General features: G+C 42.5%; 1 protein-coding gene across 1 annotated transcript; it reads left to right on the top strand.

The window, feature by feature from the left end:
* Nucleotides 1–5857: 5857 nt before the first annotated feature.
* SULT4A1 (sulfotransferase family 4A member 1) lies at nt 5858–32794 on the top strand. The gene is made up of 7 exons (XM_040063333.2): nt 5858–6131; nt 22387–22517; nt 23941–24021; nt 24127–24253; nt 26182–26276; nt 27668–27806; nt 31146–32794. The coding sequence occupies exons 1-7, from the start codon at nt 5963–5965 to the stop codon at nt 31256–31258; spliced, it is 855 nt and encodes a 284-aa protein (XP_039919267.1). The 5' UTR covers nt 5858–5962; the 3' UTR covers nt 31259–32794.
* The last annotated feature ends 29775 nt before the right edge of the window (nt 32795–62569 follow it).

Raw genomic sequence — 62569 nt, 5'->3', positions numbered from 1 at the left:
GAACTATTTTCAGGTGCTTTCAGCTGATGATGTAACCAGAATAATCATGATACTACACAGGCCAGCAGATACTGTACCACTGTCCTTGTGAATGATTTTCTGAAGAACTACACTCTTAGCTCTAAGTGTTAGGATCAAGGTGGAGCTGGACGTGGTCTGGAACCAAGGATCTCTTGACTTTGCAATAGTTAGCTTGTGGATTTGGTAGCTGAAAGATGAACTGCCTGATTTCCAAACACAGCAAATGCAAGTTAAAAAGCCTTCTCTTCCACTTGTGCATGACTTCAGAACTTGCAGGGCAAAGTGGGCTTGAAGCCTGGCATGCAGAAACGTACAGTAGAATGTGGTTTGGTAACCTCTTACAGACTCCTGAGCACAGTGAGGACACAATGAAATAACACTGCTGCTCTCACAGAACCAGTTGTGGTGCCTTACACAGGGAAGGTTCAGTGAGGTTTTTTTTTAGTAGCCACTCCTGGGCGACTGTTCCCTCCATGCCTTATGCAATCCTTAGGCAGGTGATGCTGTAGGCATTGCTAACATCTCTTCCTGCTCCCTGCTGAACAGATTTTTTGTGGTAATGTCGTGGTTCAAGCCCAGACAGACCCAAGGCCCTGGCAGCTGCTGCAGTGGGATTGTGGAGAGAATCAGAAGGGTAGAAGCTGGAAAATCCATGGGTTGAGATAAAGACATCTTAATAGGAAAAGCAAGGCTGAACACACAAGCAAAGCAAAACAAGGAATTAATTCCCTGTTTCCCATGGGCAGGCAGGTGTTCAGCACCTCCAGGAGAGCAGGGCCCTGTCCCATGGAACAATGACTTGAGAAGACAAACACCATCACCCTAGATGTCCCCACACTTCCTCCTTCTTTCTCCCCCTTTACATACCGAGCTCGATGTCACAGGGTCTGGAGCATCCCTTGGATCAGCCAGAATCTCCTGTTCTGGCTGTTTCTCCACTCAAACTCCCAGGGACCCCCAGCCCCTCCCCAGCAGGAAGGGCAGGAAAGGCCTTGGCTCTGTGCAATCCCTGCTCAGCAATAACAACATCTCTGTGTTATCAGCGCTGTGTGCAGCACAAATCCAAACCACAGCCCCATTCCAGCCCCTGGGAACCAAACTAGCTCCACTCCAGCCCACAGAAAGAAGACATGTCCTGAAAATACTACAGTGGCTGCAACCAAAAACCTCAGCAAAACACGGGAAAAATCAAGGCTGAAATTTCTTAAGTACAACAGTAATCCTGTCTGCAATCCACTTACATAATAAGAAATGTTACTCAAACTCACACTTTTAGAAGCATAATACAAACGAATGTTTTCTCTTTGTTTCTCATTAGGGACAGCAGTAGGTATTTGTGTTACTTCTCAAGAGCTTGCTTTGAGGTAGGTAAAATCAGAAGGAAAAATAACTCTCAGCCCACAGGGCTCAATCAGCCACATCCAGTCCACCTCCTATCAGTTCCTGTGGTGCTGCAATCTTAACAACCACGAAACTCCCATAGAACTGGTTTGGTTTTGGTTTTTTGTGTGGAACTGAATCATTACTGGTCGCATCAGGTACCTCAAAAATAAATTAGCTCCACATGAGATAGCTGCACAAACTTCATTATGCAGCAAGAAAGAAATTAGCATGTCCAAAAGCCACTCAGTCATCTGCCTTTCCTAGCCCACTAAATACTTACAATTATGCATATTATGAATATTTCCAACCAGAACTAGAGAAGATTAAGTTAGAAGTTTTCTTTCCTTATGGCTTGGTCCCAGCCACAAACAGTGATGCAACAAAAATTATCCCAAATTAAAAAAAATTGTCTGTTTTCTGAATAAAAGTTGCTCTTAAAAATAGCCACAAATTCAGCACCACAGGAGTATGGAATGGAGACAGAAATATGCAGGTAGCTACAGCCCACTGGGGAAAAATATTTACAGCTATGCAGTAATAAGCTATGCAAGATATCCCATTCCATCTTGTCTAGTGGAATTAACATTCCACAGTTTGTGCTGGGGGTTTACAAAAACTGCAGTTTTGAACTTTCAGGAAAGCAAAGCAGTGCTGACCTATTCACTGCTCATCTTCCTCTCACGTGATCTCTGCTTTGAGGCACTGAAAATATCGATGCGCTCCCAGTGTTTTCCCCTTGAAGAAATCAACTTGCTGTGTATGTTCATTACTCATCTCTTTGTGTTCCTGCCCTCGTTTCTTGCACAATGTACATGATGCAAAGGGATGACACAGTTTTCCAATTGTGTTGAAGCTGGTGGTAGAGCAAGCTCATCTTGTCTGGAAGTCTCTACCTGGCCTGTTGGGAAAGGTGGTGTTAAGGGTAGAGATGATACATGATGTCTACATGTAGTCATGATCCGAGTCTGCTGAAGGTGAAATGATCTAGGGTATAATTTTAGGAACACTGTAAATTTGTGAAAGATACTCTCTGGTAAGGACCTGCCTCAGAGGTGGCACAGCAAGCGATTTGTATTGCTCCTGAATGTAACATCGAGTGTCTCCTACAGCCTGGGCCACACAGCAACTGGTTCTGTCAAGTACCAGCTAAGAACATTTCAGAGAGAAATGCAAACCTTTGCATCCTGATCGCACTGATCAGGATCACATCAAAGAAATCATGATTTGCATCGATCCTGTCTCCTAGAAAAACCATGTATCTTGTGATTAGGTCATGGGAGGCAAGAGATTTATCTTCAGACAGCCTCCTGAGGTGGATTGCGTCCTTGCTCCATTCTGACAGGTGGAAACTAAAGCAAAAGGAGACTGCGTTATTTAAGGTTACACAGAAATCAGAAAGACAGCAGAAAAGGGATCATATTCCTTAACATCCTGGCTACAAGGCTAGAGCACCCATTCCTGGTTACAGGTACAAGAAACAGAAAAAAAATGGTGAGTGACGATTAACAGCTTGATCCTCAGCCTCACTAACAGCAGAAGAATTAAATGCTGTGTTAGGATCATGTGCTCAAACCTCCCATGGTTGTAGCTCACATTTGGTGTGAGTCAGTGAGAAACATTCCTGAAAGTTCATGTGTCCTCACTGAAGAAATGCCAGTGGCCAGCAGGCAGCAGCATTTTGCAAACACCAATCTGGTGCATTAATACAACGTCACATGCTGTTATTAGAGTAACACTGCATCAGCTTCATGTAATACCTACATGAACCTTCATGAGATGTCATATCTAAAGATGAATTGCAGTTAGCTTTTCTCTTCCTGTGCAGTTTATCCTTCTGTGAACATGCCCCTCCAGCCTTGACGCAAGTTCCTATTATTGTGTTTTAATACAAAGGTAAGGCAAAATATTGCCAGGTTTGGCTTTGTTCATCCGATGTATTTCAAAAGCTGAAACTCCTGCACTCGCCTCAAGACAGGGACATTCTTTACAGTATCTTCAGCTTTAGGCACATCTGGCAGCAGGGAGACATCCCCTGACTCTTCAGGAGCACAGAGATGTAGGAGCACTCTGTGTAGTGACAGACCACAGAAATACAGACATGGCAAAGCGGCAGAGGAACAGACAGGCTTTTTTCTGGGGTTAAATTCTACTTTTGCAAGTCAGAAAATGGCAACATTTTCCCAAGGCTGGTGTCTCATTCCTGTTCTAAGATCTACTCCTTAGTTTCCTCTTAACCAAGTTTTATGAAGAGATGGGTCTCGTGAGGTTGGTCAGTAGAGTTTACATCACTGTGAGACAGTCTGAAGTTTTTTCACCTCCATCATTTTGCAAGCTACATATTCTGATTCACTCCACGAGTCCTGTCTAGTTTGAGGGTAAGTGAAACACTCCAGGATGGTTCATCTGCCTACAGCACATTTGATTTTTATTTAGCTTTAGCACTGGATCATCCTCAGGTCATTTGCATAACCCATTGAGTAATTGAGGGTATGCCAGCCTCACCCTGTTTGTGAATAATGAATCTACTGACTGCAGTCTGTTTTAACAGGGAATTCTTAAACAGTTTCCACGCATCTTGTGGTTCAGTTGTCTTGGAATACCCAGCAGATCTGACGCAACTTAGGTATGTCAGATCTGAGTAAGCACCGGGCCAGTGATCTGCACACAGGCATTAAACCCTGATGTTTGATATCCACATGAATGCATCACCTCTGCAATTTGTGCACTACAGGTCCAGCATCCTCACTTACTGCACCTGCACCACAGAGACAGCTATCCCAAGTGCAGTTAATCCAGGGGACTTGGTTTCTCAGCCACATTCCAACTGCTCTTTCATTTAAAACATATTGTTGGGTTTTGAGGGTGAGGCTTTTTTGTTTGTTTTTTCTTTGTTGTTGTTTGGGGTTTTGTGAGGGTTTTTTTGGTTGGGTTGCTGCTGGGTTTGTTTGTTTGTTTGTTTGTTTTTTCCTAACACATCCCTTCAGAGCATTTCCAGACAATTAAATAGTATTTTTGAGATTAGATTTTTATGTAGCTTTAATATCTGCAGTTTATTTTTAGTATGAACAGATATAAGTAAGTTACAGTAAAAGATCTGATTAATGCACGCTGGTGGGTAGATCTACAAGGCCTGAAAGCAGTTACTGCTCAGCCACTTGAGCTGCTACTTTTCCTGAGGTTGCTTCTGTGGAAGAGAGAGTTTGACAGACACACAAACTCCACAACTTAGAAAACTCAATTGAAATTAGCTGTTGTAATTTACTCCCTACTACTTAGACATGTATTTTCCAAGCAACTGTACCTTCTTCCCTTATGTTGCTGCTTCTTTATATGCTTATTTTATTTCTTTCAAATGTGTGAATCTGCTACAGATGGTTTGAAGATTTTAAAGAATTTCTGTTATGTTTTAGCGCCATCACAGAAAGATACATAATTAAAAAATGAAGCAGCTGTTATAAGTAGGAGCAAACTAAACCAAAGTTCTTCACTGACGCTCCCAGAACTAAGGGAAGACTTAATTCTGTTGAAATCCTGCTGGCCTTTCATTCATGCCAGAGCAGGCAGCCACACCAGCTTTTCTTTTGGTAGCACGAACACATTTTAAGGGAGGTTAGATTGTTGGGTACCGCTGAGTGCTGAGGTCTGAGCCCCGCCTGAAAGATGCCCCAGGCCATAATGAAAGCTGTTACCCCACTGGGTGCACAGCGATGGGGATGAGGGAACCAGGAGAGAGAGCATCCTGTGTGGAAAGTAGGTGCGGGCTTAAGCAGGAGTAGTGCAAGGAGCAAATCATCCGTGTCGTGTTGTTGGAAAAGCAGGTGTCTCCCTTATCACTGCCTTACCTGCCCCCGCCGCGGATCGTGCCTGGTCTCGGTGCAAGGGCGGGGATGAGCCCCCGGTGCACTCGGCGGCTGCGGCTCACCCCTCTCCCCCGCACTCCCCAGCTTCCCACCTGCCCCCTCCGAGACCTTGGCACTGCCACAGCGCCCGCACCGCCGCGGGCTGGGTGGAAACGGGGATGGCGGCAGATCCTCCCTCCAACCCCGCTGCCTCTGCCGCCATCGCGTCCGGAGAAGAGTGGCGAGTGGGGAGGTGAGGCCGGCAGGGCATCCCTCCCTCCCTCTCTCCCTCCCTCCCTCCCTCCCTCCCTCCATCCCTCCCTCCATCCATCCATCCCTCCATCCATCCATCCATCCATCCATCCATCCATCCATCCATCCATCCATCCATCCATCCATCCATCCATCCATCCCTCCATCCATCCCTCCCTCCATCCCTCCATCCCCGCATCCCTCCCCGCCCGTGCCGGCCGCGGCTGCGGCTGCCCCGCAATGACATCACCGTGCGCGGAGCCCCCGCCCGCCGTGCGCGGGGCTGTGCCGGGGGCCGGGGCTGCCGCTCCCGCCGCTCGCCCGCCCCTTCCCTTCTCTCCCCTCCCCTTCCCTCCCCTCCCTCCCCTTCCCTTCCTCCCTCCACCTCCATCCCTCCCTCCCTCCGTGCCGCCGGAGCGCCCGCGGCCCGCGCACCTCGGCCTCCCCCGCGGCCCTCAGGGAAGAGGATGGCGGAGAGCGAGGCCGAGACCCCCAGCACGCCCTGCGAGTTCGAGAGCAAGTACTTCGAGTACAATGGGGTGCGGCTGCCGCCCTTCTGCCGCGGGAAGATGGAGGAGATCGCCAATTTCCCGGTGAGGGACAGCGACGTCTGGATTGTCACCTATCCGAAATCAGGTAGGCGGGCGGGCGGGCCGGGGCTGCCGCGGATGGTGGGGGGCGGCTCCTCCTCCTCCCTCTCGTCCTCCTCCTCCTCCTCCTCTCCCCGCTCGCAGGGCAGCCGGGGCCGGGAGCGGGGGCTGCAGGTGCCCCGGCGGCCCCCACGGGATGTGGGGGCGAGGCCTGAGCCCGTTCTCCAGCGCGGGTGTGCCCGGGGATGGTGCCTTGTGTCCGAGGATGGAGCGCTGGGGCCGGGGCTGGTGTCCTGGATCCGGGGATGGAGCCCTGGATCCGAGGATGGTACCCTGTATCCGGGGGTGGAGCCCTGTGTCCAGGGATGGTACCCTGTATCCGGGGATGCTGTCCGGTGTCCGGGGCTGGTGTCCTGGATCCAGGGATTGTGTGCTGTATCCGGGGATGGAGCCCTGGGGCCGGGGCTGGATCCTTATCCGAGGATGGTACCCGGAATCCAGGGATGGAGCCCTGGGGCCGGGGCTGGTGTCCTGGATCCAGGGGTTGTGTCCTGTATCCGGGGATGCTGTCTGGTGTCCGGGGCTGGTGTCCTGGACCCAGGGGTTGTGTCCTGTATCCGGGGATGCTGTCCGGTGTCCGGGGATGGAGCCCTGTGGCCAGGTGTGGTGCTCTGCGCTCGGCAGCCCCCGCAGCTCTGCGGAGTTGAGAGCCTGTCCCGGGCACAGAGGGGTTCAGGGGCCCTGTGGGGCACCCACGGAGGGTGGGTAGATGCCAGCGTGGCCCGGGGGCCCCGCCTGGGTGTTCCCAAACCGCTGGATTTTGACGATGCTGCTCGGGGCAGGGGAAATCTATGGCATCAATGCGAACGGCTGCTGTGCTGCACAGGTTTGGTGTCTGCTCCACGGCCTTCCCTCCCTGCTGCACTCCCGGGGCAGCTGCCCAGATCGTTCTGGGAGAGCATGTGCTCCAAGTAGGTTCTTGCTGCACTGTCTCAGTCACCAGAAAGACCTCCTGTTTGCAGTGCAAGTGAATGTTTTGCCCAGTAAAGGCATCCTTTGGCTGCTGCACACCGTTTGGGTGTCTGCTTGTAATGCCATATTTCTTGATTTTTTTTATCCTCTCTGTTTCCAAGCAAAAATATTTAAAGAGAATTACCATGGATGTAGTGCTGCCTGCAAAGAGACAGACAATATGGGAGCTTTGTACCCCACCCGATAAAATCAGATAAACTCTTTTGTAAGTGCATTCTTGAGTGACTTTTTTTCCTGACAATGAGATGATCTCTTTCTAGGAAACCCAAAGTCCACTGGAGATAACAGATGTCAGCTCTGCAAATGCCCTTGTAAAAGATGTTTCAGTATTGTAGGTTTCTGACTTAGTCCATTGTTTGTTGTGTGAATGGCTAATGCTTTTCAATTTCCTGGTGTGCTGCTCCAAGCACGCGCATTTCTATGATGTAGCATCTGTTATGTTTTTATCATTTCTCAAGAAGTTCCAAGCATTTGTATTTACATTTTCTGATATTTTGTTACTAACTATGCTTTTAAAGATCGGCGAGAGCTTGATAGATACGCATTAGATAAGGGAAAGTAAGTAGATGGCCCTCAAAATACTAGGATTAGGAGCAGACAGCTACATTTAAAATGTTCTTTTAAACTGTCTTCTTCAAGATTTATAGCATGCAGCACCAACACTATTAAACTCTTTGCAGTTTAAGACTTCGGTTTTGAGAATCTGAGGCTACAATGTTCCTGTGTTAGAACTGCACCCCAGTTTCTCAGTGGCGTCTTGTTAAATATCCTCAGCCAATCTCAGCCAGCCACAATATCATTAATAGCTGGCAATAGCTTAGTTTTGATGGCTAGACAGTTGGCTGTGGAAAGCCAGCTTGCATAATCGTATTTAATTTGCTGTTTTGTGCATATAGCAACATAACATTAGATCTTTTGGGGCCCCAGTGACAGGGAACTGCCCACTTAGAAAATGGACATGCTACAAGAGGATTTACTGGCAGTCACTGGGGGAAGGAAAAGATGGGTGAGAAATGGGGCACCAAAACTGAAGGTGCAGTATTGTGTGGATAAGCTGGAGGAGCAGCCTTGAGATCAAAGTAGAGTTTTATTTGCCAGGAGAGAGAATGCTTGGGTGGTGAGTAATCTGATGTCCTTGTGGAGGGAGTAGGCTCTGGATGATAATACCATCTTGAAGCTCCACCTTCTTATAGCCCAAAGTCTACCTAGACCCTTGGAAGCTTGTTTTGTCAGCTGCTCCTCTGTGGCTTACAGCTTATTTAGGGCTTCAGAGGGGCTGCTGGCTAGGGACAGGCATGGCAGCAGAAACTGGGCTTCCCTAGGATGGTTCCCTTAGCCAAAGTCATGCAGAAAGTCTACAGCAAAGCCAGGAATCAAATCCAGAAGCCCATTACCCTAACTACAACTTTATCTTTCTGCCTCTCAATAGTGTTGACGAATATTTTTCTGTTTACTGGACCTAATCAGAATTTTCATGATGTTGTTGCAATGAAAATAAATAAGGTTCACAAAACACATTACATGCACAAAATGTAATTATTTGGGGTGAAATGGTTCAGCTTGTTTTCTGGTAAAATTTAGAGGTGGAACACAGCTGGGACCACTTGCTTAGTTTCTGTGAATAAATTGTGTTTGAGCAATGCTTCAAGAAAGAAAAATCGTGAATAGGTCCAACAGAAAACTTTCTTCTTCTTCCTAAGGAAATCAGCTTTGTTCAGTGTAGCAGCAGCTCTCCATCTGCTCAAACTGTGGAAAATACCCAAACAAGTTGTGTTCTGGATGTGTGAGAGGCCAGGGCCTGTGGCTGCAGGCAGAAGGCTGCAGCAGTAGCTGTTGACCATATGGTGGCTTCCCTGGCAAAGAAAATCCACAAGTGGCTCATAGGGCCAGGACAGCTTCAGCTGTCCCAGGGACTGGTGGAGTGGTCTGGAAGCCATTTGAAAGACACTGTGCGCTGCAGGAAGATACAATGCAGCTTCAAACACGTGAAATGGAGGTGGTGCTTGGAAATAGTTACAGCTGTTGGTAAATTGGGAGTGACCCAGGAAGAAGTTGTTCCAATAATGGCAGCAAATCAAATGTACTGGTGGCCTTACTGGTAGTAATGCAATAAGCCTAATGGAAAGTGACTCTGCTTTAATGTGATTTCCACTGATGGATGGCTGAATAATGATATCCCTTATATCTTTAATTATTCTTAACACCTGTGCCCAATCAATGGTAACAGCTTTTGGGAGATTCTGGACTATGAGAAACTTTATGCCGAAAACCCAGAGTCTCAGATATATGAATGTGTGTCTATGTGTGGGAGTACTGTAGTTATAGAAAACCTTTTTTTGTCGTGATGCATAATTTAAAATCAGGTATCTTACTGAAGAAATGAAGTCAAAAGTTTCATCTTCCACATAACTTTGTAGTGCAGAGCGGGCACGCTGAGTGGGACGCAGATTTGCAGGAGAAAATGTAAACCAGACTGCTGTTCTCTATAGTATTAAATAACCAGAGCTCACCCCACAGACAAGATACAGATGCTTTGTTTGTAGGGAGCACTGTTCCTCTGTCACAACTTGCATTGAACCCTCTCATCCTGTGGATTTCCGGTACCCTACTTGAAAATGAAAATTCTCATCTGGGAACTTAAGCTACTGAACCAAAGGAGAAGCAAATGTTTTCATGGTATTCCTTCAGTCACCACACTGAGGTCCAGGTTAGCTGTTTGCTAACATCAGTGATTGATTTCAGTGTTTAGTTCAGGTTCTCCCAGTGTTTTATTGTGTCTTACAGTGTCACCATGACTGGATGTGATCTGTCCATGTGCTTACTCAGAAGTGGTGCACAGCAGCTCTCTTAATACCATCTTGTGAGTGCTCCAAATGAATGTGTACTTTGCATTCTTGGGACAAAACCCACAAGTTTGCAAAATTCATAATTTCTTTGATAAACAGGCATAGAAAAAGAAAAATAAAAAAAAAAGAAGAAAGGAGAAAGGTTTTACCCTGGGTAAAAAGTGTATTCTGAACATGTGAAATCATTATTGACTGCATTAAATGATAATGACCTCAAAGACTAAAAGATTAGAATATTATGTAAATCAGCCAAACCCACCAGCCAGTCGTTCTCATTTCATGTTAATGTTCATTTTTCACAGTGAAGATATTAACGAAAGGAAGCAAAAAGCTTATTTTTTTTTTTTTTTAAATTCTTTTTATGCAGTCTTATTAAATGAAGTGTTTTCTCTTGTTGGGTATATTAGGGACTCATACACCCCATGTACCCTGTCTTTTTATAGATTCTCAATTTCACTTGTGGCACTGGATTTTTGAAGCTACCCTTTGGCTGTTAGGGAATATGATAGCTCTAGACCTTTGCCTTAATGAAGTGTCAGCAGTGAGTTTGTGGGTCATTCCAAGGACAGCTGTCATGTGTGTATATTTACTGAGTTTTCCTTTTTGGAATTCTTTCACGCTTACCTCTGGTGTTAGGTGAAATGAACCAGGGAAAGTCAGTTTGAGTTGTCCATTTCATTATTTGTTTGAGAGGTTCTGTGTGTACCGGTCATGCCCCTGGCAGTGCATTGCGTGCAGCAGGGCAGGTCTCTGTTCTCCTCCTGTTCTCTGTGCCTCTCCCACCGTGTGCACACCTCTTTTATCCTCCTATTCCTAGCACTCCTGAATCCAACACTTCCTCTTGCTGGGTCACCAGGATGTGCCAGTCCCTTCCCTGGCTGATGGAGGAGCTCTGTCCTTCCTCTCTTACAGTCTCTCTGCATTCTCCATGGCCCATTTCCCTCATCCCGTAATCCCTGTTCTTCCCATGCAGGGACTCTGTGTACCCTGGGGTTTTCTTCTGTTATGGGGAAAGAGTTGTTTGATGCACTGGCCATTGCAGCTATGACAGGGACAACTGTTAAACTGTGGGATACAGAGGGTGCAATATAAACAGCAGTTTTCCTGTTTGATTCCCCAGTAAAATAGCAGACTTCAGCTCACCAACATCTAAATCATTCTTTGATTAGACTTGGCACTCAGAAGTTGCTACACTGATGGCAAAGAGAGGCTTGAACCATTGGAGACGTAGATATATGTGCTTGAAGTTGATTTAAGGATTTCTTATCTTTGGCCTTTTGTTTCTTCCCCTTCCAATGAGCCCTAGCTGTCAGTGGGACCATGTTATAAAACAGATTGGCAAAATCTTGAGTATAGAAATGCATTACAAAGAAGAACTACCAAGTATGCCAAAATCTCGCTTCGTTTATCTTGTTCAATGCTGCTTTTCATGTTTTCCACAGACTGTAAAAATCTCCTGGCAACGAGGTTATATTTACAGGTGAGATTGGTATTACTGTACTTCACAGTAACAGGCTTATTATCCAATACAGATTATTATTGCTTGACTAGGTTCACGTGGCTGCAGGTACCCACATGTGCACAGGTCGAACACTGCTGACAGTCAGTCCTGATTTGCACAGTCATAACTGAGAGGAGAATCAGGCTCAAAGGCTGCCCAAGGATGTTCCTGAGCCGTGGGAGACTCGGCTGGGAGCTGTCACAGGGACGTGTGGCAGCTGCGGTGGATTGCAGAGGTTTCCCTCCTACTGGCAGCTCTCAGTGGACTTTGCAGCAAAAGGCTCCTCAGGGGACACAAGCATCCGTGTGTGTTAAATTAGTTGACTTGCCTTAATTTCCAGTGTTCTCATACGGAATTTCTCCCAGCAGTTTTGTTGGCATTGTTTTATAACAACAGCTTTGCAGCTGCAAAAGAGCCAGATTCTGCTGTGCTGGATTTATAGTGCTATTACCTCTGCAGAATTTTGTTGCCTTGGGCTTAAACCATTTTCATTTAAAGGATTAATGAAAATATTACTGGCCCAGAGGCATGCCTCGAGAAATCACGAGGCTGGCTTAAAAACTAAATTTTTACACAAAATACATTTGAGATTCTTCTCCTTTCACCTCTGGTTTTTGAAGCAATATTATGCTCTGTGACATGGAGTGATGGGAAACCTCTGTTAATTTCATGAATTTGGATGAATGAGTTGATATCTTTAAAATCAGAATAGAGCACGTAACTTTTTCTCTCTGACGGTAACATCACAGTTACTTGGTTTCTTACGCAATGTATAAAGCTCAGCTATTACTCTGTTTTAATGACAGATGAATGTGCATCAATTCCCATACCAGCTGGCCAGAATGAATGGAATTCTTTTTCAAACGGGAAGGGAACAGCAAACTGCATTGTGTGATAGAGATATGCTTTGTGAGCTGTTTCTTTAGGGACTGATGGACAGGGTCTGTGTTTGAATGTGGCTTCATGCTCTTGATGGCAGAAATCATGTTCCTTCCACCACTGAGAAGAGTAAATACTCCACAGCTTAAACTCACTCCGTCGAGGACCATCCAGGTGCAAAAGGTGACTCCTGTAGATTTATATTTCTGGGGATTAGAGCCACTGGGTTCCTGTGCTTTGAAAGTTCTTCTGTAATGGGTCTATCTTTTCATTTATATATAGCTCAAAACACCTTCGGGTATTGACTCACTCTTAAATACTGTTAGGCAAAGAAATTATAAATAAAACAATGAAAAAAAAAGTAGTTGAAAGCAATGTTAAGTTTGCCACTGATGCATTTGACTTGATTTCAGTGTGAGTAGAATTGAATAGGTCCTTGTATGCCTCAAACTTGAAATAAAAGCAGAGAAAAAAAAAGATCTGTGGTTAAAGGAAACTCCTTTTATTATCTAGATAGCAGTGTTTCTCTCATGACCCTTTTATCAAACCAGAGAAGAGATGTTACTAGAGGCAGAACAAATGATTCAGAAGACAAAGAATTCTCCAGTTATCTAACAGGTTTTGCTGAGTCTTTTGCAAATGTAGCATAATTGCTTCCCTGCTGTTAAGTAGTGCAAAACTCAACTTGCCTTTTGTTTGAGGTTTTTTTTGTTGGGTTTTTTTTGTGGTGGTTTTTTGTTTGTTTGGTTGGTTGGTTGGTTGGTTTTTTTGTGTGTGTGTTTGTTGTTGTTGTTGTTGGGTTGTTGTTTGTTTTTTTGTATTTTGTTTTTTGTTTTTGTTGTTGTTTTGTTTTGTTTCTTTGATAAACAGGCATAGTAAAAGAAAAAAAAAAAAGAAGAAAGGAGAAAGGTTTTACCCTGGGTAAAAAGTGTATTCTGAACATGTGAAGTCATTATTGACTGCCTTAAATGATAATGACCTCAAAGACTAAAAGATTAGAAAATTATGTAAATCAGCCAAACCCACCAGCCAGTTGTTCTCATTTCATGTTAATGTTCATTTGTCACAGTGAAGATATTAATGAAAGGAAGCAAAAAGCTTAATTTTTTTTTTTTTTTTATTATTCTTTTTATGCGGTCTTATTAAATGAAGTGTTTTCTCTTGTTGGGTATATTAGGGACTCATACACCCCATGTACCCTGTGTTTTGTCCCAAAAATGCTGCTTTAGAAGCGGTGTAAGCTTTGGGACACTGGGCATCCAATGTGACCTTGTGGCTGCAGATTCTGTGACCTGGGATAAATCATATCATCTTTTTGTCTTGTTTTCCACTGGCTGTGTTTCTCCTCTACCGGAATTTTTCATATATATTGGTAAGCAGTTCTCATGAGCAGACAGATGTCACCTGCCTTATATATTTTTTGCCGAAAAACTAGCAAATTGCAGGAATGAAATTTAATTAAGCAGGCTGAGCCCCCACAGCTCCTTCAGCCCCTCCTGGTGCTCCAAACCCTTCCCCAGCTCCGTTCCCTTCCCTGGGCACGCTCCAGCCCCTCAGTGTCTTTCCTGTCCTGAGGTTCCCAGAAGTGCCCCAGGATCTGAGGTGTGGCCCCAGCAGTGCCCAGCACAGGGGACAGTCACTGCCCTGGCCCTGCTGCCACACCATGGCCGGCACAGCCCAGGTGCCATTGGCCTCTTGCCCACCTGTGGATGCAAGGCAATGAGAAACACAGATTAACCATGCAGTTAAAAGCCTGTTTACTGCTGGTCAGGGCTGCCAAAGTAGCGCAGAACAGCTGTAGGCATTGCTGAAGCTGGGCTGGTCTCTACATGCAGAGCTGAATTGCACATTAGTAATGACTGATGGCAGTGCTTCTATGGCATCACCAGTGCTTTCTGTCAGAACAAGTGCCTGCTCTTCAACCATTTTGCTCCAACACTGTAAACCTGTTGCCTGATATCAAAGGGAAGCAAGCACCTTGTAACAGTACTAAAATGGTAAGATAAAAAAGCAGGTCTTTATTGGAAGCTTCCAGGTTCCTTTGTGGTTATGGGCACACCCAGCACTAGATTTTTACAATTTTTATTAGTTTCACAAAAGAACGTATCTAACAAATATTGACCAATTAGAAGAGCAGTTGATTAGGAAATTTTCCCCCAGGTTCTACCCAGTTAGAGTTGGTTCAGGGGCTTCTTTACCCCATTTCTCTTGTGTCTTCTCAGATTCTGGTTGGAAAATAAAATGTCCTTGCATGTTCTTTTCTTGAAAACCAGTCTTTCAGGAATATGTTAGAAGATTAGCTTATTACTCTAAAATCTAAGAGAAAGAGTAGGAGAAATACCAGGAGCTACATAACTATATATTATCAGTCTGCAAAACTACAAATATATGAAAAATGTATAAAAAGCTAAAATCTTTAGGCATCAAACCCATGGTGGTAGTGGTTGGCTGATCCCCTTTTTGAGCCCCAAACAGATCTCTTTCCATTTCTGATTCTGAAGAGCAGCAATGGAAAGGGCTGTAGCTGGCTTAAAACTGCAGTCCAGCTAAATGTGGAGGGACATAGGTACCTTGGGAAGAATGGTTTTGCTTAGTGCAGCTATAATTTGAGTGGGATTCTGCGTGGGACAAAATGCTTTACTCCCTGACCTTAGACAAGCAGTAGCTGACTGGGCAGATTGTGGTTTTTTTAAAGTGTAACCTGTACCTGCAGATTTTTCACATTCCATTATTGGTGTGCTGAGCTCTTGAAACTTGACCACCTAATATGTGCAAACGCACATTAATGTGTAGGCAGGTTTTGCCTAACAATTTTCCTGGAGGGGTTGAAACTGAGGCAGAGAACTGCATTTTGAGTAGTGACAGACATCTTCTGACGTTATTATATGGGGAGAGGAGTGTGTTCACAGCCGAGGGTAGGAGATCTACCTCAACACAAGTGCCTAGCAGAGGTGCCTTGTTGTTTCCTGGTTTCTGATCCCATCTCAGTCAGCAGAGCTCACTGTGGAGCTCTGAATTTACCCACAGACTATTATTACTGTAGAGCAGAACACGGAGTGATAGAGTTGTCCTAGAAATCAGTGGAGCTAAGGGTAACTATGCAGTTCTTTCAGATGTAGTGAAGTCCTTGAGCATGATTTTAAAACCCTGTGACTTGTCATCACAGCAAAGTTCTTTCCTGCGTTGTTGTCCTTGGTACAGTGTGTGAAATCGAAGAGAAATTGGGCACAGTGGGAAGACTTTCAGCTGGAGATTGTGAGCTCCTGCTGGGGTAATGTGTTATGCAGTTGAGGCATGTTTTTTGATATGGGCTCTAAAAAGATGGGAGAATGGAACTGCCAGAGGATGCAGGAGGGCAGGCTACAACTGAGGTAAAAACTTAATGTCCTGGGTTGGCTTTAGACCTGGTCAGCCTTGAATAGATGTGGGAAGGGTGAAAAGAAATGTCATTCTGTCAAAACAAGCAGGCTTATCTGTTATTTCCATGTTCCTGAATGTTGTATGTTACATTTTGGGGGGTTTTTTTAGCCTGATGGATGCTGTGCTCTCTTTTACCATTGGAGTGTGTTTGGTTGGTGAGTAGAAACTGGACGAAAAATTAACCTAAGGATATGGGCAGATGTCTGCTTTTACAGGTGCCTGCGCTACTGCAGGATTGTTAGTGCTTTTAGCCTGCTGTTCATCATTCCTGGCAGAAAAACAACCCGCAGAGTATTTTGGGTGGATGCATTCTGGTTTGTGTCATGCAGAATTTGCTACGTGAGTTGATGCCAAAAGTAGAAATTCCTTCAGCTAGTTTGGCTGATCTAATTTTAAGTGGATTGGAGCAGTTTGTGTGAAGTTATTCCATTGGTGATGACACCTGGTGCATGACAGGACGAGCATCCACGGATTGAGGCAGCCCAGCTAAAGCTTCAAGAGAGGAGTAGAACAATTTTCCCTTTGAATATCTGGTACCAAGGAATGTCTGTAACCATCCAGTAGCAGCTGTCTGTGAAGGACCTGTGACATGACCCAGGACACCTGGACATGATGAAGTCATGGATGTCGGGACAAGCTTGAGGACACAAATCGTGACTCTTCAATCAGAAGTCAAATGAAGGCAGACTTCTGGCCTGTTGATGAGCAGTAGATCTGTGGACCTGACTCACAGTTCTTAGAGCTTTTAGGATACTACTCACCCAGCCCTTACTGCAGAGCATGTGAGGATGTTGTGGATTATTAACAAGGACAGAAAAGAAAGGCTTTTTGCCCCAGCTCTCCTCAGCAAGAGACCTCTGCCAGCAAGCGACAGATGAATCTCTCTTCTTCAGGGAATCAGTCTCCGTGGGTGTGGGTTTGGCTGTGCCACAAATCTCCCAGAGAACAGGTCCTGGTGTGTTTTATTTACTAGTGTTGCTCCAGTTTTGGACCCAGCATGTTCCAGGGGAGGTGTTTTTCTCGGAGCTGGTGTTTGGTGTGGACAGTAGTGGCCGCCTGCCTCGCGGTGGGCGAGTGGGGCTGCCCCAGCTGCCAGTGCCAGGTCCCAGACACTTTGTGGTCGATGTGCACTTCTCATCCTGTCCTCTATTGAGTAGTTAGTGTACTAATGTAAGGGAGAATCACGACCCAGACCACTTAAAAAAAAAAAATAGTACTAATGCATTAGCCAAAAATAGCCCTGCTTTGAAACCAGTTCATTAAAGCAGGGCTTTAGGATACTGTATTGGGCGTAATAGCAATAATTCTGTGGCTAATACGTCTGTGTAAACAGTTCAGTGACAGCATTTTTACCAAACAGAAGGTGGGTTTTCCTCCTAAATAGAAGAGGGTTTTCATAGTGTGCTGTTTATAATCTCTGGCAAAATATACTCAAAACACAAATCAGAATTAATGGACCTATGTCTCCAGAATTCAGCCTGTTGGTTTTGGTTTAAAAGCTGGTCTCTGCAAGCAGAAAAATAAATGGATTAGGACATCTAAAAATCTAAGGCTGTGCTTCCTGAATCTTGCTGGAAATTGTGTATTTAATGCTTCTTTTAAATCCAGCCTTACTTAACTTGCCCCTTCACTTTCAGAAGGTCTGAATTCAGGTTTCTTGTGTCCAACAGACTCCCTTGACAGGTCAGTATTGACTGTGGGGCATTTAGGCCATATAAGAGGGGCATTAGTCTTAGAGGATGTGTATTCAGTCCTTCCTGAAAATTGGGCCCTCTAATAAATATTAAATTGGTCAGTCAAAAAAAAAATAGTGTGGCAATATAACATCACAATTTCAGTCTTTTTTTTTTTTTTTTTTGCATCCCCAGTCTCATTTAGGAGAACAGAAGAACTGGAAAATATGGTATCAAGGTGTATAAATACATTATTTTTATTTTTAAAACAGTAGTTGTTAATGAAAACCTCTGTTCTTAAGCCAGGTGGCATTTGAATGTGTAGGAGAACTTCAGCATACAGACCTCAAAAGGAGATACTTTAATGTTTTGGAAATGGTTTTTCTCCTTCTAATGGAAAAATCTAATTTTCCCTCCAGTATTGTAGGGTGAGGATGAATCTGTCATACTGACCTGCAGATTTACACTGAAATTAGCCAAGGGGGAATGATCTTGCAGGCAGTTAGAACAATGATGTGAAGCTGTGCTGTACAGCACTTGCAGACCAGTCTGGCAGCTTTAGCAGCCCTCACTTTTAATGAGCACTTGCATCTACCAATGCTATAAAAAGTTATGAGTCATAATGGATCTGCTGCATTGGATTGCCCAAAATTTGGTCAAGCACTGGCAGATCAAACAAAGTAGAGCTAAATGGGATTGCTAGATTACTAGCATTAGTATTTCTTTATTTTAATTTTTCATATGGTTTCCATACAAGGAGCAAATAAAGGGAATATAACAAAGGCCTTTGCATCCTTGGGCTGCAGGTTTGTCCTGTCTTAGCTGATAAGAGAGGAGAAACTGAAAGAAACTACCTTAGAAACCACATGGAGAAGCGAAATTTCACCAGAAATCTTACAGCTTTATACCTGCAACTTCACTTTGAACACATCTGTGATGTCTGATGATTTCATAGACATGCCAGTGGCCAGAAAGAGCTGAGAGAAGCCAGAGAACGTCTTCACTAGAGAATATTTCTCCCTTCCACAGGGACTGGGTTAGACATTGGATGACATCTAACACATAGAAGCCAGAAGGAGTAGCTGTGGTGTTCTCCTGTCGTGTCTGTCTCGCTGTGCTGCCTGGTTGCTGCTGCAGCAGCTCCTGATGAGCAGGAGCACAGTGGCCCTGGTCTGACTTTGCTCTTGCTCCTGAGGCACTGGCCATGGAAAAGGGCACAAAGGAAGAGTTCCCAGTCACTGTGACTGCTGGGGCATGGTGGGATTTTTAATGAGTCCTGGTTTCCGTGAGTCATTAGGTAGCACAGGAAAGCCCAGTGCATCTCTACCAGCACTCTCCCTGGTTATGCAGGGTAGAAATAGATAGGCTCACAGGTAATTTGAAAAGGGTCTCCTAAAGACCTGCAGATTCTGGCAGGCAGTAGCTTCTTGCAGTTGTTTCCCACCCCCTTTCTTTCCAGATATTGTGTGATAAACTGGAACACTCTGTGTTCTCCTGAGGCATTGTATTGACATAGCAGAGGAGCTTGTCAGGAAGAGCATTTCTCAGGTGGTTTGCACTAAGTTCCTCACATGCTGAGTGCCTCCATTTTAGCTGGAATTGGATAAGTGTTCATAAATTCCATGTCTGTTTTGGCAATATGACCTTAGAGGTAGCAAGGTGAGTAGTCTTTCTCCTGAATAAAATGCTGCAGATGGAAGAAGAAAGGATAGAATTTCTGGGAGCTTATTAATATGGCATTCGATGCCTAATGTCCAAAGGCTGGCAGTGAATCCTGTTTTTGAGTGATTGTCCTGTTGTGTTTATCCTTCTGTACCATCCCAAGTGAGGTGTGCATGTACACGTGCAGGTGTTCAGCAGCAAAGGGAGGAGGCAGTGAAGATACTGGAGATGCACAACACCCTTTGCCTCAGCAGGGCCAGAAATCTAGGGAGTACAGAGAGAAGCTCTGCACACTTTTGGTTTCTTTTTTTATTTAGCTTGCCTCACCTTTTTCTTCTGTCCAACAGGTATCGTAATTTTCCTTTTACTAAGAAAGTCTCTGTGACATTTGGATCTGGCCCGGTTTTGTGATGGAATGGGATTGCTGGCGTTACTCACATAATCTCAGTTTCAGGGATTTACTCTACCTTGCATCTATGAAATGATGGCTCTTGCAAATCTCCACAGAGGTCACTAAGTCAGCTGGGTCAAATGGCAAATTTCTGTGTTTTACCACAGATGGGGCTGCAGCAGAAGACTCGGATCCCATCATACTATGGCATTTAAATAAATTCTGCTAGCCCAGGTCTAGGCTTGGGCTTTCCATCTTATGGATAGGTATGGTATCCCACTTCTTTTGGCCTTTCAGCCAGCTGCTGTTCCCAGGGTTGAAGATGTTGCCCTAGCAGCCAGATCTGGAATTTGGGCTGCCTGTTGCTAGGTTAAGTCATCCTTTGTAAACCAAAAAGAACATTTAGCTCTGATACATTTAATTTGAGTTGGTTTTAGTCCTAGTAGAGATGTGAGGAGGTTCATACCTATCTAATTATACTTATAAAATTTTCAGATTTTTTTCTTTTACAAAAATAAGCATGTGATTTTTTAAATTGTTCTTTTAAACAGGAAACCAGGTCAATGATAATTTTTTTTACCTGGAGCTTTTGGAATGTGTGCATATGTATGGTAAATAATAATTGATTAAAAGCGACAAGTTAAAAAAAAAAAAAAAAAAAAAAACCAACACTGTTCTCTCAAAAGTTAATTCCCTAGTTTTCATTTGCATTAAGACCCTGAAATTCCAAAGCTCAGTAACTTGAGGGCTAATGTGGGAAAAAAAATCAGGTTTATACAGAGAGTGACAAAAGAGAAAACTAGCACAGAGTTCATGGGAGAGGGCAGATTGAGATCAGTAATCCCGCTGCAGGTGTAGGGAGGAGAAATTCCAGCCTACTGGATGGTCCCAGCATTTCTGTGCCAGTGTGTCACTGATTTTGGTGGGAACGCTTTTAGACGGAAACTTTTGAGCTTCCAAACCCCCCGTTTTGGATGGGAAACATGCCATTTCCCACCTCTGCAGTTCTCCGTGGATTTGGGTAGCTGTCTGTCGCTTTTAACTTTTCTGCTGGACTTTGTGGAGAGCTGGCAGGGAATGTGCTCCTCTCCCCAAGTTTGTGTGCCTCAACCCTGCTGCCCTTCTGTATTCAGAGGCACAATAGAGATGGCAGCTTTTTGCCTAGAGAGCAGCTGAGCAACGAAAAAATAGTTTATTCTCTATCCCCACTGAGTTATTTCTTTTCTTTTCATGGAAGCAGGACTGCTGTAAAAGCATTTCTCTTTGCCGGTGGAATTGGAAATAGTGAAATAAATTATGAAGGACCAAGGTGTTTCCGGTCAGAATAAATATTTAATGTGAACAAGGGTTGTGCTCATTCAGAGTCACAAGGACTGATACTAAAGTACTGTATGAATGTTAATTTTAATGCATAAAATATATGCTTGAACTTAAAAATGCAGAGCGAACAGCCTTGGTGGCAAGTGTGTATTAAGCGTGTGACAGCTGTCTCTGTGGGTGATGATAATGTGAAAGTGTCTTTTTTTTTTTTTTTTCCTTTATTTTTTTTTTCCCTGTCCCAAACCTTTTTCATTTACCCATCAATCAGCAAGGGAACAGTGGAATCTTGAAGTGCTTGCCATCCAAAACAATTCTTGGAGGTGTGTGTTCTTTCACGTTGTAGCCTGTGTTCACGCCAACCATCTGCCTCACTTAACTGTTTCTGTCTCAGATTAAAAACCGACCAGAATAATGACACAGCACAGGGGAGTTTTTTTTGTTGGAACAACAATACAGGATTGGTAAAAAGGTGCCTGTTTGTGTGTACTGTCTTGTTAGTTACCGTGAATTAGTGACTTGCAGATCAGTAATTATTTTCAAGTTCAAATGGTCATGAGCTCAGAGTTTACAGTTCATCGTTCCAAGCACTGGGATGCAGGAGGAGGCTTGGGCTTTATAACCAGCTCTGGAACCATTACTTGTCCCTTTAGGCAACACGAGACAGTGAATAAATCCTGGTCTCATTTCCCTTACTGCTCGCAACTCTTAAATAATGGGTCTGTCTTTTGCAGTTTCCAGGGTGTCCCACACCCTTGGGACTTTCTTTTTATCTAAACTGTGGGTTCCCTCCCCTGGTTCGCTGTGATCTCTCCCCATTCTGTTGCTCTGTCTCACCAAGAGCCTTTCTCTTCATGACCCTCTGTCAAATATCTCTGTTTTGAGGGTTCCCTACCCACCTGAAAGTAAAGTCACTTTGAAATAGTTTCCCTGTCCAAAGGTCTGATTGAATTACCTATTAATTTTCCAAAGTGCAGTCTCTGGCCGTTGATATCTAATGGCTGCTTTGTAAATGTCCTCAGAGTGGGGAGGGATGCATAATTGAGGCTTCCAAAGCTTGTGACTGACTCACTGTGCATGGATGTGCTTGGGGCTTTATCCACTCCATAACCTGAAGGCAAAAACAGACTCTCAAATCATTGCATAACAGGGACCTTGCCTGCAATTTAGAATAGAGGTTTCTCAGCACAGCCACTAATGCATTTTGTGAACTTGGATGACCTCTGTTCACCTCGTATTTTAGTTTCTAAAGTGGAAATAGTAGTGTTTTGCCAAGGTAACATTTAGGGAGGTAAAACATTTTATTACATGCTTTGCAATTCACACGTTAAGTGATTTGTATTTAAATGGTTACTGAAGAAAAAAATCTCAGGTCTTTTGCATGAAAGACCTAAATGTATTTAAAATAAAACTAAGAGAGCTGACATACTATGTTAAAACAGTAGCAATAGACTTAGCTGACAGCAGATGTTGAGGACAAAAGTTGCCATTATTTCTCTGTTTAGGTCTCCCTTCATATGGTTGTGTTTAGATAAGAACTGTAATGCAATCTGTTTTCTTTCATTGTTTGGTTCATGCAGGCACAGGCTTGCTGCAGGAAGTGGTGTATCTAGTGAGTCAGGGAGCTGATCCAGATGAGATTGGACTAATGAATATAGACGAGCAGCTTCCAGTCCTAGAGTACCCTCAGCCTGGTCTGGACATCATCAAGGTACAATTTATTGCAAAGAAAGTCTTCCAGCATTTGTGTGTCTTCCTCCTCGGTTTCATGTTTATCACTTCATTTCATCCTGTGTCCTTCTCCTTTTTGTCACTGGACTTGTGCAGAATGTTGCAATGATTCAGAGTGCTATTAGGTTATTTTAAATCGCTTTTAATAAGCTTCATTGTGTTCTGTTTAATACTTTAAATGTGCCTCCATCTCCTAAATATCTTGGCAGTGGGTTTTCTGAATGAAAGTTCCATGCCTCTCTTGCTTATGTAAACAGGAGCTGTCCAAATGAGGCAAATTTGCCTTGATTCCTTCCCTGAATTTGTGAAAGACTAACTAAAAATGCAGGTATCCATACATCTGTATTCCCACTGCTCCAAATTTACACATCACAATCTTTAGCTCCACAGATCCTGGCTCTCTGCAGACACTGAGGGCGTAGCTTGAGGGGTCTGGAATATCCTGCATGAAATTCCACGCTATTAAGAATCCCTTGAAGTCCAGCTGCATGGCACATAAGTGTGATCTTGTCCTTGCTGGAACCACTTCTGACAGAGGCACATCTTGGAATTATTAGGAAAACGATACAGGGCCATCCTGTAACAGCTGCAGTGCTGCTTGGACTGAGCAAGCTGCGGCTGGTGGGGATAGAATTAAGCTGCTTGTGGTCAATGACAACTGCAGCCTCAGCCTACTTTGGGCTGGGAGTATTTAAAGGTTGGAGATTGCTCTTCTTTTTCATCTGTGATGCCTAATCCAGAGAGACCTCAGTGCTACCCTGCTGCAAAAAGGTGGTGGCAATAGTAAGAGGTTTCGTTTGAGATTTCACATTCTTATCTATGCATGCTAGCAGCTTGATTCTATATGGATTTATTCCATTTTTAATAGCAGAGCATGATTTGTGTCTTGAGAGAATTTTGTATCAAATCACAGAAGAAATATTGTTTGAAAGATGTTCACACACTCAGATAAAACTTTGGGCCTAGTTCTGAGGATAAAGTAAAATAAAATGCAAGGGTAAAATTTGGAAGAAGTTAGGGGTTGAGTTTTCAGAGCTTCTAATATTTTTCAAGGATTTTTAGTGGAGGCATCACTGGAAATAAAGTGAGCTTGATATTAAGAATCTTCAACTGTTATACTCTCCTTCTGAGATGGTGCTGCAAATGGAAGTACTTTGAAAACAAAAGGGATAAAAACCCAAAATGACAAAACCCCCAACACGTTATCCAGCCTTTTGATATTTAAAAACCAGATGTAACTCCCTGACCTGATTTTGAGTCCCAAACTCCTATTAATTTCAGGAAGTGAATTTGTGAATGGAAGTCGCTGTAGTAAAGGGCCTCAAGTGTGACAGTTCAGGACAGCTCAGGATGTGCCCTGAAACAGTGCTCAATAGGAAACGATTCTCTCTGCTTTGATTTAGGAGCTGACGTCCCCTCGCCTCATCAAAAGCCACCTGCCCTATCGGTTTTTGCCTTCGGACCTTCACAACGGCAACTCAAAGGTGAAAATGAGCTCGTGTTTGTTTTAACTCTGCTGGCAGCACTTGTGTGAGGGCTTTGGGATGAGGAAAAAGCTTTCAACAAGACGATTTTTCCCCCCATCACAGGTAATATACATGGCTCGCAACCCCAAAGACCTGGTGGTGTCTTATTACCAGTTCCACCGCTCCCTAAGGACCATGAGCTACAGAGGAACGTTTCAGGAGTTCTGCAGAAGGTTTATGAATGACAAGTGTAAGGAGCTGTTCTCTCTGCCCACATTTATTTTCATCTCTGCGTTCCTTCTGCACGTACAGAAGTGAACTGGATAAAGGTGCATTTGTTTTGCATATACAGCAAGGAGGTTGCTGCGGATAGCGCTGCGGGGATTGAGATTTGTCCATGCAAGCTATGAGCCGTGCTTTTTGAAAATATTTGCCTTACAGTATTTCACCCCCTGGGTTCAGCAGTTTTCCACCTGAGCTGGAGCAAAACTCTTCTCTACTCTGCTAAAATTCAGTTTGCAGGCTGCCAGGTACCTCCTAAGAAGTGGTGAATAGTCCCAGCATAATTTGAATTCAGTTATTCATCCCTATCAGCTTCTTCCCAGGAGTGTTTCTGGCCCTCAGGTTTGGGGATATTTTCCTGGTAATTCCTTTAATATTTAAATTTCAGCCAAAACTTCAAGGTTCATGCCTTGCAAATTAACACTAAAATCTCTGTTTTGCATGGGCCTGATCTGGAGTGCCCCAGTGAGCTCGAGTGAGACCCCATGAGAAGGCAGCTGCAGGCTCCTGCTGTCTGAAAAATGCAGCTCTGTGAGGAGAATGCAATTGCCACACTCTCTAGCTAAGGAAGAGGAAAAATTCCTGCTGCCTTTTATTTCTCTGCAATTTCTCCTCTGATACCATAATGTGACACTAGGAATTCACCAGGTACCTTGAGCTATGAGAGCAGGATCTCCTTTAGATCCAGAGCAGCAAACCTTGAATTTAGGGGAGCTGATGCTAAAGGAGCTGTGTAATACCAAAGGGAAGAAAAAAGTAAAGCCTTCCAACAGAGGTTATTTAACAGGCCTTGAAAAACCTTTGCTGCTCCTTATCCTGCAAGCTTGAGCGGGATTAACGCTCTCCTCCCATTCCAGCCCAGCTTCAGTTTTCCATTTGCACTCCCTGAGAATGAAATGTTTGCCTGTAGCCCCTGATCAGGAACTTCTAGACCAGAGACATAGGAAAGACACAGAAGAAGGTCTTAGATAGAGGGGTTGGGCACTCTTTTCCATATAAGTATCCCAGGTGTTGTGTCTTTATCTCGTAGCAGCCACCTGACTTTGTCACAACCTCCCAGAGCCAATAAAACATCACAGCACGTTCTGTGGCCATAACTGTACAAATGGGATGTTCGTAATGCGCAGTAAATTTAGCATTCGGCTGAATGTTTACATCTCAGCAGAATCCTGGCAACTCGAATGTGCCCAATGGACAAAGAGATCAGTTTCATAGGAAAACAATTTTATACAACTGACCAATTTTCAATTTTTGTAAAGGCACTAAGATTCCATTTTTGTTATTCCCGTTCCATAAGAAATTAATGCATGAAGGTAATCCATCAGTGTTCCAGTTACCAGAATGAAGGAATTCTTTTTCAAAGAGAAAAGGTGGCTTCAAAATACAAACCTAAGAAGTTGGTTTAAATTTTTTCTATAGTTACTTTGCCGAAAAGAAAAAATCAACCCAAAAAAAATTGGGAAAGAGTTGAAAAACTCTTTATTTGCTTAATTCCTACTTTGATTATGTGAAGAACTTTGTGGAAATTAGTCACAGGTAGCAGAGAAAAATGCATAATGCATTTCTCATGGGGTTATCTCCTAATATTGGCAACAAAAGAGATTCTTGAGGTTGTAAGTACCAGGTACCAGTAGCTGAACCTCTGCTAGAGACACGTAAATTGAAATCAGTGCAAATGTGGACTTAATCAGAGAACTGGAAAACAAATGAGTAAAGGTATAGGGGGAGGGTTAAGTCTCCCGTTACATGGGTCAAAATGAGACACTGCTCTCCTGGGGCTATGAACCACTTCAGTTATTTCATTTTTTTTCCTTTTTTAATTTTTTTTTTCTTTTTGAAAATGGCTTAATAACCAAAGTGTTCATTTTCCTCATGCCAATTACAATGTTTTTGTAGTAGGATATGGTTCGTGGTTTGAACATGTGCAAGAGTTTTGGGAACACCACATGGATGCCAATGTACTTTTTCTCAAGTATGAAGATATGCATAAGGTAGGTTAGATATAGCAAAATTTTAATCACATTTAGCATCCTAGTTTTTAAAATATGTAAAGCACAAAATTACATTCTGATGTCCATATTTAGGCTCCCTAATGCCTGACACCATTTTTAAAGCACTGACTTTAAAAATTCAGTAGCTTCTATGGACTTCAGGCATTTTCATATCCATATTAATTTACTGGGGAGTCTGCCTGCATCTATAGGCATTGAACTTGCAGAGAAGACAGTGATATGAAACTGTTCAGTACTTGCTGTACTCAGCCCTGGCCATTCATTTAAAAGAAATGTCTTGCTATATGTGGTGTATCAATGAGGGAAAAAATATATAATCACTATTTTGTCCTATGTGTTTGGCGTTTGGTTATTTGATTGTTCTTACTTCTTTCTGTGAAACAAATCTGAAAACAATGAGGGTATGATCATGCAGCATAAGGTGGATATAATTATTGAGTCTTTACAGTATGCTGGCTAATAAATCCACTTATATCAGAAATCTAGTGGAAATAGTACGTATTTCTTATTGCAGTAATATCTTTTTGAGAGCTAATGAAAATACTTCAGGATGTTTATTTGACTGGAAAACTAATGCAAACATTGGAAAAATCCTGTTTCCAAACTTGCTAAAAGAAAAAATCAGGACAAGACTCAATAAAGGCAGGTAAATTATAGTTCCGTCTTTACTGAGCTTTCTGATGGAGTGGGATTCTAAAAGAAGGTGTAATACAATCAGAATAAGCAAAGTTTAATCAAAATTATTTCAATCCCATGGTTTTGATTAATTGAATAATTAATGTATTCCTAGCTGTGCTCACCAGCTGGTGGCATCACAGCATCCTTCTGCTTCCTGATAAATATCACTGTTTTGTCCTTGCAACTCTTACTGGGGTACCCTGAAATTCTGGAGGTGTCAATTCATGATCCTGCTCAGAGGCCACCCCCCCTGATCCTTTCCATCTACATGATTGTAGTCCCAGAAGATGACAAAGGAAGAAGGGCTCTCCTAACATTTTTAGTCATGTATTTGACTAAGGTCAAAATCAAAGTAACTTTTAAATCCTCTGAAATGCACTGTTATTCGAAAGGATGGGGTGTTCTCTGAAGTGGAAAGCATCACAATTACTTTTCAGTTGTTCCCCGTTCCAACACTTGAATGTTACATGGCCACGCTTTCTGCCAACCTGTCTTATTCTAATTACTCAGAATGTGTTTCTTTTCAGCAAATTGGAAGGTGGCAAAAGTTCAAGGCAGTGATGTTTCTACAACTTCTGCACTTGTATTTTTCACACTCACTGGGATATAACTTACTTTGAAGTATTAAAACTCATTAAAAATGTGATTTAAAATATTGTGAAATAACCTGGGTTTTAAATGCTCTCTTACAGGACCTAGCAACAATGGTTGAGCAACTGGTGAGGTTCTTAGGAGTTTCTTATGACAAAGCACAGTTGGAATCCATGGTGGAGCACTGCCATCAACTCATTGATCAATGCTGTAATGCAGAGGCTCTTCCTGTTGGCAGGGGTATGTTTAAAACCCACAGCAAAACTCTTCTTGGAGAGGTTGCAAGGAGCAGCTTAATAACCCCCAGGGTGTTTTAGATGTTGGCAAAATGTTGCCATGTAAAGGACGTAAAGGATGACTGTTGGTGCAGTTTGGGGCCTGGGTTGTTTTGAAATCAGGTCAGGTAGAAGTGACTTGAAAAGGATGGAAGAATCCAAGATTAACAGTGTAACTTCAAACCACTCCATCGGAGAGTCTCTGTCTTGCTTCAGTGGATTCAGCTCTTCATGCTGAGGACTCTGCACTGCTCCTTCTGACCTTTGGCATGCCAAAGCCTACACCATTTCATACAGTTCATCCTGGCCTGAGCCCTGGGGTTTAAGCAGGTCAGGTTTTCTAGAATATCAGATATTTCTCATTTGGAAGGCATGAAATTACAAAGAACCACAGCTTCCCTTATAAGCTTTTTATTTTCATTTCCTACCTCAACTCTTTAAAATGTGTTTATCTCCCAGATGTTCATTCTGGTGAGATTCTTTCTCTAGGAACCTGAAGGTGCCATGTGATCTGTTGATACATCTGTCCTTTGATAAGAAATCAAGTCCTTTCTTGCCTTTGAGAAGCATTAGAGTGAACTTAGGCTCCCTCAAATTATTTTCTGTTGGCTGCTCTACATCACTTTTAAAAACGAGGGAACCAGCTCAAGATGGCCAGTTCCTATGTTATCCCTACATATGCCTTACCCAAACATAAAATCACTTCATACACGTACTTAATCCAGTTATGTTTGGAACTTTCCCTTGTTTTCAACCCACAGCAGTGGCAGCACTTTATGATACAGCATCACACATGAAGCACACGTTTATCATGACCACAAGGTTTCTCAGAGGAATGGATTTGCAGGTTATTGTCCCTTACTCAGGGATTATGACAGGAATACTTTGGTCTTAGGTTTCTGTGTGTAGCAGCCCTTTCCATACTACCATTTTCAGCCAACCTTCATGTTGATCTGCAAATTTTACCAGCTGCAGTTTTTAGAATTGTTTTCAAATCTCTGATGAAAATGCCAGGAATTACCAGCCCCTCTTGACTTCTTATTCCATGTTAGCTGGCTGTTTATTCAATTATCCCATATTTTTGGGACATCCCAAGGTCCTTGGATGAGGTGATTGTGTGGGTGCAAGGCTTTATGAACAGCAGGGTTGTGTTCTCCTTGTTGGCCCACGTGTAGCCTCTTACTTCTAGCGTCTACAACTGTTTCAGAAAGAAGCCTTCATGTTCTAATAGAGAAGGAAGGGAGCTAGAGCACTTAATGTGATACTTTGTCATTTGTTCACTGTGTGCTTTTTAGTATAAATATCCTTATTTTGAATTTCTTTTCTTTGCTGTCTTTGGCTTTTACAATATTTTGTTACGCCGGAATGTAGCTTCATTAGCAGTGCTTTGTTCCTTCTCTGTTTGTTTCTGTGACAAAGTATGGTGGCAATGACATGACAGCTGATTGTAATTTGTTTCAAATATTTTAATTTGTCATTAGTTACATTTACTTTATTATTTTGCTTTATTTTAGTTCTTCATTTTTTTTTTCTTTTAGCACATTGATCTTTACTCTGAAGATAACCCTGAACTGCTGTGAAAGCAGAACAATGATTAGATATGTTACTTGTATTTGACTCTTATCACATCATAATATACGCAGTTGCATGATTCAAATCATAAACCAGGTGGGTGACTTTTTGACAAGCTATCAATTCATATGGTAAAAAAGAAAAAAAAATGTTGCAAATAATCCACTGTGTATCTATGTCATTTGTAAAACTTGTCATCTGTCCATACATGTTTTTAGGGAGACTCAGAAATAAAAGGATTTTCTTTACCAAGCAGAGGAAGAAAATATTTTATTATCATTACTGAATGGGAAATACAGGATTTTGTGTTTCATGCTGTAGTTTTTGCAGTTATAGTTGCCAGAGCAAAATTTAAGTTAGTGTCAGGTGTTTATGATTGTAAGGTGTTTTTTTTTGGTTGTTTTTTTTTTTTTTTTTTTTTTTTTTTTTTTTAAAATACATAAGAAATTTGGTGAAAACAATAAATGGCATCTTCAGTGTCTGGTTATTCTGGTTTTTGGATCCTGAAAAGAAACCAGGACACCTTCATACCTTCAGGAGTTATAGAAAAGCCGCGATTTCATAAAATGGCCTTTGCCACACATACTATGCCATCAGGTTAATAAGTAATATGTAGATGTTTCAGACAGTTTTGTCTTTGGTCTCAGCTATAAAGTTGCTGCATAAAAACAGCGGTAATTGAATTAAATGGGTATTCTTCTTATGCATCAAATGCGTAATTAAACTCCCTGCATGTAGCTTTGTTCTTGTTTATGATTAAACTCTGGTAGCTCAGTCCCAATTCTCCTTTCATTTATTCCAGTTGAACAAGTCTGTATTTTGTCTTTATCTCCAGCATAAATGAGAAGCAAATTGAGCCTCTCAGTCTGGTTATTCCTTCGGGCTTATTCAGCGTCAAGTAACCCTGGGTGACTTTGAGTTAAATATATTTTGGGCTGCATTGAAACAGTTGTTAAGGAGGTTGCTGCCTTTGGCTGGTAGGTTCAGCAAGGTCACCAGGTTATGTTACTGGTTGGCTTCCATGGATTAATTCATATGAGGAAGGTGTTCAGTGTCTGTATTGCATCCCCCAAAAGCTTCCTGTTCTTCATGTTCAAAATTAAAATGTCGGTGGCACAACCTGAGCACATGGCACTTGTTCTCACATAGATAGAAACTCGTATTTAACAAATCTCTCCATGCTGAGAAATGGAAATTCGTCTGTTGGACTTATCTCTAGACACAAAAGAATAGAAATTAGCAACAAAAATATTACACTCCAATAGTCAGTTTTATACCCCACATTCCCTGTACCTTTTGGATAGCTCTCTAAGCAGTGGGTGCTGGAGGCACGGTGATTTTGAAATGTGTTGTTAGGAGTTGGAATTATTAAACCACTATAGCATACACTGAAATCAGAGATCCACACTGAAGTGAACACCCAACCCAAAATCTGTGTTCTCTTCTGACTAAGGCCAGAATAAAGTCTCAGACAAATCTGAATTCTTCCTGTGTAACTCTGGGCTGATGCAGCTGAAGTCATGTGTGGTTTTATTTGAAGGCTTTGCAAGGATAGTGCCAGAGTAATTGGGTGAGACAATGAACAGCCTTAGGGCTCATTAAGCTTTCAGAGAAAGCCCAGACTGATCAGAATCTTGCAGCTGATACTTGGTGCCCTGCACAGTTAGACTGAGGGTATTTGGTGTCCTGTTACTGTCTCCTCTCTGACTTGTGTTCTTTCTCTGTGTTTCAGGACGAGTTGGGCTATGGAAAGACATCTTCACTGTTTCAATGAACGAGAAATTTGATTTAGTTTATAAACAGAAGATGGGAAAATGTGACCTCACATTCGATTTTTATTTATAAAAAATGCATGCATATGATATCCAGATTAGCTAGAAGTGCTTTATGCATTCATTTATTACCTGCTGGACAAACTACTGTAGCTATTATGTGTAATAAGGTTTAAAGAAAGAAAAAACAATCTAAGTAAACCGTATCAGATGCAATTATCTTTGATCCTAAACAGCTGTTTATCTTCTAGTATTTAAGTCCTTTGTTCACATGCAAGAACGTCCCAGACAATACTAGAACATTCAGCTGTTATGGAATGTATTATATACGTATAAGGTATGTATCATATATGCAACTAGAATGTACACCTTTTCAGCCCCTCATTGATTATTTAATGTGTTTTATAAAAGCTTGTCACTAGAACCTAGATAAACATCCGTAAACCAAATAAAAATTTATTTCTGAGGGAAACAAGTAACAGGCCAAAACAGTATGCTAGAATGATCTCAGGGGTTAATCGTCGCATTTATTTTTATAGCAGGTATAACCGAGGATAAATAAATCCCATTCCAAAATAGGAACTGATCCAAGTGGGGTTCACATTAGGTTCTGCACACCCTTGTCTGTGTGATTTGAGTGGGTTCTGTACACTGGCACACTCTGTGAGACAGGGCTTGTTCTGATTTACAGCTGTGATTGATTGCCTGATCCCAAATCCCACCCAAGCCTTTATGGAGACAGCTCAGAGCTGGCTTCCTGGTGGAGGCAGTTCAGCTCCGTGCCCAGGGACAGCAGATAAAACATTTTAAGCCCTTCGCTCTAGGTCACTCCCTTAAAATGAGGCTTAAAAGCCAGGAATCAGGGACTTTCCTGAAGAATCAGTCTCCAACTCATGTCACTTTGCTGTGTGAATTTCTCCCTTTAGGGGCAGCCCCAGAAGTTAAGGTGCTGGATAAGCTCCAGTTCCACTAAAAGGTGAGGGTACTTAGCACTGTTCATGGGTTGTCCTGGACTCCACCAGACCTAAGGGGAAGAGTGTAAAGCAGTGTAAAGCAGGCAAAGGGAACTGCAGCATCCGACGAAGAGAGTTGATGGATATGCCAGCAGGTGGGAGTATTGCACAAATATCCATGCACAATAAGTTCCAGGAATTGTTAGCCATGACTGATCTGGATTATAATCAGGATTCAAGTTTATTTCTCTTACCTTTTTTTTTAGTCTCTACACAAACAGCCTGAAGCAGGCTACTATCACTACAGAACTGTCCCAAATTATTTTATTGTTCCATTATGTAATGACATCAATGTTTTTTCTGTTCTCAGCTGCAGGAGGCCCATTTTTGCTAGTCAAATGTTCAGGCTCACCAAAAACTGTGAGGATGGACTAGTTTTTAGTGTTTCAGTTCTGTTGGGAAACTGCCAGTTCAGCACTGGCAAGTGGTGTAGCATGATGTGGCTTGACAGCACTTTTCCTTGTATATTTGTGAGTGAAAATGCTTTCAGTGAAATTTTATTTCTATTTTTATATTTTTAGTACTGTATGAATATTAAGCACTACACATTATACTTCTGTGCTTGCTTGCTTACTGAATAAAAGATGTGTTCTGTGCATTGTGGCTGTTCATTTTCTAGACCTCCCACTCAAGCCAGGTGGTCTTTGCAGACAAACTACAACAAACTGGGGGAACACGGGAGAAGGAGAATTCCCTCTTGCTACAGAGGAAGACAAAATTCTCCCACAGTTCCTGCAGATTAGAGTCAGGAGAAAATTTCATTAGCACAAAAAATCTACTTCAATCACTTAATCCTGAGGATGTGTGAGCAATACAACGTAATATTTCTGAAGGTACCGGGGAATCCTGCTCTGGTTCCCAGAGCTGTTTCCTTTGCTGCAGCTGATGTCCAAGATGCAGGAATGTCCCCCAGCCACACTTCTAACAGCCAGGTCCATCTGTATGCCATTGCCTGTGCAGAGGGCCACCAGCTGCCAGGCCACATTAGCCGTGCTGAAATTCACCTTTGGATCTCTGGTACTTGAAAGCCTTTGAGTTTTTCTATAAAAATCCAGAGGTAGTTAAGCTCCTTCCTCTTTTCAACAACTTGAACTTTCAGGACTCAACTCAATGTTACCAAGACTCTGCACAAACACAGACACCCCTTTGCCCAAATTTTCTGTGGAGAGAATGCCTCATTGGTACCAAAGCATTGCAAATGAAGAATAAAAATTCCAGAAAACCAAGACAGTTTCTTTTTTTGTCAACATTCCAGTTTGCTGAGCTGCTTCTGCTAAGGGAAAACGTTTACAAGCAAAGGTTTAAAGAGAGAATTGAAGTGCCATGTTTGTTGCTTCAGTTAAAAAAAAAAAAAAAAAAACAAAAAAAAAAAAAAAACCACACCACCCACCAGTGACCATACCTGTGGGCAGGGCACAGTACAGAAATGGTGATGTTTAACCTCATTACATAGTCCATTTGATTTCTTTACTGCAGGATCTGCAGACTGGTGTCCTCTAGTGTTTGAATCACAAAACGTGCAGATGAGTATTTTCTGCTACCTGTCGTAGTGTGTCACACAGAACAGAAATGCACCCAGTAATCAGCTTCATTCTGGCAATGGAGAGAGAATCAGCAAAAACGAGCATTTTTTAAAAATAGCACATAACCAGATTACAGCTTAATGAGGTTTAGACCTCGAGTGCCAAGTCATACTCCAGTACAAACTTCTGGTTTAGCTTCAGGGAATGGCAACGAAATCAAGAAAACTGATGCCACTACACTCTGGTCTACCAGCTTAAAAATCAGCTTAAAGATGGGAGTGATGCAAATTCTTCAGGCAGACTGGAACAACTCCTCCTTACAGCTGTCACGCTTGAATCACACTCGGGTGCTTGTAACATCCAATGTCCTGACAGCATCTGAGCTGCTGTGGTCTTTAAAAATGAATGTGAGAAAAAATCACAAAAATGCAGGGCAAGTCCTTGTGCTTTAGAACCCTGACATGTCAGAGTAACTAATATCGGCTCAGGACTCCTTCCCATAAGTTGGTTTTAAAAAGGGTGAAGAGCTAATGCGGGAACGATAGGTTCTTTCGGTGAGCTGTACTGTGCCAGCATAATTCTTCTGGATTTTGCCACTTCGTCCCCGGGCAAAACTGTAAAGCCACACAGCAACTTTTGCTGGAGTTCTCTCTGTGCACAGATGATAAGCCCTGGCAGCGCAAGCTAGAGTAGTTTGGGAAACTGCCTCCTCCAGCTGTCCACGCTGCCTCTCTGCCAGGAATGGCCACCGTGGCGGAGAGACAGAAGAAGCAAATGTGCGCTGGCTCCTCCGCGGCGGTACTTTACGGGCTGACACTGACTTGAACCGACGGGGCTGGTGGTGTCAGAGCCAGAGCACGGCCCCAGGTGCTGCCCCGGGTGGGAGGTGTCCTGCCAGGTCCCGGGCTGAGCTCCTCGGCACCAGCCCCGCGCTGGGCCGGAGCTCTCTGCTCGGGAGCAGTCTGCTTCACACGCAGGCTGAGGTTCACCTGAAAAATATTGTCCGCGGAGGTAGAGCCGTGTCCTTGAGCAAGAAGCAGACAGATCCACGCTGCCACACGGCGTGTGTTAACTAAAGCCTGCTTTGGGGAAGAGTGCTGTTTTGTAGGAGGGAGCGCTGCAATGTGTGACAGCGCACAAGATGAAAGAAGAAAGGCAGCGTAATGACTGCTCAGACTGATCCCGGTCACAGGCACTAATGTGCCGGCTGGCTGGACGTGTGTGGTACGAGTGATATTCAAAGTAACTGCCGCCCAGACGTTAAATCCACTGTCACCATCTCTGTCACAAACTCGGCTTTTGCCAGCACTGAGCATAAGATGACAATTTAATCCTCGCAGCTGGTGTTGCGGTGTGTTAAGGCTGCAGCCCTCGCAGGCCTTACATCTGCTGCCTTTTGGCTTTGGAGGAGAGTCGCCCACAAAACATGGGAGAGCTCTAAGGACTCAGAAAAAGTGAACCGATTGGAACAAAGAAAGAACTAAGGAAAATGTTTAGATTTCAAGGTCCACTGAGAAGACCTCTCTTTTGTTTCAAAAGAAAAAAAACCCCATCATTTTCCCCAGGTATCACTCTTGTTTTCCTCTGCACCTTATTCTGCACTCCCACTCCCACCAAAGGCAGTCCTAACCCTACAGAAACAGATAATCCTGCAAATCCTGCAGGAGACTTTCAGTAGCTGGGATTTCTACCACTCCATAGCTGGTAGGATTTAAACTCACAAAGAAAGACCCACAGTGGGTCTCCAGTTTCAGGTTTTTTGCCACACATGCTGAGGGATTGGTCTCTCTTAGCAGCCAGGCCCTTTCAGACACGTTCCTTGTTCCCTCCTCAGCAAATACCAGTGAGATTAGAGGCTAAAATAGTTCTGATTTGTTTTTAGTATTAAAGATCTGTATAAGCCTCTGTGCTCTAAACAGGATGAAAAAGGAATATAAACAAAAATATGGCATGGGTCAATTCAAGTTGTAAACATTTAGTTTTTAACCATATAAGTGTGGATCATTTGGTCACTCTTTTACTGAGTAATCTGCAGCAATTTACATGAAGTCTTTGAAATAAAGAAGTAATTTCAAAACTATCTCTTTTTTTTTCTAGCAAAAACTGTATTGCTATGTACAGTCACCACACTTCCATGATCCTACACGCTTCTGCTCAAGTTACTGTCTCTCAATGAGAATCCTCTCTGAATTCAAAAAGGGACTACACTGACGGTAGGTTACAGACACAAATATTTGTGGGAAACAAAGTTTTAATATGCCCTGTAGGGCATGAATCTGTATCAAGAACACCTGAAATAGTGAATTTGTTCATGGATGTTTGAAAACAGCATTATCATTTGGTTGCTGATGCATGGCCAGTGTGTCTGGATCCTGCAGGACGCTGCATTTTTTTCCAGAGAGTGGCTACAGTAATCACTCTCAGTATTAGAAAATATACCAAAGCTTAGTGACAGATATAGAATAAGGTCTTTTTTTCTTTTTTTTCACGTTGGACTGCAGTGATTTATGTAGTCATTTAGAATGACCAGGAGGTCATCCCTAACTGCCCCCGATGAAGAAGAATCTGGTTTGTGCGTGGTTTAATCCACAGTTCTGCTTGACAAGACTTCTTTCACCTTTCCACTGAAGCACCTGAAAGAGGACCTTTACAGGGCAGCAGTCCGTCCCTGCAGCCCAGCTTGGAGCATGTCCTGATAATCAGAATGGCCTGCTGCACACTGAGGAAGAGGTGCCAGAGGCAGCAGGGCAGACCAGGAGGCAGCCTGTGGGCTACTGAACCTCCTCACGTGGTGTGTTGTAGGTTGGCTTTCACTTTGTATGCATTTCTGTCTTTGGGACACAAAATTACTCAGTCATATACAGAATTCTCTTTTTCTCTGAAGTAAAATGCCCCTCCTGTAGGTTCTTTCAGTCTGCTGCATTGCCGGGCAGGTCTCTTGGAGGTGGTTTGTCCAAATGGACAACATGTGCCGGAACCCAGGAGGCTGTCACACAGGGACAGGTGACACGTGAGAGAGGATGTGGCACCTGTAGATATTCTGAAAGACTGTTGTTCCTTCTTTCTAGAGTGCGCTGTCATGTTTATTTGCTTCCATTCTGTGTGTTCCATAAAGCAAGTGCTACTGCTGTTTTCCCAGCATTGTATGAAGTGAGAAGGAAGCTCCTTTTGGTCATCCTCTGAGCAGGGCAAAGGCTGGCTGTAAGTACCTGGTATTTCTAGAATGAGCATTTTCCCCTCAAGCCATGGTAACAGGGAAAAGTAGCAACTGCAGACTGAGAACACGTGGAGTAAAGATTTCATAACTGGAGTTATTGAAGTATGAAAAGGAAGGCAGTGAGGAGACACCATCCATACTGTGGATAGTCTGATTTACACATCAGAATTTTTCCTCTGGCTGGCAAACACTGGCAAAGATGATGCCTGCTTGCAATACACAGCCCCAGGAAGAGCTGGGAGCTGGGAGTCATTCTGCAGGACACTCCTGCTTCACCCAGTATTTGGATTTCAGGGTAGCTTGCCCTGTGTGTCTGTGGTACCTGTAGGTGTGCACAGCTGTGCTGAGACAGAGAAAGGAGTGAGGGGAAGGAAAGCAGTGTGAGAAACCATCCTGCAGATCCCAAAGTCAGAGAGGAGGAGGAGGTGGAGGAGGTGGAGGTGTCCTGGGGGGTGGAAGCAGTGATTCCCCTGCAGATGCGTGGGAGAGCAGGGATTTCACTGCTGCCATGGAGAGGACAGTGCTGGGGCAGACACCACTCTGAAGCCACATTTTGCTGACCTCCAGGTAGCCATGGCCAGAAGGAAGCTGCAGCCTGTGCAGAGGCATGAAGGAAGCTGCTCTGTGCTGGAGAAGATTCCTGGCAGGAGCTGTGGCCCTTGGAGAGGAGCCTGTGCAGGAGCTCTCTGTGAAGGACTCTAGCCAGTGGGAAGGACACACACTGGAGCAGGGGAAAAGTGTGAGGGGAAAGGAGTGGCAGAGAGGCCTTCTACATTTCTATCTAAGCTGACCAGAAATACAACATTTGCAAGATTCATCCATCTTGTAGCTATAGTGAAACGTGGCTTGGCTGCAGGAGCTACGCAAACAGACACTTGGGAAACTCTTATCAATTAAATTATTGAAATGAGAGCCAAATCTCTTCAAGGCTATAAATGCTGTAATTCTTTTTAAGATAGGAAAGCAAGCAGAGCTGTTCTGATTTATGATAACTGAGGATCTTGCTCTCACACTAGTAGGAATGTACTTAAAAATATAAGCAGTGGATCTGATTTATGACTTTTTATGCACTGCTGTGAATTCCAAGGAACACATAAATCAGGAGCTTTTCAGTGCAGGTAAGTTATTCTTGATTCATGCACCGATATTTTTCAGGTATAAAGGCAATGTAAGTGAAAAGAGAATCACACTCAGTATTTGATGAAACTTGAAATCTGTTTGCTCTGTATCAGTAACTTTGACTTCTTAGACCACAGACCATGTGCCATTTCTGAAGGGTCTGTGTGAAATACAAGCTTAGACCTGATGCACAAATGCTTCAACCAGAAAATGTTTTAGAGTTCAGAAAAATGCCGGTGACTTTACAGGAGTGTTTTAGAGCTCCACCCTGATTTTCTGGAGTCAAAGGAAGCTTTGCTAATGACTTCAGCAGTATCAGGATGTGCTGCTACCTACCATATTCCAGTTGTAGTCTAGTTACTGAACCACAGAGCTGCTGCTGCATCTGCTTTTTGGGCACTCCTTTTGTCAACAAGTTGATTAAAATATATCTGTTGATACTCTAAAAAGAGCTGAGTAGTATTGAAAGGCCTGTGAATTTCCCTCTGGCCAGTCTCTGAATTTCCCTGGACTGGTGCAAGTATCTGAGGAGGCAACAGCAGAATCATCATGTGTGAGTTTGTCTGAAACATGGTTATTGTCTGAAACATGGATTATTGCTCATGTTTATGATGCAGTCAGAATTGGTTCATTTGAGTTCTTGGGCTCTAAAAAATGGACTCTCCCTGTTCATGGTTTTTAAGGAGCCAAACCTGCACAGGTCCCAGTGCCAGTGTATCAGCCACTGTGGTGGGTTCATTTGTTTATTCATTTGGATGAATTTTTTCAGGGCGGGAGGCAGAAGGGCTTTTCTGCCTATGTAAAACGCTGCACAGTGCTGCATTTTCCCTGGGTGACTAATAAGTCTCACTCTTGTCCTGCTGTTTCTCACTTGGCTGTGCAGTATCTCCTTTTTTTTTTCATATCTGCCTTTACCAAGTTGTAATTGACTGAGTGGGGAGCTGACCTCAACTGGATGACACCAATCCTTCCTATGGCTCCCCCTTCTCAGCTGGCCAGGGGAGACAAAGGATGGAAAACAACTCAAAGGCTGCAGAGCTCACAGAATTCCCTGTGCTAACATTTGCTTTCTATACTGTGATAATTGAATGGCAGGAGCAGGGTGCAGTTGATTGGCACGTATCAGAGAGAGGAGGAAATATGTTGTACTCTCTGACTGTCACTCAGCTGGGAGAGAACCCAAATTTCTGATTTTGAATTACATTTGTAATAGAGAAAACAAGGCCTTGAAATATTTCCTTTGAAGTCTGATTGGGTTAACTTTGTAAGCATCACTAGAACTACATTGTGATCATGTCAATATTCAAAAGTGGTTTTGTGACTAATAGCTATAAAACGCTATGGAAAAGATTGGATGATAGCATCATCATCTGCATCACCCTTGTTTTGTCATCACTTAAAACCCTTTACACAGAGGAAAAAACAAGTGCCTCATCATGCCTGAATAAGCTTTGGAGCACCCTGTTGCCTAAAATCAGAAGAATTTTAGGCATCAGGCCTCTGCCAAGGTTGTGGTCCCTAGACTGCCCTGGGCTCTCAGATTTGGAAGTGAGAGCGTTGTTTGCAGGAGCAGTTGGAGCTGGGTGGTCGCACAGAGCAGATGTGCAACCCTCAGCTTTGCCCAGCAGGCCCTCGTGGACCCACACTGGCACCTCTCTGGAAATGCCATGTCTGATTGCTGTTGCCCCACTTAACTCTTCTGTTTGTACTTGCAGTGTAGTTTGCTGCAGATTTCCTGGAAAATTAATACTGTCTCTTCATGAAACAGAGTAATTAGTGTAATGAGCTTGTGTCTGCTATATGTATTTTTCTCCCTCAAAACCCTGGAACTCAATATCAACATTTAAAGCAGCTGTGCTGATTAATAAAATAACAGCCTTTCTCGACTAGGAGGTGGTGATTTTAAATATTTTTAGAGTACTTTAATGTGCACAGACTTCAAGATAATGGCAGAAGACTATTCCAGATATAATTCTGTGATAAAAGAGTTGGTCTACCACTCCAGCCTCCTACTCTAAACTGCATATCTGAAAGTTCTGACATATGAGATAGTATCCAGCAGAAGCACAGAAATTGTGACCTCCTCTCATTTGGTCACTGCTGTCAGCTAGAGGTATCTCAGTCTATCCTTTTATTAGCAAATTTGATCTCATGTCAAGAAATCAGTTCTGTCTGTCTTGTTGCTGTGCCAGCCACACAGCTGCTTTTGGGGTCCTACACCCTGTTGTATTCTCATAACCCAGGGGACACCATGGCCAGGGTGCAGACTGCAGAAGAACTCAGTGCCTTGCACACCCCTGCCAAGACATCACACTCCCCACAGGACCTATTTCACACACAACAAAAAATAGTTGTGTGGCAGCAGGCATTCAATTAAATCAACTGCAGGTTGTGTCCACAGTCTCGGAACTTTGGATCAAAATTCCTGTTTAGGGTTTGGGACATATTTTCTCCACTTCTTGGGGAGAAGTCATCTGTTAGGCACAGTGTGTTTGCTGGATCCTGAACTAAACCAATTGAGTTCTGCAGATGGGAAGATCTTGGGTTTTTTCTCCGAGATTCAGGTGGTTTTAGAGTCTTTTTGCCCTCTGCAAAGCTCTGAGCCAAATGCAAGAAAGAGACGGAGTCTTCAGGTTCTGATTTTTCAAGGTTGCATGCCTTGTTTATTGTTTCTTATCTTACAAATTTCTCAGTGCCCAACAAAGGTCTGTGCAGCTGCTCGGGCATCTGGTGACTCCTCGACTCCTCCCGAACTGGGATGTCGCTATCTTTTATACTAATTGCTGCGTATTCTTTATTTATCATTACTTGCCAATACCTATCACTTATCCTAAACAGGTCATCTCTACTTTGACCCAATCTCTGTAAACTACTTTGTGCCACCGTCACTGCAGAAAATGGAGTGAGGGAAGAAGAAAGAAGAAGCAGGAGACAACGCCCCAAATCCTCCATCTTGCTCCCATTCACTTCCATACTAAAACCCCAAACCTACTGTTTTATCATCCTGTGATAAGCTAAACTACTATCTTTCACACTCTTGTGGCTTGCAATCCTTCCCGCAGTGCAGGAAGCCTTTCCCATGGACTGGGATCAAAGACAATGTCCCTCTGGGCTCTGTGCCAGGGTCCCAGACCCCCCTGTCCAGGTCTCTGACCCTCCAGGGCAGCCAAGGGAATGCCCTGGACTCCAACAGGAGGAGGGTGGTCGAGGGAGCCGTGGCCCTGCTCACACAGCTCTTGTTCCTCCTGCTTGTGTGTGAGGAAACAGGGTCTTTATGTCCTTCCCTGCTCTGGAGTTCACTGAAACTTGAGAGGGATGCCTCCTTTGGACTCAATCCTGTTCTGAAGTCACTACAAGACCACCAGTTCCAATTATAATGGATGTAGTACAAATCCTTTGACAGCTTCTTTGGAATGTCAATACACTTAGCAAAGAAATCTCATCTCTGTGAAAAGAAAGTTTATAGTTTGTTCAAATCAAGTCTGAATTTGCTGATAATCCCAACTTGGCCATTTCTCTTGCAAATAATTTTTAATTATTGTCATGTGAGGCTCCCTTCATCATAGTTTGTGCCACTTCTCCTCCTTCTCACCGTGTGGTTTTCGTTTTAGGGTCAGATTCATTGTAGGAGTAAGCTGTGACAACTCTATTGATTTCACTGGAGCTGTATCCAGCTGTGAATTTGAATGCTTTCTTTTGTCAGAATGGCTTGAAGTTGAAATGAAATGTGCAAGGCATCTGTGATTGTGTACCTTCATTGTAAGGAAGGTATGAGAAAAAGAAAAAAAAAATTGCTCTAGTAAAACTGCAGCAAAGCTGTAAATAACAAAAACCTGCACTTTGCCATCTTGCTTTTTGTAAAAAAAGCTTGTTCTGAAGGCAATAAAATTTTGTTTAAGAGCAGATCCTAAGCTTGGAATAAATATAAATACCTATGAACTAGCCCTAGAGTTCGAATTTGTGTTCAAAAGCTCCTTTGATTCGAGTGGAAGGTAAACAAATGCTCATAGCTGTGGCTGAATTTGGCTTATCATGATTCCAGAAGACACATTAGGCCAAATCCGTGGGAGCCAGAGGTGTCCTAAGTAAAAGAAATCATCCCTGTACACTCTACTGCACTGCCAGGTACATCACTCTCCCTTGCTGGTGGTGCTTTTAGTGGGAAAGGAGCTGGCATTTGCTGAAATATGCACCAGCCACAGACCCCTGATGCAGACAATAAATTTTGACCCCATGTTATCCCCACCCAAAGCTCAATAACTGAATAAAGCATCTAAATTGTACAGGGAAATGATCTTCTCTCTGTTGTTTAAAGTGTGAGTGCTGCTGTCATGAAACACATTCTGGCCCTCAAAAAATTTTAACTTAAAACTTAAGTGTGCATTCCAGCTTACTGTTCAGTCTGCAGTATCAGAAAGAGAAACCCTGGAATCTTTAATTACTTACAGTTGTGTTTGGATATTTATTGCTTTCAAAGCTGTGGACCTATCAATAAGGGATTTACATATACATTTATAGGAAATTGCATTATGCATTGTCTTTATAGAAATAAACTGATTTGTGTTCAGTTCTCAAAAAACAAAAAAACAAAAGAGTTATTTTGCCCAACTTAGGAGTATCTGGATGACTGACTAATACATTTTACAGCTACATCCGTGAGCTCTGTCCCAGATCCCAAATTTTTCTCCTGGGACACTGGACAGATCTTACATCAAAATATAGTTGACAAAGAAGATGAACTGGAAAAAGAAAACATTTCAGATGCTTGATGTTGGTCAGATTTGACAGTCTCAAAGGGTGAGTTCAGGAGGTGTTGAAACCTTTCTCTTCTGTGTAGCAGAAGCAAAATATGATGCTGTGCTGGCAGGGCCACACCATGCCATTGCTGCTGGTAGTTGTTTAGAGGCTGTCCCTGCTCATGTCAAGAGCAAAATTTCTACTGGGAGCAGGTTTCCAGACCAGTAACATCAAAAAGGTGCAAGGCACGGTCAAAACCTGTTCAAGTGAAAGTTTTGGAAAACTTGCAAAAGTGATGTGACCTAAATTTGACAGCTGGAATGTTTGCATGAGGTTTTTCTCTGTATGATGTGTCTCTCTGTGTGAAAGAGTTACGCTGTGCCAGCAGATTTTTTTTTATTATTATTTAAGAGAAGAACTCACAGTTTAAATTCATATACATGCGGTGTTATGAATATGCATAGATTAGGTTGTGAACTCTGAGTCAGAGACCAGCTGGTTTTTGTCTGCACGGAGAGCTTCTCTTCTCACTTTGGGAATTTGTCACCTTATAAACCACCATCAGATTGGACTTGAAGGAGCACTGGGTGTTTATATGATACCCTAACTGAGGCCTATCAAAAACAGAGGAGGATTCTCATGCACAGTCTACACCAGCATTATTGTACACTTCCATTTCTGTCCTGAATGTGGAGGTGAAAATGTTTTATATTCTTTTTTTTTTTTTTCCTGAAGTACTTGACTCTCTTTTGTTTGATTAATTTAGGTGAACTGATCTGCATTTGCATTTTAAATACATTTGCATTTTAAATGAATGAGTCTGTAATGGGTTAAGCCCATTTCAGCTGAGGTTGGTGTTGATTTCTTTGCTAATACTAAATTATCATTAGGACACATATCCTCCTGAAACACTCCAAGAGTGTTTTGGTAGGAGAGAAGGATGTGTCAGTGAGATTGATGAGAATGAACATGCTTTCATATAAACACATGAAAGTTCATAGAGCTAAAGCTTTGAAAAGATTCATCTTACACGATGGAAAGGCTTGTAGGTTGTAAGTTTTTGAGGGATTTACCAAAATTAAATTAATGCCTTGCCTAATTCTGGACAAATCATTGAGAAGTAGCAATGTATAATGTGCAAAATAAAACCAGAATTATAAGAGCAATTTGTTTTTGCTTATTTTGAGGAACTAGTAGTCCAAATGAAGTAATAAAAAAATCTGATATAAATTTAGGCCTTATCCACGTATACTAAAATACAGATCCCAAATATTTTCAAAGTTAGTGTGCCATATATTGATTTCCTGTCAAACTTCCCTAAAATTGCCAGAAGTACCAGCACGTTCAAAAGGTAGCCATAGAGTTCCAAGGTTTGCTGTCAGATTCCTCCTAAACTATAGCTGTCAATCACTCGTGGGTTGTGGAGCTCTCAGTCCATAATGTAGCTGTTAATGTGAGCTTCTAGTGGTGCAGAGGTATGCTACACTTTTTCCTAAAATTGCTTTTTCTGTACGTGCAAGCGGCGTAGTTGCCAGAGGAATGTTACCAGGTTGATGGAGGGAATGCTCTGCTGAGCCACTGATCTGCTCCTGGAAAAATATGAGCCTACGACACTAATCAGTCTGCTCTCTAAAGTAGCAATGGAAAGTTGTTGTGTATGGAAGAAATTGTAACCGATTGTTTTTAATTGTGATTTGAAAACATGCCGCTCAGCTTGGCATGTCTTTAAGTGAAACATGGAAGTGAAGCCAAGGGACCCACTGATGGAAAAGTCATAATGTTTTAGGATTCAATACTCTTGTAATAAATGACTCGCATTCATCTTCATTTCGTGTAAAGTAATTTTTCATTAATAAAGTTGTGAAGACACAGCTGTGTGTGAACTGGGATTAAATTTGGTTTCCTCCTTCAGTGAAGAAAATGGAAAGTAAAGTCGTACCCTGAATGAAAATAAAAACCCAGAGCAAATCTGTGCTGTCACAGTAGCTTTCTTAGTGGAGCACTGAATGTTTTTCACTCTTCCAGTGAAATATAGAGGGTGAAACCTGCAAGAGGATCTGCAGGGAAATTCCTTATAGTTATTTTTTTCTTCTGGGTTTATATGATCTGGCTTCCAATAAGGGGTCACCTCAAAAAATATTCTGGAAATTCTGGTCCAACTTTGTTCCCAGCAAGTGCAAATCTAAGAAAACTCTCAGACAAAGAGAGAATGAGGGAGTAATACTGAGGATACAAAAATGGGATTAGCACTTTGAAAGGAAGTAGGAGGAAGAAGAGGAGCAGCAAAAGAAAAGGAGAAAAAGGGAGGCACCTAAGCCACTTTCTCCCAGAGAGACAGGGGAGCTTAAAAATTCTAATTAATTAGTGAAAACTAATTAAATAACAAATGACAGAACTTTCCTGGAATAAAAGGTTAATCTTTTCTTTATTACATGCCGTATAATAAAATGTAAAGCTTTCTGTACGCTTGGGGTTGGATTTTCTTCCAGCGTTCAAGGGGAATATATGTTACTCTTGACCCCCTCTTAAACTCATTGAAAGGTGGAGAGCAAGGATCACGCTTGGGCAGCCTTGTCCTTTGGCTTTTGTTTGTTAGGGAGCTTCTCTGAGGCTGTGTGCTCTGTACAGAAGCTGAAATACCGGCCCGGGGCTTTGCTAGAGCTGCCAGGCACAGACGGGTGAGATTTCCACGCGAGGGCAGTGCAGGTGCTGTTTTCCAGGAGTGGGGACGGGAGGAATTTTCAGAGATGCTCTCTGTTTAAAGCTCAAGCAGCCCCGCTGAGTTCAGGGGCTGAACTGACAGCAGTGCGGCGGCTTCTAGGACTTCACCCCGAAAAAAGAGATCCTGTTAAAGTTGCACAAGGCTTTTCAGGAGCGGCTAGTTAAGGCTGGGAGCAGAGGAGGGTGTGCAGAGGGTGCAGTTTGGTACCTGTAGAACCTACCTGCAAGAGTGAACTTGGCTGGTGGTTGACTCTGAAAATGACCTGTGATGGTGCTTGAAGCAAATCAATAGGGTGAGGAAGCAAAAAGCAAAAGAGAGGTGATGAATTTTCGTCTTTTAAAAGATTTTGAAACTTACTGGTGACAAATGGATTGGAGGTGTGTGCTGGTGAGAAGAGGAGGAGAAAACGTGATTGTTCTCCGAAGAACACTTGAGCAGAGCAGAGGGGAGAACTTGTGCTATAATTTCTCGACCTTGGGACTCAGGAGTACGCTGTCATTCCAAAGGTCAGATCAAGCTGCAGATAATCCTTTGTGTTCTCTATGGCAGCAAAAAAAACACCCAAACAAACAAACAAAAAACGAAACAAAACAAAACAAAAAAACCCTTCAAGAGAAGTCATTTTACAGTAACAGTCATCACACCTGTGGTCGAGGAGCAATGGCTGCATTTCTCAGGGATTCAGATTTGTGGTGATTTTCTTCAAGAGCAGAGCACAGCTGTGAAGAGCAGCCACAAAAAAAGAGGCAGGATCAAAACTCACCCACTGATGTTCTTACAGTGGTCAAAGGTACTGTGGAGCTCTTGTGTTTTGTGTCCGTCGATGACTTGTGGTTTATGTTCACCTAGCCCTTTTTATTGTATTATTTTCAGGTTGAGCAGCCACAGCTGCCAAACAATGACATTAAGTCAGCTGGAATCACTGCTCAAGGAGAATGTTGACCAGGGTAATAACAGAAACCACATGCAGGGGTAGTAATTCATTTCAGATAAGTAGATGGTGTTCTTGATGTGCTGATATCAATTTAGTAACAAGTTTTAAAGGAAGTTGCCCTGTTGTTGTATTGTGAAGATCTCTTATACTTGTATGGTTAGGGGTTTGTTTTTGTTTGCGCATTTTTTATTCAGCTCAAGGAGTATTTTGAAAGCCTCTTTAATCCCCACTGCGAATCCCTTTTTAGCATCAAAACCCTAAGAACTCTCCTCTTTCAAGCAGCATTGCTACAAATCTCTGGTGTAGGAGTGACATAGACCCGCTGTGATTTTATTTCCTTAGGTGCTTGTGTCTGGAGCAAAGACATTTCACTTTTTTAAGAGACTAGATTCTGCATGGCAGCACAACTTCTGTAATTGCCCAGCCCTTTGCAAGGCTTGTGTAAAACATACTGCCACATCACAAGAATGGTATTTAAGGCATTTTGTTCTTTTTTTACACAGAAGTAGCCAGATACTTAAATTGCAGCACAGATTTGAGCAGCACACACCCTCCCTTATAAACCAAAGAGAAAGTGGTTGTGTGACTGTGGGAAATCTGTATTTTTATTATTTTATCTTTGCACAAAATGAGCCATGGAAATTTGTTTATAAACATCATGGTATTTTAGTATGTTTGGGTATTTTCAAGTTTACCTAATGTACATATCACTATCATTAGAAACTAAATAATAGTTATTATTTACCAGGACGCAGAAGAGTATTCCGTGCCTTTCACAGCACTGTGTGACAGTCTGTTGGCTCTACCCTAAAACTGCTCAAAGAAGAAGAAATACATTAAACATAACCTGATGTAAATTCCTAGGAAAATCCAACCTCCTGCTGTGTTTGGCATGGACTTGGCCTGTAATTCGGGAGAAGGAAATAAAATCTTTCTGATTTCACAGCTGTTATTGCACCTCAGGGCTGCAGTTGTATTTGCAACCCATTTGCTTCTCTTCCACCGAGTAGGACATCTGAATATATCCTCACTCTTGCCTGAATAAAATATTAACATATCGCAAGGCTGTTATAGGACAGATTGTATCCAAGACAATCTTTTCTCGCTCTAGAAAAGCCTATCAATCATGACTTGGTGTAGTTGTTATTAATGCCATAGCTTTTATTCATTTGGCTATACGCACCTAACTGAAGAGCAGCGTTTACATTTCCATGTTAAGCGTTTCCTATCACAAAAGAAACTGCTGAAATGCTTTTTTTTTTTGTTACAGAATTTATGAATTGAAGATGTCCTCCAAAGCTCTAATTAGAGCTGTATTTATTTTACAAGGTCCTGTGGTATTTTTTTAACAGCATTGTGAAATAGAGATGTTACATGTATTTTAGTACATTAACAGAAAGAATTATTAACTTAAGGCAAGGTTACTGCAACCTATGTGTCCCAAGAACAATTCAGTTAAAGAAGTAAATATAAACACAAGATGTATAGATGCATGATATAAACAGTCATTCAAATACACTAAAGAGTTCATTTACTCTTAAATAGTTATTTGTGACCTATCAGAGTGGTTAGCCTCAAGACAAACCTCATTCTGCTTCTGTTTGGGTGCGCCTAATCCGTCAAGGGCACATTTGTGTTCATAACTCAGAGTTTTTAATTTGCATGTGTGTGATAAACAAACCAACAAACAAACAAAAAAGCCCCCCAAAACACACCCCTTTCCTTTCAGAAACCTGCCCTGGCCTGGGCTTCTCACCAGGTTCAGCATCCTTTGGACATTCCCCTGCTCCGGTGTTGGAGCGTGTCCAGAGAAGGGAAACAGAGCTGGTGAAGGCTCTGGAGCAGGAGTCATCCTATGAGGAGCTGCTGGGGGAGCTGGAGTTGTTCAGCCTGGAGCAAAAGAGGCTCAGGGCTCACCTCCTCACTCTCTACAACTCCCTGACACAAGGATGCAGCCAGGTGGGGATCAGCATTTTCTCAAGCGGTGACAGGACAAGGGGAAATGGCCTCAAGCTGCACCAGCAGGCTCAGGTTGGATATCAGGAACAATTTCTCCCCTGAAGATGTGGTTAAGCATTGGAATAAGCTGCCCAGGGCAGTGGTGGAGTCACCATCCCTGGAAGGGTTAAAAACTGTGTGGACATGGTGCTTTGCAGTATGGTTTGTGCTCAGGTGAAGGCTGGAGTTGAGGAATTTGGAAGCCTTTTCCAAAATTAATGATTCTATGATTCACTGACCTGGCTGTCAGGACTCCAAAAGTAGGGACAGGGTTTGTTTTGCACTTGCAAAATGATGTGGTGGCATAGAAAGGAGCCTCTATTTTCATGACATAGTGTTCCTGAATATTAAAAAACTGCCAAATTTATTCAAAAAGGGCTTGCAACTTGCAACAGTTTTTTCGTTGTTTTTTTTTTAATGGCAGCAGTAAGACTTTCCTGAAGTGAGTCAGTCCCTACAAATTACAGTCTCCTTAAGAAAAGAATCCAACCACTGTGAAAAAGGAAGTTTGTCAGCGTGCAAAGATGGTTCTGTACTGCCTGTGCACATCCATTTTCTGTGGAAGTCCTTCATTCAGAGCTGTCTGGTGGGACTAAGAATATTATATTAGCCAGATTCAGACCCAACTGTTTCTATTTAAAGATTACTGAAGTACTGTGATTGATTCACATTTACAATCAGGCTGTTCATGTAAAGAAGAAAGTAAAGAGGAATGAGAATTGATTTATTTTGCGTGCTCATTGCACAAATTTCAAGGTCTCTAAAAATTGTTAATGAATTGTAGAGGACTGTCAATATGAAACAAGCATCAGACTCATATATTCCACTCCCTCCCTCTACTTTTATCTCCCCTCCCCCATTAATTTTTGATTTTATGTTTATGAGGATCTGAAAATAGTCTAATTCTTTTCTATCTGGTTTGGGCCTATCTTTACCAGCTGGTAAATAGGAAATGTTCACTGTAGGAAGCCAATACTCTGCAGAGTGTAAACAGATGGAATCAATATAAAGTGACAAGTTAGACTGTGCTACTGAGAATACAGAGCCAAAACTAAGAGCATAACAGTCACGATACTTATTTTGTTCCAATTCATTTGGTACTGAATAGCACTTCATATATGCACAGCTGTGTCCTTCCATTTTTTACTTTCTTTCTTCTGGTTTGATGATGACAATTTCAAAGAAAAACTTTAATTAAAGATTTTACACAGAATGGCCCAAAGTAGAATATCGAGAAAATGAGCACTGATGTGTTTATAGCACAGAGAAGAATATTTTTCAGGCATTTATTTTCCTTTCTTTCTTTTTAACAAAACAAACAAAATCTGATGGATGTATCTCCCCGCACGTAATACGCTGGACTGACAGATCTTTGCAGATTGAAATCTCCCATTTGGTGATACGGATCTCTAAAATCTTCCCCATCACCCCTTTTCTTCCTGCAGTGCCTGGTACAGCAGGCTTCCGTGAAGGGCAGGAAATCTGAGTGCTCAACCCTGCCTGGATGTGCTGGCTGAAGGGAAAGGGACAGTCAGACACAGAGGCTACTGGAAAAGGTCCTAGAGTGTCCTGAGACAGCCTGGAAGCAGAGTGACTGAGGGTCTCCCTTCTCCTGCCCTCAGGTGCTCCTCCTACACCCTTGAGAAAGGTGTTTTGGAGATCCCTCAGGGATGGTTCGTGGGCCAGTGAGCTTCCAAGCTGTGCTGTGCCACAGGGTTTGCCTTGAAAGCACATCTGAGCTCCGGTCCTTCTGCTAGAGAGGGTACCAGGTGTTATAGGATGGGTTTTTCTTTACTCATTTACGCATTTTTGACGCATTCTCGCAAAAATGGAAGAACACGGCACGTTGTACCACTCTATCCCCAACTTATTCTTTGCAGCGTATTTCTTGAGGCTGCCATTTAAATTTTTGCCATTTTCGCTTTCTTGGCAGAAAAGAACCCCAGATTTCCCATATGTTGTTTATTAGGGTGGCTGTGTGGTTCTAATGAGGGGCAGCAGCCACAAGTTTGAACACAGATTCTGCTTCTGATCCTCGTGTCAAGGGTGAGCAGCTTTTGTTTCCTTCAGAAGAACCACTGGGTGTGTCCCAGCCTCCTCTGTGCACCTTACAAGGGCAGATCCATGGGGCAGACTCAGGTGCTGAGCAAAATGCCAGGAGATACAGGGACTGGCAATACGAATTCCAGAGATCTGAGGCAGGAAATCATCTCACAGTCAGCCACAGTGTGCAGAAGAGGGTGCCTGAAAGTTCCCCCCTCGCGATGCCCGCAGGGGATCTGTTTTCACTGGATACCCTACATACTCCTGAAGAAGAAGAAAATATTTAAATTATTAATTGTCTTCCCTCTTCCCAAGGGAAGCCTGAGTGTTTTACATGCATAAATGCTGCTGAAATGCAGTCACTGCTGGGGTGGGGAGCAGCAGCCAGCTGGCACGTGTCGGTGACAACAGAGCACGTTATGCCAAAGACACTGTGGCAAGGCTTTGTGGTTGCTGAAAGTGTGTGATATCAGCAGCACCCCAGAGGAAAAACAGGAGCAGTGCTTCCAGTGGCTCTGCTGAAAGATTCTGATGGCAGTAACTGGTGGCTTCATGGCCTTTCTAACCTGTAAGGACAAATGGTCACATCAAGCTGGCAGAAAAACATGCCACTGGTGCCAGGCACCACAGCATCCAAACCTGTGCTTCTCTCATTAAAAAATACGTTTTGGTTAGATCTGATTGCAGGGAGAAAGGAATCAAGATTTATGTGTTTCTTTCCCTATGAAAAGCTTGGATTTGTGGTGGAAACATTTTGCCAGTCATGGCAAGGAAGAGAAATCCCTACTCTGGTGAAGTCTAATCCTATCTTTGGATTTCAATTTTCTTTGTCACTTTATATTTATAGGAACTATAGATATAAATTCCTGTAGAATTATAAGACTTTCTTAATTAATAAAATCTATTTTTTTCTGTTTTAATCTTGTCTCTTTAGCCAGATAAGCTTTGTCTTCTTCCACCCTGCTTTGGCAGGCAGAGTTGCCAAGGAGTAGTCAAACCTGCCTGACTCACAGCTCCTTACTTTGGGCAACCTTTGCTTATCTCAGGGGCTGGTTATAGCCACAGAGACCCCTCTTCCCTCTGCAGAAATGTTCTGCAGTGAGAGGACTGGGCTTGAAATGTTGACTGGACTGAGACTGTTTGGCAAAGAAAACCCCAAAAAATGGAATCTTGGCTCCACTGAAGTCACTTCTCTATAATCAAGATTCCCTACAAGGAGGACTTTCCTTCTCCTTACTCCGAAAAGTAGCGCTGGAGAGCAGATAGAGCTGAGCTGAGTTTAATTGTCTCAGGCAGCCACACTGGAATGAGTGAGTATGGAGCAGTGGCAGGGTCTTTTTCATTGCTGTTGTTATGTGAGCCAGAGAAAACACAGCCTGACTCAATTCCCCAGTTGCTTCTGCAGAAAAAAGCAGTTAAAAAGAGTGATATTTTTAAACAAGGCTTTGTTCTTGCAAGCTAAACAATCCAACACAGAACAGAGTAAGCGTGGAAGACTTCCAATACTACTTTTATTGTCAGTTCTCAGTTTTGAAGTTTACTCTAAGGTCCAGGCTGCTGAGATATTTAACAGACCAGGAGAAGGCAGTTAGAGTTGCTAGAATGTTAGCATATTCGTCCTTTTGTCCCGTGTATCCATTTTCTTTCAACTTTTTCTTGATTTGGGGAATTTTTGCAGAAGCGTAAAAAAAAAAAAAGATTCAGTGTATGTAGAAAAAATCATTCACTGACACAATGACATTCTGGAATTCATTGATACTTTGGAAATGTACACCTGCCTTGATCTTTTGTTTCCAGCAAACCTCCAGGTTTTAGTATTGAAGGAAAAACATCCTCTGCCTACCATTTAAAATATATGAATCTGAAATTAATTTCTTTGCCTAAAGTAGTCTTGAAGTTTACTATTGCCATTTGAAGAGAAATTTGCCTTAGAACACTGAGTAAATGAAAAATACTCGTTTCTCTTGAGGTGTTATTGTAACTTTTCCTGCTGTGCCAGGGAAGGTTGTGCTGTATTCCTATCCATTGGAATCACATGTAATTTGTAGATTGCAGAGAATGTGGAGAACATTATCAGGGGCTGCAGACCTTTTGGCTGGAGCCAGGCAGGATGGATAGAGAGTAACACAGCTCGAGATAACTTGTTTTAGGATGAAGGGCTTGGAATTTGAAAGTAAGTAAGTAAAGAAACAGCCATTATTTTTCTGTGAGAGTAAAAATAACAATAAACGATGAGGCCTTTGTGATCTTCTGAGTGACAGTGGCTGCGGGCTGCAGCAGCAGGGTAATTTGACAGTTTATCTTCTGTATGCAAGTTGCAGCCTTCAGCCTTTCTCTGACTAATGGATGCAATAGTATGCAAGGATAAATGTGTTGGTAATTCATTCCAAAGGCACGAGTCCCTGCATCTGATTTCATCCCAATCACCTCGAGTTTCAGGGTGGGGGTCAAGATACTGGGGAGATGATGTGTTGCTGCCCTGGCCTGCAGCCCCACTGAGTGGCTTTGAGGGTGGATGTTCCTGGCCTCAAATCCAGGACTAGGCTGCAGAGTCAGCACGGCAGTGTTTGTGCCTACTCCACTCTGAAAGCTGCACAAAACAGATAGTGAGAACCCCAGAGGCTCTTCCAGAGGAAGAAATAGTGAAAACAAGAAAGAATTTTCCTCAATCTGCTTAAAAGATGTGTTAGGACAGCCTTTCGCTTCACCCCTTCAGTTTCTTGGTCTGACACAGGATATATGATATTTGTTTTTTAATTTTTTTTTAAATATTATTCAGCAGACTCAATATATCAGGGGGGCAGAGTGTTTGTGCAGGACACACCTACAGGAGCCAAGCAGCCGTCCCTTTTTCAGCTGATTTGAAATTGGTGGTTTCTGAAGGAGAAATTGGCTCCCCCTCCTGCTGATATCAGTGAATGGAGAGAGACAAGAGCCACTGCCCCTCACAGGGAAAAAGATCCTGATAGCCAGGTGTCAGGTGAAACCCTGCCTTTGGAAAAGGAAACATCTCTTATCAGCTGTGTTTCATGCCTTAGCTGAATTCCTGCAAGAGGCTTGAATATGACTGGTTTGGTTTTTCCCCTGGGGTGGAAGAATGCTGTTATTTAAACACCATGGTACAATTGCACATCTTCACATCCTGTGCAGCTTGAGGCAGTGAATGAGGAAATGTCACATCACAGATACTGGGATGTTCTTCCTCTCACTTTAGCACGGTTGTCACATGAATCGATCTGGAGAAATGAAAACCCATAGAGATGTGAATCATTGAATCTCATGAGGTTTAGCAAGACCAAGTGCTGGTGCTGCATCTGGGTTGGGGCAATCCTTGGATGGATCCAGGTGGGGATGAGCAGAGGGAGCAGCCCTGGCAGAAGGACTTGGGGGTGCTGTGGGTGAGAGCTGGCCCTGCCCCAGCCGTGTGTGCTGGGAGCCAGAACCCCCTGTGCTGGGCTGCACCCAGAGCCCCAGGGCAGCAGGGAGGGGGGATTCTGCCCCTCTGCCCCGTTCTGCTGAGACCCCCCTGCAGGGCTGCATCCAGCCCTGGGCCAGCACAGGGAGCTGCTGGAGCCAGGCCAGAGCAGGGACACCAAGGGCAGCACAGGGATGGAGCAGCTCTTCTGGGAGGAAAGGCTGAGGGAATTGGGATGGTTCAGCCTGGAGAGGAGAAGGCTTTGGGGTGAGCTCATTGTGGCCTTGCAGAGCCTGAAGGGAGCCCACAGGAAAGATGGAGAGAGACTCTTGACAAGGGCCTGGAGTGACAGGACAAGGGGCAATGGCTTCACACTGACAGAGAGCAGGGTTAGATTGGATATTGGGAAGAAACTGTTCCCTGTGAGGTGCTGAGGCCCTGGCACAGGTTCTCCAGAGAAGCTGTGGCTGCCCCATCCCTGGCAGTGTCCAAGGCCAGGCTGGATGTGGCTCTGAGCAGCCTGGGATAGTGGGGGGTGTCCCTGGCCGTGGCAGGGGGTGTTGAACAGGATGGGCTTCAAGGTCCCCTTCCAACCCAAATCATTCCATGATTCTTTGATCTCTTGCGCTGAGTCCCGAGGAGGCACCAAGCCCAGCTGGGGCACTTCTGCCATGGAGACAGGCTGGGAGAATTGGAGTTGGTCAGCCTGGAGAAGAGAAGGTTCTAGGGAAGTCCTTATTGTAGCATTTCAGTACTTAAAGGGGCATATAAGAAAGACAAAAACAGACTCTTTAGCAGGATTGGTTGCAATAGGACAAAAGGGAATGGTTTAAAACTAAAAGAGAGGAGAATCAGCCTGGATTTAAGGAAAACAATTTTCATAGTGAGGTGGTGAAATACTGGCACAGTTGCCCGGAGCAGTGGTAGATGCACATACTTGGAAACATTTGATGTCAGGTTGGATGGGGCTTTGGACAACTTGCTTTAGTTAAAGATGACCCTGATCATTACAGGGGCATTGGTCTGGATGACCTTTAAAAGTCCTGCCCAACCCAAACTATTCTATGACTCCATGATCCTACGTGCTCTGTTTCCAAAGAATGTTTAGTGTATTATGATTTCAAATGACTTTCTGTGGATTCTGGAGTCTGTGACGTCCACCAGGAAATACCCCCTGAGATCCTCTTTGGTGGATAGGGACTTAAAAGAAAAGGAAGCGAATTAGGATAGTGTTTTATTGTTTGAGGGTTTGTTAATTTTTTTTTTTTTTAATTTGTATATTAATTTCATTGTGAGAGCCTTCCAAAGTATTTTTCCTCATTTCATATTGGCTGGCTACACTATTTCATTTTGTGTATTTTTTTCTGGTTGGGATACTTTCCATAATTAGTTATCAGCAAAACCAATTAAATAATTTGGTAGAGGCAATTACAGAGCAGAAGCAATACTCTTCTAAAGCAGGCAATCAAAAAAACAAAAATGATGCTTTATTTGACAATAAACCTTATGTTTGGCATTGCAATCTGAAAGGTAATAAATTTATAAAAATGTTGCTACATCCCATAAGTGATGAATGATAAAAAAGAACACAAATTTTCATTTTGAGGATTTAAAGCTCTAAAATGAAGTTTTATCAGAAAAACTTCTGAAGCATAACAGATGAAAATCATGGTCCTGAGTCACTTTTGTATGAAACAGCAGGATAACAGACACAATACAGAGATAAAATGTAACCTTTACTTATTTTCTTACTGACGGAAAATCACACAAGCAACTTTAGAAGAAGCTTATTAAATTTGAGGGTGTTTAAATATACCAAAATTATATCTGAATTTCTTCTTATGGATGAACCATAAAGCAAATGAAAGTGTATTTTCTTCTCAAAGAACAAATTGTGAGACAGTTTATAGCGTGTTTAAAGGAGGATATTACTACCCCAGTCAAAGGAATAAAGTGTTTTGGGTTTTTTTCAAAGTGTCATTAAAATTGTGGATCAAATTCACTTCTGTGCTGAAAATTTTGTTCGGGTCCAGTTAAATCTCGATGACAAGATAAAAGAGATGACTGTGCCCTGTTCCTCTGCACATTTATTAATGCAAAAAGCTGAATGCTCTGTGATCATCATGCCCAAAAAAGAATTCTGTTGATTTATTTTTTCTGTATCATAGTTGAGGAAATGTGGGCAAGTCAAGAACTTTGAATCTAAATGGCCTCTACTATTTCAAATATATTCATGTGTCCCCCTGAATTCCTGCGATTTCAAGTGTGTCCATGGCTCCCCCTGAATTCCTGTTATATTGGGCAAGGACAATATTTTTTGCTTTTTTGAGAACTTTATTGAGTCTCTCAACTGCTCCGAAAATCTGTACTGCTGACAGTGGCAATAATGGCTGTGAAACCGGGGAAATCTGGATGTTTCCATGCAATATCCGGGTTCTCCAAATTTTCATGAATTTTCTGGAATTCCTTGACAAAAACCAGTAGCCCTTAGGCTTCTAAGGAGTTTGTTTAGCTCATCCAGAGCAGATAAGCAGGGAGGCCGAGGAAATGCTAACAGTCTTTGGTTCCCACTTATCCCCCATCTTCAAGCAAAAGGTTAGAGTGACCAAAACCAGTAGAGCACAGCTCTGGGATTCTTCTACTTTTGAGGCTGCTGTTGAGGTTTCTGTGAATGTAAGGAGCCTTTGCTTCAATGCTGTGTGTGCAGGGACATTCCTGGATATTGCATGCTCAGCTGGCTGCCAGGCTGTGTTTGATATGATTTTCTGTCACATTCCTCGGGACAGTGCACTTCTCCCAGCATGGACCTGTGGCAGTGACTTTTAGAGAAAATGCATCTTATTTGATAGGGCCTGTGCTCCTGCTGATCTTCTGGTTTCTAGTTTTGAGTTATAGTATAATATAATTCATTTAAAATTCTTCTTGCTAGATTGATCTGTTTAAAAAAAAAAAAAAACAGACAAAACCAAACCCACCCAGTCCTGTTTTTCGGGCCAAGCTCTGCCACCAAATTTCTTCATGCTGTCCCTTCACAGTGTGGCCTTCTGAACTGATTTCTGCTTTTTGGACTCTGCAGCTGTTTTTGATTCGAGCCAGAGTCTGCCAATATATTTGCCTTGGATCAGTTAACAAGTGTTTTTTCCCATAATCCTGTTATGGTTGCTCTGGGCCATGGTGTCGAGTCTCCCAATTAACTTTAACGGACTTAGGACCAGTCCTGTAATCGTTAAGAGGGGTTTTCTGTCAAGACCCTGACCTGAAGCATGGCTCATACATATTTTTTGGGCTGAGAAAATATACTGTGTCATATAGGGGAAATATTTATTTTTAGAGATATGTTTTGGATCCACAAACTCAGCCAGAGAGCCCTGTTTGCACTCATAGCATATTTTTTCAGATAAGTCAGACCAATGCCAGAGAGATGGATCAATTGTTTTACCTTACCAAAATGTTAATAGAAAAGTGCTGGGAAAACCCCAGAATTCTGGCAGTTCTGGAACCCAGATTTGTCTAGGAAGCAGTGAACTTTTTTGAGTGGACCTCCCACTAAAGATTTACTTGATTATGTGGAAAACTCTCCCTAAGACCAAATCAACTTTTAGGAATTCAGAGTTGGGCTTGGTCAATTAGTCTTAATGGTCAGCAAAGTTATTCAGCTTTCACATCAGAGCCTTGCCTCATTCTCCAGGTTTTGGGGAAAAGCCACCATGAAATATCCATATCTATATAAATATGCACACTTACCTATTTCCTCAACATTCCAGTGACTGCCTGAATTTATGGCAACCAGGCCATACAAACCTTCATTATTAGATAAATGGCCCTAACCACAGAAACAAAAAACACCCAAATTCTTCCTATTTGTGATAACTGGGTTTAATTTAAAGATCAGAGGGGAAAAAAAGGATACTGCAGCAATTTTTAAATATTGAACTTAAAAGCTTTTTCTTAAAAAGTCACATGCTCAAGATGAAGCTGTCCCTAGGCACCTTTAATGTTCTCTTGTGGCAGTTATGCAGCAAATAACTCAAGGTTATTTTCTTTGGCAGCAATTTCAGAGCAGATCTTTGTGTAAAGAATGATTTCTTTTCCTTGAACAATGGGCTGGTTTCATAAAACGTATAATGTATACATTTGTTTGTTTTTCAATTTCAACAATTAGGAGTATCGGTATAGGTGTAAAAATAGGAAGTAGGAAAATAACGAATAGTAGTACTTATAATTAACATATTTTGATACTTAGAAAACCAGAAGCTACTTCTATGCTTATTAAATGTGCATTGTCAGCTTCAATGGTTTTGAAAATTACTACCTAAAAAATTTCAGATGAAGTGTTGCTTAAGGAATACACATTGAAGTTAAAAGTAAACCCAGACTTTAAAATGTGTAGAACAATAGTTGTGGAAGCCTTATCAGCACTGGGGTAGCTTTTAGGGAAACTTGTGCAAAGAAACTTGTGTGGAAATGGTGTGCAAATTCAAGCAGGTATAGGACATAAACAGGTACTGGATTTTTTTTTTTTCCCCCCCCAGCTTATAACCTGTGAAATGGTTTAGGTTATATAAGTAGAGATGTCATCGAAATAAAGAAGGAAATTATTTAATGTCAGGAGGCTAACTTGAAGTACCCAAGGCTTGTTGCCCTTCCTAGTAAGTGAAAAGATAATAGCATATCCAGATAGCAAGCAGATGAGAACAATAATTTAGAGTTTCTTGGTTTTCCTCCTTCTCGCTGTGGAGAAGGATGGAAGAGACTGCTGTGTCCAAAGCCAGTCTTTGGGAATACTTTCCTTGGTCAATAAATCTGTGAAAGCAAACCGATTGTTGCCATGATTAGAAGCAAGAATTTGGGGGTTTAATTATGGTCTCTTCATACTCCCAGGTGAAGGCAATAAAAATTCTATTGATTTTTATCATGCAAACAGGCTCTGGCCCAGTTTTAATGGCTGCTGCCAAAATCAGCTTAACCTTCATTCATTGCAGGTCCAAATTGTACCATGCCCTTCTGCAGGGGTTTGGTTCATGGTGTGCAAAGCACGGTGGTGACCCTGGCCTAGCCAAAGGATCCGGTGTAAGAAACAGGAGCACAAAGAACAGAGGGCAAAAGTACAATTTCAAACCAGTTATTCCTTCTGTATTCTAAATGAGAATCAAATGGGATTCTCTTTTCAGCCAAGATATTTATGGGTGCATAATAATTAAATAAAATAAGCCATTTGGTTCAAAGCAGCAGGAATTGAAGGAATGAACCAGTGGAAAGTTCCTGGGGGAAGGAATGGTACTGTTTTCATGGGACAATCTCCATGGGAAGGGTCACAAATGGAGGATGTTGATGGAAGAACATTCCTATTTTGTAGTAAGGCCTTGATACTTTGTGAATGTGTGTCTTTATGTAGTAGCTTGGGGTTGTTTCAGTAGATCTGAAAGTAAGCTGTGATCAGGAGAGAGTTTCAGATACTCCAAAAATATGCCAGAATATTGTTCCTCACGCTGAGATTTACTGTTTACCTGATCTCCAAGTAAATAGTAAATTTTATTATTTATTTTAAATGCCTTCTTTCTCATGGCATTCTCATGGTAAAATTGAAGTGTCCAACCCCAAATAATCCAGTCACAAATATTTTTGAAGTATGTCTTTAATTTTGACTGTAGGCATGAAAAGTTTGTTCAAAGTGGAACTGAATCTCTCCATTTTATTTGATTTGTTTCCGCCACGTTTCACACGTCAGAGTACTGCCTGTATGTTCATTCTGCATTTCCATATGTACAACTCCCAGCTAACACAGTCCTAATCCCTTCAAAATTTCCTTGAATATTAATTCTCAGATAGTTCTCACCCTCTAGCAAGGCACAAAGAGAAGTCTTGAAGGGAAGTAGGATGTGGGGGAATTTCAGGGGAAAAGAAATAAAGTCCTCTATGAATTATGCAAAGACCCAGGTTTTACTGCACCAGAAACAGGTGTGTGGTTTATGGTCACAAACACAAGAGCCCTGTGGGTTAGCCAGGATTATATTTTTATTAAATTAATTCATTGCAATTAATTGTTACAAGTTTTAATTGCTTACAGTTGATTGTTACAAATGAGAAATTGAGGCAAGAGGCAAGTAAATAACTTCCCAAGTTTATTAAGTAAGTTTAATGTTGTGATGGTGAATTCCTGTCTTTCAGTACCCCACAAAAGCAATGGAATTATGATGATCTTAGCAGCTAAATGTACCTTTGTGCTTTGCCGAACAACCAAAAGAATTGAGAGGAAAACAGGGTATGTCAGTGCAGTTCTTTTCCAGTCCCAAATGGAATCTGACTATTGGTTAACCAGGTTCTCTTCTCATTATCACTTAAATAGTCCCAAAAACTGCAAGTAGAATTCCCCTGCCTCTTCCTATCCTCCATGTTGATGCAATTAGAGGATTATATATGGGTGGTATTTGTTTTTATTGTTTTTTTCCTCAAATCTTGGCCTCTGCTCTGAGAGATTTCTAAAGGGTTAATGTCCCAAAGATATCCAGAAAAAGTCTGAAAGAAATAGAAGTTTTATTTTCATCTATTGTTGAAAGTCAAAACCAAAACACAGATTCACATCAGCTGCTCTCATTCCCAGGATATTGGAAAACTGTGCAAAAAAACCAAAACAACAAAACTCAAAGTACCATAATTGTGATTCAAGGGCTGGTTTGAATCCTTTAGAGCTTAATGTTAGCAGACAATCTGTTTAACCTTTGAGAAGGGAGTTTAAGAGGTGTCTGCATCATATGGTGTAGCATCTTCAGTAGATAAATTCAAATTAAAAAGTAAGGCAATCAATTCTTCTTGAAACAAATTCATCAGGACTAACTAGACACATTTTTGTAAGACAAGTTTAATCAAATGCAAGATTTATTGTATTTAGAGACTAATTATGGGGCTAAATGCGAAAAAAGAAATCAAGAGAAAGTTAGTTGCCTGTGATACAGTGGTAATGGTGCCATTTTAGCTGCAGACTTTATGGGTCCTCTTTATGTGACAGAATTCTAATTTTCATTTTAAAAACTACATCTTTCTAGGTTCCTTGCTTAGTAATATCAATAATGAGCTTGAGTCACAGCAGAGTTTTATGAAGAACCTTCTGTTCTAAAAGGTGTATGCAGCAACTTCACTGCCAATCAAGGGAAACATCTAAAAAGTAAATGCTGCAATCAAGCTGTAAAAGTTAGTATCATGTGGAAATGAGTTCTAACTGCAAAGTGAGGTTTTCATTCAATCCAGATGAAGCTGCTGCAAATCTTCCAGCCCACTGTAAAATCCAGACAACTTGCTACAGAGCATAGGTATAACTTGCCATAATTACATTGGGATTTGTCTAATATAATATTCTAATATTATTGGAAGAGAAATATGCAGATATTAAAATTCATGTTCACATAGATGGCCAAGAAAGTGGCACCTTATGTAGGATTTGAACGTTCTCAGGATCCCATTGGCCTCCTTGCCCTCAGGACATGATGCTGGCTTGCGGACAGCTCGTTTTCCACCAGGACCCTTGGGATTGTCCTTCCCCAGGTGCAGGACCCTGCATTTGCCTTTTCTGGATTTCAGGCAGCTCCTCTGCCCATCTCTCCACCCTGCTGAGGTCCTTGGGAAGGGCTGTGCAGCCCCCAGGGGGATTGGCTGCTCCTCCCAGCTCTGTCGCCACCGAACCCTTCACCCAAGGCACTGATGAATATATTAAACAATTGATTCTGGGGGACCCCACTGATGACAGGCCCCCAACCAGACCCTGTGCCATTGATTATGATCCTCTGGGATTAATGTTCAGCCAGTTCTCAGTCCACCGCACTGTCCACTCATCAGTCCATATTTACTGAGTTTGCCTAGGAGGATATTATGAATGTCAAAAGCCCTGCTGAAGTCAAGACAGACACCATCCACTGTTCTTCCTCTCATCCATCCAGGTATCTTCGTCATAGAAGGCAAATCAGGTTGGTCAAACATGACTTCTCTTCAGTGAATCCTTGCTGACTACTCCTGACCACCTTCTTGTCCTCCATGTGCACAGAGGTGGCCTCTAGAATAAGGCACTTCCACCCTTTGCCGGGATTTGAGGGAGGCTGACTTGACAGTAGCTCTCCAGGTCCTTCTTCTTGCCCTTTTAAAGACTGGGGTGACATTTTCTCTTCCAGTCTTCAGACACCTCTTCAATTACCAGGATTGAGAGTGGCCTTGCTGTGGTGTCCAGCTTTTGATGGATCCCGTCAAGGCCCATGGATTTGTAGCTGTCAAATTTGCCTGGATGTTCCCTAAACCAGCCCTCCTTGACCAAGAGAAGGTCAACAGGCACATTTATTATCAAAGGTCATTCAGGATACTCTCTTCTGAAAATATACTTTTCTGAAAATATGCTTTTAGTGATGGGTCATTCTGGAAACCTACAGACAAGGAGAGGGAGTTATTTTCTAGTGTCACCTTCTGATATTAAATCTAATAATGTTGCCTGATAAGATTGTAAGCTAACAGTATTAAGTTTTAAAATTGAACAAATGCACAGATTAATTAGCATAATTTTTAGCTACTGATCAAGTTTGAAATACAAGAAAGTTGTGTTTCAGGTTTGGTTTAGCCTCTTTGTAAACAAAGACATATCCAGTTAACAAAAGCTGTCTTGAAGAGTTTTAGATGGCTTTATT

Source organism: Hirundo rustica, chromosome 4 (assembly GCF_015227805.2).
Source record: "Hirundo rustica isolate bHirRus1 chromosome 4, bHirRus1.pri.v3, whole genome shotgun sequence".
NCBI lineage: Eukaryota > Metazoa > Chordata > Aves > Passeriformes > Hirundinidae > Hirundo > Hirundo rustica.
Note: the sequence above shows the minus strand (reverse complement) of the source record. Positions and strands in the feature narration are given on the sequence as shown.

What these genes read in the sequence shown, in the direction of transcription:
- SULT4A1 (XM_040063333.2), top strand. Translation starts at nt 5,963, where the DNA reads ATGGCGGAGAGCGAGGCCGAGACCCCCAGCACGCCCTGCGAGTTCGAG. An exon ending in TGTCACCTATCCGAAATCAG is followed by an intron (nt 6,132 to 22,386) that starts GTAGGCGGGCGG and finishes TGGTTCATGCAG; the next exon opens with GCACAGGCTTGCTGCAGGAA. An exon ending in TTCACAACGGCAACTCAAAG is followed by an intron (nt 24,022 to 24,126) that starts GTGAAAATGAGC and finishes CCCCCATCACAG; the next exon opens with GTAATATACATGGCTCGCAA.